Source organism: Neophocaena asiaeorientalis, unplaced genomic scaffold (assembly GCF_003031525.2).
Source record: "Neophocaena asiaeorientalis asiaeorientalis breed wild unplaced genomic scaffold, Neophocaena_asiaeorientalis_V1.1 scaffold191, whole genome shotgun sequence".
NCBI classification, from domain to species: domain Eukaryota; kingdom Metazoa; phylum Chordata; class Mammalia; order Artiodactyla; family Phocoenidae; genus Neophocaena; species Neophocaena asiaeorientalis.
The window spans coordinates 3,274,061-3,346,149 of record NW_020175105.1 but is presented as its reverse complement, the minus strand read 5'-3'; the positions used below and the strand labels follow the sequence as shown (position 1 = coordinate 3,346,149).

At 36.9% G+C, this 72,089-nt stretch overlaps 1 pseudogene; it reads right to left on the bottom strand.

The window, feature by feature from the left end:
- Positions 1 to 37,478: 37,478 nt before the first annotated feature.
- Positions 37,479 to 37,813, bottom strand: LOC112412711 (protein FAM136A pseudogene; annotated as a pseudogene).
- Positions 37,814 to 72,089: the final 34,276 nt, after the last annotated feature.

Here is a 72,089-nt window from a genome sequence, read left to right as displayed (position 1 = left end):
ACATCTTGTGTTTTACAACTACATTTGTTATTGCAAAAATATGCAACTCTCTAAAAAATGAGTGCTGCAAAACCCTTTCTTTAACAGTTCTTTCATGCTGTCCAGGAGGTTTTATCACAGAACTGATAATAAAAGCAAAGCTAGGCTCATTTCTAGTAACTTAATGAGTTTTCCCAGCTGTTATCATGAGCAAAATATCCTTAAATAGGAAGATAGAGTTACTTTGGAAACCTATGCTGATTTTATCTTCTGACTAGCTGTCTGTAGTTTGCACTAACACATTTTCTCAGATGCTGTCTTTATAGTGTGTAAATGATGACCATTGAAAAGGTATATTCACTCATAATGCTATTGGCTTTCCCATGTTTAAACAAGCCATCTTGCATCTAATATTGTGATGGTTTTTGCATAACTACCTACAGGTCATCTCACAAAGCTATACTTGCTATATCGTTACCAATTCATAAGGGTAATTTTTCAAATGCTTTTCTCGTTAATGCTCTTTCTCCTTCCCTTAAAAATGCCCAAACATAAAAAGGAACAATAAATACTCCAGGCTATAATAAGAACTTAATTTGCTCATTCTAAATGTAAATTTACATAGATTGCTGAGATAAAATTGGCATTTTAATTATAGATTGGAAAGATAAAAGACCATATTTCACTGAATATTTCCAAGTTATTGCATTTAAATGGCACTGCACATAGGGTAGCCCAATCAGTCATTCCTGGAGGCTTGATGATCTTGGATAAATGTGGAAATTTGCACTTCTAAATAATTAGTTTAAGTATCATTAAGCCTTTTAAAACCCATTTCTGCTTATTATAGTTTACATATTAAAATATATTTACTGAGGTTTTGGATTATTTCAAGTGTGAGAGAAAAAGTCCAGGCAATAGATTAAAAATATATTAAGCTACAAGCATCTCAGCTGATGCAAACTGCAAACTGCCTGCTTCTCTGATTGTGTGTCCTTTCCTTTGTCCCTGTGGACACTCTTCTATTGAACTAGAGCATAGAGCCTCCACTGCTTCTGGACGTATGGCCATGCTCCAGTTCAACATCTGAAACAAGAAAAAAAAAAAAAGTCTGTGAAGAAGTATTTCTATCAAAACGTCTTCAAGAATACTGAATATAGTTGAGGCTCTATTCCACTTGGTCAAGGTTTGTTTACATGTCAGAACTTATGTTCCTACGTGCTGTAGTGCAGAACCAGTGTTGTCCCTCTAAAGTCAATCACTTCTGGCTCACACTGACATCTGGGTAAATGTTTCCATTCCATGGCTTTAAACAGCCAGGAAAACATCTTTAAAAAGATGTAAAAGCTAACAAACTTGTATATTTTGACTGAAGATATCTGAGATAAATAAACATTATTTATAAGGTAGATGGGAATAAATTAATAAAACTTTGTTCAGGCTTCAATTAGTGAAAAGTACACTTGAGAGAAAAAGATGATAGTCATAAAATTATTTGTATATACTCATCATGAATGCCCTGATTATGAAATTTAAGGTCAATATCAGTAGTACTCAAAATGTACCCTCAGACACCTGAGGGTCCCAAGAACCTTCAGAGAGTTCACAGTATGGAAATTATTTTTATATCAATACTAGGGCTTTGTTTGGCATATTCACTTTTTCTCTGATGTTAACAAGGCAATGGTGGGTGATTAGTGCACCTTGGCACAAACCATGACAGCAGTAACAAACTCTACAAATTGTTAGTATTTATGTAACTGCTATCTGCTTGTGATTTTTTAAAAAGAAAAAAATAATGCTAGTTTCACAAAGTCAAATCACGTGAGACAAAAATGTATTTAAGCACAGCATATGTACATCATCTTTCTGTTTCTGTATCATATCAGAGCAGAGTATCTGATCCCTACATGAAGTAAAACAACAAGAAGAAAGAATAAATGGATTTCTTTTATTAGCACATTCCAAATCTGTGAAAATACAGCCTTTTCTGAAGGTTAAAGAAAGTTAACCTTCTAAATAATAAAATGAACTGAGCTTCTAAATAATAAAATGAATGGAATGAAGATAACCAGAAGAGTCTAATGACAAAAATATAAACTCCCATAGGAAGGAACTTTCAGAATAATGACAACTATGAAAAGCACTGATTCATGGTCATGATAAAATACAAGAAAGAAACAAATAAACTGAAAATGAGTTAAAAATGAAAATGAAAATAATCTTAAATGTCCATGGGGTGACCACAAAGGGATTAAGATAAATGATTATGGCATATCATTGTGAAAACTCAGAGCAGAAGGAACTCAGAAGTAGAAACTTTCAAAGAAAGAAGAAAAGAAACAAAAGCAAGCTGTATAACAAAAATCAAAATTTAAAATCAAAATACACATCCCCAGTGCAGCTCAGGAAGCTACTTCAGATAATTTGTCTTCAAATTCTTTAGGAAAATGATGTGCAAATTTGTTTTTTACACCTAACCAAACTATCACAAAGTGATCAGGGCAGACTTAAGATATTTTCATAAATGAAAGGTCTCAGAAATATTGTTTCTTTTTCAGGAAGCCAATGGAAGTGATTTTTCAACCAGAATGAAAAAAACATATGTGTGCAGGTCTGGAGAAAATTATATCATGATTGGGGCAGGTCAGAATGCACTGGGAGAAATTTTATCAAGTGGAGGAAAATTATAAATAGGTTGGTGTAGTCGAGTATATCTATAGAGGACATCATAGTTGGGGAATTGGGGGAGTGTTTGAGAACTAATTCATGATAAGTTCTTTAAAAAGATAAATGACCAGATTCTCAAAGATGATTACTAACACTAGGAAACGTAAAGTGTAAGAATGAAAACTTCATGTTCTAAAATATGCCTTTTCTGCTATTAGTATTTCATAGTCATGATGGTTTTGGATGAACATCAAATCTATCTCTCTCTCTCTCTCACTCCCTCCCCTCCTCCTTCCTGAGTTAGGGAAAAAGGGAAAATCATTATCTTTTTTTTCCATTGGAGTGGCCAATGAAAAAGTGACAAAAAGTAAAAAATAGTGATAGTTTTACCTCTTCCCTTCCAATTCGGATACATTTATTTCTTTTTCTTGTTTAATTGCTGTGGCTAGGACTTCCAGTACTATGTTGAAGTGGTAAGATTGGGCATCCTTGTCTTGTTCGTGGAGGTTTTCTTTCATCTTTTCACCAATGAGTATTATGTTGGCTGTGGGTTTGTTGTAATGGCTTTATGTTGAGATATGTTCCCTTTATACCCACTTTGGTAATATTTTATCATGAATGGATGTTGAATTTTATCAAATGCTTTTTCTTCATCTAAGAAATGATCATGTGGTTTTTGTCCTTCCTTTTTTTAATATGGTGTATTGCACTGATGGATTTGCAAATTTTGAAACATCCTTACAACATTGGAATGACTCCAACTTGATCATACTGTATGATCATTTTTATGTATTGTATTTGGCCTGCTAAAAATTTGTTGAGGATTTTTGCACCTATGTTCATCAAAGATATTGGCCTGTAATTTTCTTTTCTGGTTTTAGTATAAGAGAGATAGTGGCTCCATAGAATGCTTTTGGGAGTGTTCCCTCCTCTTCAATATTTTGGAAGAGTTTGAAAAGAATAGGTATAAATTCTTCTTTGTATGTTTGGTAGAATTCCCTAGTGAAGCCATTCAGTCCTGGACTTTTGACTAAAGGGTGCTTTTAAATTACAGATTCTATTTCAGTTCTAGTGATCTGTCTTAAAGTTATCTTTTTCTTCTTGACTCAATTTTGGCAGTGTATATGTTTCTAGAAACGTGTCCATTTCTTCTAGGTTGTCCAATATGTTGCCATGTAACTGTTCACAGTATTCTCTTATAATTGTTTTGTATTTATGCAGCATTGGTTGTTATTTCTCCTTTTCCATTTCTTGTTTTGTTTATTTGGGTCCTTTGTCTTTTCTATATGGTAAGCTTGGCTAGAGGTTTGTCGATTTTGTTTATTTTTTCAAAAAAACAGCCCTTGGTTTTATTGATCTTTTGTATATTTTTAATATCTAGTTTATTTCCTCTGTGATCCTTAGTATTTCCTTCCTTCTGCTGACTTTGTATTTTGTTTGTTCTTCTTTCTCTTATGCTTTTTTAGGTGGTAGGTTAGGTTGTTTATTTGATATTTTTCTTGTTTCTTGAATGAGGCCTTTATCACTATAAACATCCCTCTTATAACTGCTTTTGCTGCATCTCATAGACTTTGTAAGGTCATTTTTCATTGTCACTTGTCTCAAGGTATTTTTTAATTTACTTTTGGATTTCATCAATAACTTTTTTTTGGTAGCATGTTGTTTAGTCTCCATGTGATCATTTTTTCCCCATTTTTCTTTCCTCAGTTGATTTCTAGTTTCATACAATTGTGGTCAGGAAAGATGCTTTAAATAACATTTATCCTCTAAAATTTGTTGAGTCTTGTTTTATGATCTAGTATGTGGTCTATTATAGAGAATGTTCCATGTGGCCTTGAAAACAATGCATATTCTGGATTGCTTTTTTTTTTCTTGGATGTAGTCTCCTGTAGATATCATTTAAGTTCATCTGTTCTATTGCGTCATTAAGGATCTATGCTGCCTTATTGATTTTCTGTCAGAAGAGTTGTCCATTGATGTCAGTGAGGTGTTAAATTCTCATACTATTAGTCTATTTCAGTCAATTTCTCCCTTTATGTCACTATTTGCAGATGACTTGATACTCTATGTAGAGAACCCTAAAGGCTCCACACATACATTTAGAACTAATAAATGAATTCAGCAAGGTAACAGGTTACAAGATTAATATACAGAAACCTGTTGCATTTATTTACATTAGCAATAAAATGTCAGAAAGAGAAAATTTTAAAAAATTCCACTTAAAAGTACATCAAAAAAATAAGATTACTAGGAATATATTTAAGCAAGGAGATGAAAGACCTATATGTTATAAATTATAAAACATTGATGAAAGAAATTAAAAATGATTCAAATAAATATAAATATATACCATGCTTTTGGATTGGAAGAATCAATATTGTTAAAATGACCATAATGCTCAAAGCAATCTACAGAGTTCCTGTTATCCCTATGAAAATACCCATGACATTGTTCACAAAACAAGAACAAATAATACTAAAATTTATATGGACCCCCAAAAGACCCAGAATACCTGGTTGATTTTGAGGAAAAAGAACAAAGTTGGAGGCATAACCCTTCCAGATTTCAGATAATACTACAAAGCTACAGTAATCAAAGCAGCAAGGTATTTGTACAAAACAGACATATGGATCAATGGAACAGAATAGAGAGTCCAGAAATAAACCCCTACATCTATGGTCAATTAATCCATGACAAAGAGACAAGAATATAAAATGGAGAAAAGATAGTGTCTTCAGCAAGTGGTGTTGAAAAAGTTGGTCAGACACATGCATACCGATGAAGTTAAAACACACCCTCACACCTTACACAAAAATAAACTCAAAATGACTTAAATACTTAAATATAAGACATGACATCATAAAACTCCTAGAAGAGAACATAGGCAAAACATTCTCTGACATATATCATAGCAATACTTTCTTAGATCAGTCCCCCAAGACAAAGTAAATAAAAGTAAAAATAAACTAAACTTAAAAGATTTTGCTCAGCAAAGGAAACCATCAGCAAAATGAAAAGAACCTATGGAATGAGAGAAATATTTGCAAACAATACACTCTTTTAGCTTTTGCTTATCTGATATAATTTTTATCTCTCCTTCAAAGATGAACAATAACCTTGTCTGGTAGTGTATTCTTGGTTGTAGGCTTTGACCTTTCACCACTTTAAATATATTGTGCCCTACCTTCTGAGCCGTAGAATTTCAGCTGAAAAATAAGCTGATTTTCATATGGAAGTTCTCTTACATGTAAACTAGTTGCTTTTCTGTTGCTGCGTTTAAAATTCTTTCTAAATTTTGCCATTTTAATTATAATGTGTCTTGGTGGAGACCTCTTTGGGTTCATCTTTTTTGGGAGTTTCTATGCTTCCTGAACCTGGATGTCTGTTTTCTTCTTTAGGTTAGGAAACTTTTCAGCTAGTATGTCTTCAAATAAGTCCTCTGTCCCTTTTTCCATTTATTCTCCTTCTGAGATCCTTATAATGTGAATGTTAGTATGTGATGTTGTCCCAGAGGTCTCTTATACTATCCTCATTTACATTTTTTTTTCTTTTTTCTGTCAGCTTCATTGATTTCACTAGTCTTTCTTCCATTTGCTGAGCTGTTCAACTGTATCATCTACTCTACTGTTAATTCCTTCTAGGGTATATTCTACATCAGTTATCATATTCTTCAGCTCTTTGTTCTTTCTTTATATTTCTACCTCTTGGTACAAACTTGTCACTATGTTCTTCATTCTTCTGAGTTCATTGAGCATATTCTTGACTGTTTTGAACTCTTTATTGGGTATAGTGCTTATTTCCACTTAATTTACTTTTCTTTCTGAGATTTTTTTCTTGTGCCTTCATTTGAAACATGAAATGAATCTTCATTTTGTATTCTCATTCTGTATCCTCATTTTGCCAATTCTCTGTGTTTATTTCTATTTATTAGGGAGGTCGGTCATGTTTCCTGATTTTGCAGACATTGCCTTATGTAGGAGACATTCCTTGGGCTCCAGCATCACATTCCCATCTAGTCACCTAGAGCTAAATGCTCTAGGAGTGCCTTCCAATTTTTCCTGAGCTATCTGTTTTGCGGCTGGCTTCTCCTTCCAGGTAATATCTCAGAACCAGGGCTCTGGAGCTGAGAGGATGGACAATGGCAAGCTTCTCTCAGAGTGACACCCTGTACTAGGAGCTGAGCATTTGGTGGTGGGAGGTGCAAGCAGCCTGAGATTCCCTTGACTTGCCTCTCCTGGAATAGACCTGTTTCCTCATAATCCAGGGGAAAGGCTATCAGAGCATCAGTATTTTCGGAGCTATGCACCCAAGGTAAAGCCTACATCCCATGAGTGGGGGTGTGTGTGGAAGAAACTCGTATGTCTCAACTGCACTGCTCAGGCTGTAGCCTCAGTAACAGGCAGCTAGGACAGAATAAGAAGCCCTGAAGTCTTGCTCTTCCTGGGAAGACAGCCTTCCAAATGGAATGTGAAAGAGGGAGTCTCTGACCTTGGCTACAGCATTCTAGAGTGGAATGTCCAGTTCATGAGCTGGGAGGGCCTAGGGAGAGAGTGGTCTTTGTTCAAATTTCACAGATACTCACCTTTCTTGCCAAATTTTCATGAATAGATGTTTATTTACTGCTTGCTCTTAGGAAAATTTCAAGATGTTTTCAATGATTAGTGTATTTAAAAAAAATAGTTCTTACTATTTTCATTAGGGAGGGAATCAGCAGAGCTTCTCACACTATAATTCCAGAAGTCAATCTTATAACTTGCATAAGTTCATTTTACTAGTACATACCTGAAGATGAAGAGACTTAGACATCAAGGAGTTGCTGAAGAGTGGGAATTCAGGCATTCTCACTAGTGAATGGAGTGGACACTGAGAGAGACCAGGTCCATCTGCAGTCCCAGAGCTATACAACATGTGACCACAGCTGTTCCTGGCAGGGGCAGCTCTACTTTTCTTTTCCTCCCATTAACAAAATTAAATTGTTAGATTTTGCATTGAAATTCCTAAATAGACTGATATACCACATATTAAATGGAAAAGCATGTTCATTTAGAGGAAGAGATATGAATGAATGACATGCCAGACACAAGACATAAAGCTTCCAAATCTAAGTTTTATAGAGCTAGTTTGAAGTAGTTAATGATTTTTCTAACAAAATGCATTTTAGTCTATCATAAGCTACTTTGCCTCTCCATTTGTTAATTTTCACTTGCTAAATCCTCTCTGCTCTCCCACGTTAGCATTGTCTCATGATACCAAGTTGTATATATCATGAAGAAGAAAAAAAAGTGCTCTGATGATCCCTCAGTGGATTTTATTATGAGCTATGATTTCTTAATATATTCTTAACATATTATTTTCTGTAGAAGGACTTGTCAAGTTAAAAATAACTGAGCCTTACATTATGTTCTTATCATCTATTCACATAAACTCAGTGAATAGTTCTATCATTTTACTTTCAAAATAATGAAAAAAAAGAATCTGACACCAACAATGTGGAGAAAATATTGAGCTTCTAAATGATACTATTTATGTTCCGAAAAGTAGTCGTATATTTGAAATCTAATATTAAACTACTTGAGGAAAAATTTCAGGCAATGAGAAAATAAATATAAAGACTACATAAAAATAACTGGAGGTAAATATTTAATATTTTTGATTATCACTGCAAAAAAAAACCTCTATTTGATATATAAAACCTGAAAAAATAAATTATTAAACTTTTACATCTGGAACCAAATTATAACACTTTTAACTTATTATCAGATAATAATTGTATGCATTTATATGAATGCTTATTTGAGAAGTCTTAACCACTAAGGTGTAACAATTCAAATTATACATTCAACCATGAAAACGGATTCAAAATACCTAAAACCACCCTCAGAATGGGAGAAAAATATTTGAAAGTCACTTATCTGATGAGGGATTAATATGCAGAATATATTAAAAGCTCATAAAACTCAACAACAAAAAATCCAAAAATAGGCAAAAGACTTGAAAGAACATTTCTCCAAATAGTATATACAAATGGCCAGTAATCACATGCAAAGATTCTCAAACCATTAATCATTAGGGAAATGTAGATCAAAACTACAATGAAATAACACTTCACATCATTAATATAGGTATTATTTTTAAAAATATGTAAGGACTACAGGACAACAAAAAAGGAAGGAAGGAAGGAAGAAAAAAATAACAAATGTTTGCAAAGATGTGGAGAAGTTGGAACTCTGTGCATGGTGGATTGGATGTAAAATAGTGCAGCCACTATCGAAAACAATATGGTGGTTCCTCAAAGAAAAAAAAAAAAAACATAGAATTACCCTATGATTCAGAAATTCAACTTCTGGGTATATAACCAAAATAACTGAAATCAGGGTCTCAAAGAGATATTTGTACACCCATGTTTATAACAACATTGTTCACAACAGACAAAAAGTGGAAGCAACCCAAGTGACTATTAATAGATAAATAAAATGTGATATATAAATCCAATAGAATATTATTCAGCTTCTCAAAGGAAAAAAATTTAGACACATGCTACAACATGGTTGAACCTTGAAAACATTATGCCAAATGAAATAAGCCAATCAAAAAAGACATATACTTTGATTCCACTCGTATGAAATAGTTAAAGACAGGTTGATTGCAGGATCCTAGGGGAAGAGGCAATAGGGAGTTATTGATTAATGGGTATAGAGTTTCTCTTTTGAAATATGGAAAAAGTTCTGTAGATGGATGGTAGTGATGGTTGCAATTTAATGTACTTAACAATGTAATATACTTAATTCTACTGAACTGTACACTAAAATTTCGCTAAAATGGTATATCTTCATTACATATATTTTACCACAATTAATTTTTAAAACACTAAAGCAAAAAATAATCTGAAATAAAATACACAAATTCACAGTCATATTGGAGATTTTAGCACATATATTTTAATCAGTGCCAAAAGAAGCAGACAAAATATTACAATCTGAACAACATATTTAAAAATATTATGTCTGATTGAGAGAATATACATTGTAGCCAATAATGATAGAATATACATTATTCTGTAGTGCATACAAATATTTTACATATATTGTCATTGTCTCATCACACAAAAAAATTGAAATAATATACCACATTTTCACTAACACAGTTGTATTCAGATAAAAATCAATAACATAAATATAACTTAGAAAATCTTCAGTTGTTTTATTTATAAGTTAAGTAATACTTTTCAAAATAACCTATGGATCACAAAGGAAATCATAAAGGAAGTTAGAAAATATTTTAAATGAATCATAGTGAAACAATATCATATCAGTTCCATGGACCATAAGTTAAACATTTTCTTAGAATAAATTTTATTTGTTCAAAAATATATGTCCTAAGTATCTAATTAAAGAAATTAGAATAAGAACATAAAATTGACTCAAAGAATAAGTGATGAAGGAAACTATGGATAGACAAGTATAAATTTTTAATAAAACAAACATATAAAGTAACCAAAATTTATCCTTTGATAAGATTGTTGAAGTGACTATAGACCTCTAATAAAACTAATCACAAAGAAAGTACAAATTACCATAACTGGGGGCAAAATACAAATATCATTAAAGATCCTACAGACATTAAATGTATATTAAAAAATAGGAAGACATTATGGAAAATTCCATTATATTTGAAAATACATATAAATGTAAAAATTCCAATGAAACATGCAATTACTGAAACATCAAGAGAAATCATGACATCTGTGAAGAGTATTCTCAATTTTGGTAATTTCTGCTTTTACTTAGTAAAGAGGATTGGATCAACCTTGTGCCAAGATTAAAAATTAACAAATTAGACTCATGTGACACTTGTCATACCACACTGAATTCCAAAAAGTTCAAAATTCTGATTTCTGTCATATATAATTAACTTTCTGAAAAGAAAAAATAACCCAAACGAAAATATGAATAAAAAGTAAGAACAGGGACTTACCTGGGGGTTCAGTGGTTAAGAATCTGCACTGCTAACACAGTGGGCGTGGGTTCCATCCTGGTCGGGGAACTAGGATCAGGCACCGCCCTGCGGTGCAGCCAAAAGATTAAAAAAGAAAGAAAAAGAACATACATTCACAGAATAATAACTATGAGTGTCTCTTAAACATTACTCAGCTTTGTTTATTACAGTTGTAACAAACATTAAATGTTGCTGACATACACTTTTTTCACCTACAATATTAGCCAATGTTGTAAAGTCTGACAACACCCTTTGTTGGTTACTATATAAGCAGTCAGTTTTACATCTATCATTTGAGAGCGCAATCTGGAATACAACCTATGAAGAATAATTTGATAATAACACAATATAACTCATTTATAAAACTAATAATAATTTGCAAATTTTATATGAAAAATAAATATACCAATAGGCACAAGGAAAGAATATTAAGGCCTGCTTCTGGGGACCAAAATTCCAAATACACATATTCTTAAGACCCCATTAATTTTATCTCAAAGTATCCTACAAATAAAAATCAAGGTTGCATGTATAAAACTTATTTTTATTCCTTATTTATAATTGCCTACATCATTTACATTTATGGAAATGCCATAAATACTCATCAAATAGCCTGGTTAAATTATGGTACATCCAAATACAATATTATGTGGCATTGTAAAGAATAAAGAACTTTTTCAGGTAAAATGGTTTCAACAAAATTTATATAATGAATAAGCCTGGTATAGACAGTGTATAGGTGGGTTATAGATACATGTAAGTGTGAAAACTATGTGTCTGCACAAACACACAACAATCTGAGCACACTGATCCACTGGAAACTGGAAGTCATCTTCCAGTGTTATTCAGGATAAGCTAGTTTATTCTCTAATAACAAGAATCTGAATGACTGAATGACTCAGGGCAGTTTTTCTCCATCGAGACCAATTTAGTCTTGAGGCTTTTCTGTTTCATGAGCAGGCCTTCTCCATGATCATGTAAGCAAAAGAAAATCTGAAAAATTTGACAAGTTTTTCATTCTTCCATCTGGGATGTGATTCACACCAACAGCATTCACATTCCAATAGCCAGAAATGGGCTCACGTCCCCAGTTAAATGCCAAGAAGGGTGGATCACTTGACTTCTTGTACACCTAGGATGGAAAGAAGAAGCAGATCTTGGTGAGCATATTACTTCTTTTATTCATTTTTTAAAATTCATTTTTGTATTAGAGTATAATTGCTTTACAATGTTGTGTTAGTTTCTGCTGTACAATGAAGTGAATCAGCTATACATATACATATATCTCCTCCCTCTTGGGCCTCCCTCCCACCCACCCCCATCCCACCCATCTAGGTCATCACAGAGCACCTAGTTGAGCTCCCTGTGCTATACAGCAGGTTTGGGTTTTGACCTAGAGAATGTGTAACTCTCTCCAAATACAAGTAATTAAACATTTAATAAATATATAAGCAAAGTAATGATCAAATTATTTGATTGCACTCACATGCACTAGACACCCATCTATTGCCAGCACTGCTGATCATAATAGCGAATAGTAGGCCTGGACAAATAAATTATAAACAAAATTATTAAAAAAATTATATAGCTTGATATAGCAATTAATTAGAAAAATGTGATGACTTTATGGGACAGCCTCAAAGTATTTAAAGTTAAATGTAACACTAAATATATTTTTATCAACATTTTTCCCAGAAAACATGAAGATGGCCATATTTAAAAACATTAATTATATATTAATATTTGCATTAAAATAGTCCTTACATGCATTCTACTATGCAGGATACATAAGAAACTAGTAACTTCCAAAGAGGAAAATAAAGGCAAGGAACACGTAAGGAGAAGCTAACTCCACTTTCTCCTGTGCATAGTTTTGTAACTTTTGAAATTTCTATCCCAATCTTGCCTTAATTATTTTTAAAAAGGATCAATTAATTACTAATAAATGTAAAAATACCCCCACTCTTAGTTGAAAAAAAAGAAAACAAAATATTTTAGTAAATTATGAAGGTTAAAATGTATAACATTTTATAATTTTTGTTGCAAGAAATTATCTATGAGATAAAGCACATGCTGGGATGAAATATAAAATTATGCTCATTGTAATACTTTTGATAAAAGTAGGAAATAGAGACATATATCTTTCTTCTTCTGGTTACTTTGGAATCATTCCAACGGGGTGCTTTTCCAATTCTCAAACTTACGCACTTGTAAAGCGCCAGTAAGGACTGCTAACGCGGTTCAAATGAAGGAGACATTTTTAAGATACATTTTTCAAGTCATATAAAATGTGGTATATTATAATTCTCTACTGACTTTTCTTTCAAAAGCACTTATGATATTTTTAACTATTTTAAAGTATATAATTCAGTATAGAGCTTTAAAAATTTGTATGTTGTCATATTAAGGGATTTTTTTAATTAACAAAAGAAGGTGTATTTCATGGGTAAAAGCATTGTCATGACTATCTGGATTTGCAAATCCACATAGTTCTTTTTATCTACATGCTACTGGGGGAAGATGGGTGTTTTCTTTTTTCTCAGCCTGGAAGGATTTTCTAATTTATATCTTTGGGTTTTTGCTTTTGATCCAAATAGGCAGATTTCTTCTTTAACAGTGACTTTTGAACAAAATCTTACTGATGTGTAATATATCTAACAGACACAAATCTTACATGCACAGTGTGTTGTTCCAAGCTTCCACATCTCAGTTGATGACACATCAGCCAAACAAAAGAGAAATCTGGGGATCCACATGGAAACTATCCCCTGACTCTTTATATTCAAGCCTTTATGAAGTCTTGTTTTATTCGGTCTGCTAAATATTCTCCAATTTCCCCGCTTATTCTCACCTTCTTCACAACAATTCACTAGTTATCATGAATTATAAATATCACAAATTTTCCTCTAGATGTCTAATTCTTTTCGATTCATAATCTTATTCTCCACAATCTAGGTAGTTGGTATTTTTGATAAGGAATTGCCTTTCCCAGGGTTGTAAGGTAGATACCAACATCATCATCCTGGTCTACAGGGCCCTGCACTGTCTAAGGCCAACCTCTGTTTCTCCCTGTCTGATTCACCATGCACCATGTTTTGTCTCACACTCAGAACCGCAAACACACTGACTTCTTTGCTCCTAGAAAATTTCATGTTCAATTTTGTAATTGTTCACTCTCCCTGGAAGGATCTTTCCAGCCTTCCTTATGAACTGAAATATAATATTCATCAAAAACAAACAAAAAACACAGTTCAGCATATATGAATAAGGGTACAGAAAAGTGGGAGCCATCTGCCTGATAGAGCTTAAGAGAGCCCTGAAGTCTCCAGGCTAAATAAATGGGATCCATCCAGGTAGAAATATAACTGCTAAAGGTGAGTGGTCTCTCCAGTATAAAACCCTCTCCCCTGAGACATTTGGTGAAGTCACAGCCAAGCCAATAAATAAGCCATGCCCACACCCATAGGGATCTCTGTGAGCCTTCTAAATCTGGGGAAAGACCCAGCAGAAAAACAACCAAGAACTCCTAAAATTTAGATAAACACACACCAGGAACTGCAGGAACACATTTAACTGTGTAAAAGACAAAGAACTAATCAATAGATGAAGGATAATGAAGATCAGAAGATAATTCAAGGGGCAGAGGAGCACTTTATGGCTACTCCCTGTTGCTTACCTGAGGGACCCACAAATCACCTGGGGACTGTGCATGCATAATCCCAGGTGTGCCTGGAAAGGATAGGGTTTTTCAGCTAAGTGTGTGCTGAAAACACATATGTTTTCTTTAGAGTTTAGAAAAATTAAAGTTCAAACAAGTAGTCAAATTGTAGTGCATTAAATCTGGATCCCAGGCTTTTGGTTTCAGTTACTGAGAAAAATACACCTTGGCACTGTTGATTCTCCTAGCTCTCAATTTTCTTCTGTTGACAAAAGAGACTGCAGACTTCCCTGGCGGTCCAGTGGTGATGACTTCACCTTCCAGTGCAGGGTTCGATCACTAGTCAGGGAGATCCCACATGCCTCGTGGCCAAGAAAACCAAAACATTAAAAACAAAACAAAACAACTCAGAAGCAATACTGTAACAAATTCGATAAAAATAAAGACTACTGTTTTCTAGCCAAGCAGGGTCTAGAGGTCAGTGATGGGCTGGAGGGGCAATGTTCCTGCATTTCCCTACATCAACCTCAGCTGAAGGCCAAGACTTGGCTCCTGTAAAAACCAAAGCTTTATCTTAGATGCCTGGCTACATGCAGATGTAATCAATATGAGCCATGCCACACGTTTCTCTTACTGCTGTCAGATGGCTCAGCCTTCCTTAAAACTTGCCTCTGTTCTTATAAGACGCTGTCCAACTCTGCAACAAATAGCCAACTACTCCAGCAATCTGATATTTTTCCTATTACATTCCTAAAACTTCAGCCTTGGTAGACCCCTGTCACAAAAGGCAAGATTAAACAGCTAATTCTCTTCAGAGAATCCTCTTTGCCGTGTCCTACCACAGGGAAGTCAATCCCAAATGACTTTCTGTCATTTGCAAACCCAGTGGTAGTTCCAGTCTCTGCTTAGCTTGGAGTTTTTCAGTTGCAAGCCATGGAAGTCCATGACAGACTAGCTTATGCAAAATGAGAATTTTTGGTCTCAATAACGGAAAAGACCAGAGACTTTCTAGCTTCTTGTCTCAGCATCTCTGAATGCTCACAGAATGTCATCAGGGACCAAGGGGACTGTGAAAGCCAATGTCTTGAGACAGACACTGCTGTGTTGCCTGTACCTGCTGACTCATACTCTCTGTGTTGGGAACAATGGCCCTGGGCCGATTCAGGTAATGTGGTCCTTGTAGTTGATGAGGGCAGATGGGGAGATACCTTCTCTCTACAGTCTGTCATAATAGCCTCTCTAACATGACTGTGACAGACTTTGAGTCAGATGAGCAATGACACTTCTGTGGTGTTTTGGTGCTTCGTCCAGGATCATCCTTTGCACCCCAGCTCTCAACCCAGCTCTCTGGGATCACCTCTAGGAGAGAGAAGTATGTCCTAAAACTGAGGCAAGGGAGATGACATAACAGACTTCCTATACAGTGGTAAAGTGTTATTTTTTAGAGCTATAGGGATATATACTTTAGACCTAAAAAGATAATTTAAAAGTGTGGCCTCTGCAGAGTGTGAAAAATTTTGAAAGAAATAGAATAGGAGCTTTGCTTTTCATGACAGGTTCATCTGGTGATGTTTGATGGTGCACTTTATGCAGCGGCGACCTCAATGTACATTTTAAAATAAAAATAATAAAAAGAAGATGTGGTCGATGTAGGTCTTTGCAGAATCAAGCAGGTATTCACACTGCCAAGATCCAAGTAGGAGACGTGCTCTCATTTATTCCAATGCTAAATTTGCTGAATATTAGGGAAAGTTAAGACCTATAAAATATGAGGCAAATATAATTTGGGGCTTTGATTTTGGCTTTTAGTTTTACTAGGAGCAGTATATTAATAATATAATAATGCTCAATTTTAATCCCTGATCAGGAAAGCACAAAAATAGAAAATGACAAACCAATCCAATTAGGATTAGTTGTTAAAAAAAAATAAATTAAAATATTATAATTAAATTTGATGGTATATTAAAAAATAATCTACCAAGACTATATAGGATTTAGGCCAAGAATGCAAGGCTAACACTATATTTGGGAATCTATTTCTGTAGTCAACAAACTAACAGACATATTTCATTACCTCAGAAGTTATTCAACTCAATGAAATACACTCCCTGATTAAAAAAGTAATACACAACAATCTTTCAAGGGTGGAACACAAAGATAATTCCTTTTCATAACAAGGAATATGTATATCTCTAATCATTATTATTTTCTTTGGCAAAATTCTGGAGATAATACTTTTAAAATTTAGCACTAGTGGTTATTATTAACATCATTATTATTTTAAATGATTCTGAAATATATATAGACAATAAAATATGAATGAATATAAGATGTATAACTATTACAGAAAGAATGGGAAAATGATAGATTCAAAAATGTCATTGTTTCCCTGGAAAACCAAGAAAATGAACTAAGCATTTACTACAATTTAAATGAAAAAATGTGCTAAACATAAAAATTGTTTTAAATCAGGGCTAAATGTCTACAAGTGGTCATTTGTCAGACTTAATCCCCCAGTTTAGTATTTTATTATTATTGCTCTTGAGTTTCAATATTTTATTATAATAGTTCTAATCATTTTTGTTTTCAAGTCAGCATCAGAAAAATCCATGCAAATGATATAATCCTTTATGTTCTTAATGAAACTACTTGGGGTTACTTGTTAATAGCATTTTTTTTTAATCCTCAATAGCAGCTGCATTTGGTTGCATTTTCTAGGCTATTCTTTTAGAATAAGGAATGCAAATTCTTTGAGGATCTGTAGCTCAAAATCTTACATCATTTCTAAAAATTTTCTGAATACATCTAGAATCAAATACCCTTATTCCCTCATACTCCTTTTCTCCTTTTTCCAGGGTGTAAGATGCTGACATTTTGCCATTAAAATGTTTCATGACCACTCATGTCATAGTCTAACCTAAACATGTTCCAGAAATGTAGATGCTCTTCTCTGCTAGCCTGATAGAAGCACACAATTAACTAAAATTATGGCATGGCCTTGTAAATACCGCATCTAAAAATGATGAAATGAAACAAGGCAGCATTCCTCTCACATGACCCAGACCCTATATTTAGAATGTTTCAGTATAGAGTGTAGCTAGCGCTTAGTCTTTAAAGTGTTACATTTGAGTGGAACCACAGTAGATATTTTAAAACCCTGAGAGAAAAACCATAAGGAGCAACATTCTGGAAGCCTCAAGTGTGATAAAGAAAAACATGCATCAAAACAAACAGCCTTTATTCCTGTCCTGTCCCTAGGTTCACATTGTAAAGCAATTATACTCCAATAAAGATATTAAAAAAAAACAAACCTCAAAATGCAGAGGTTGTCTCAGTGCAAAGTTCTCTGCCACTCCTGCAGACACGCCCACTGGGCTCCAATGCAGCTATTCATATGTCAAGGGTCAACTCCAAATGTATGTTAAGGTTATATTTAGAGCTCAGTATTACATTGGGAGAAAAAAAGAAAGCTATTTCCAACAGGCTGTAGGAGAAATGTGTGCCCTAGTGAATGTCACTGATTTGAAGTTTATATGAAGTTATAGATAAACTAGCTTTACCCAGTTTTCCGAAGACAAAGAGAGTATCAAACCTGTTCACACAATGGTCCCTACAACATGCAATCTGTGCGCTGCCTGGAGCATCTCTGGCTACCTGATGACCAAGACCTTGGAAAAGACACTTGCAGAGAAAAAACAACAACAAAAAAAAAAACAAGCAACAAAAACAAACAAACAAACCCTGTGACTAATCAAAAGAATACATGTGTATCCAGTAAGTTTTCCTTACCACTAGCTAAGGACTGAATGGACATGGAGGGACATAAGACCCTCATGGGCCCAGGGCACACTGTCATTTGGGAACACAAGTCATGCAGGAGACAGTGCAGTGAACATGCAAGGTGAGTGATTGGGAAAGTGATTGAATCCAGACGTGGAGAAAGGAATCCAGAGTTGGGAGCAGTTAAGGATACTATATGGAAGAGGGCTACTGCCAAAGTATTTATATGGCAATGTGTTTGGGGGAATTAGTTTTCATACGTTGTGGGTTTTTTTGGAGGAAAATGATCATTTGTCTGTATAGGCATACATAAGGATATATAGTGATAAAATATTAATTTTAAGTAAAATATTATAATGGGTTTGTATATTTTAATTTTTTTTTAATTTTAGAATACTCTACCATTTACAGAAAATTTACAAAGATAGGACAAAGAGTTCCCATATACCCTACATCCAGTTTTCTCTATTAACATCTCACTTCAGTGAGCAGATTACATTATTATAAAAGTCTATATTCATTTCTTAGTCTTTTTTTTGTGCTCTGGAATCCCATGCAGGGACCACGTTACGTTTATCCATCATGTGTCATGTCTTCTTGTCTGTGGCAGTTTTGTAGACTTTCCTTGTTTTGCCGACCTGGACAGTTCGGAGGAGTGCTGGTCAGGGGTTTTGTAGGATTCCCCACTACTAGGAATTGTCTGATGTTTTTCTCATGATTAGACTGAGGTAATGGATTTGGGCAAAGAAGACCCCTGAGATAAAAATGCCATTTTATGACATCATATCAAGTTTATATACTATCAACTCGGTTTATGACTATTGCTTTTAACCTTGATCACCTGGCCAAGGTAGGTTTGTCAGGTTTCTCCACTGTAAATTACTCTTATTACTCCCTTTCCATTAGTCATTCTTTGGGAAGAAGTCACTATGCGTAGCCCACACTGAAGGAGTGGGGAGTTATGCTCCATCTGATTGAGGGTGATCTCTCTACACAAATCATTTAGAATTCTGAGCAGGAACTGTATCTATTCTTATCCATTATTTAGTGACACAATCATTTCTTAATATCAGTTTGTACTCCTGGAAGTTAATTTATGTATTGGGTTATGACTCAATGCTACATTATTTTTTTAGTTCAAATTATTTCAACTTTGGTCGTTACTGGGAACAAACTGAAGCTGACTCTTGTGTCCTTGTAACACACTCTCATCAATGTGGGGCTTTGCTTTCTGTTTTGAGCACATCTTCATTTTCTAGTCTACAGGATGCTCCAGTCTCATTTTGCATACTCTCTGCCTCAGCCTTAGAGTCAGCCACTTTTCCAAGAAGCTCTGGTTCCTTGTATTGGAAAATGGAATTAGAAACGATGGCTTAGGTGCTGGGTGTGATTGAGGCTTCCAAGGTGTCATTGTTTCTATCCCCTCCACCTTGAGGAAGCAAGGAAATATATGTGTGTATGTTAACCCAAGTGTATACACAAATCTATAAATATTGCTGTATGTAACCATCTGTATCTACATGAAGCTAAGCCTCAGTTGACACTGATGTCTTCAATTCTAATCCATTACCACATAGATTATTCTAGCCTCCTCCCCTTACTTCTCTGTAACTGTCCACTCTAACAGTGAGAATTCTGACCCCAGACATCCACCATCTATTTATCTGATCATTCAATTCCACTATGTAAAGTGGTTTCAGAATTGTTAACTCATACCTTTGTGGGAAACAACTTTATCCACTGGACTACAGTGCTTACACACAGTTCCTTTTGTCTTTAGTCTTACAGACACTACTCACTTCCAAAGTTACTTAGGTCCACATCTCCCTTCCCTCGCCCTTCAATGAGGTTTTGTCATACCTTTCTAATTCAGTTAAATTGTTTTGTCACATTCTGAATTCCATCCTGAGATTCCTCATCCTCCTAAATGCTTTTGAAAATAATGTGCACATATTAAGCTTTACTCTTTGTGCTATGAAGTTTGATGGCTTTTGACAAATGCACAGTGTCATGTATCCACCAATGAAGTATGATACAGAATACTTTCTTTACCAAAAAAAAAAAAAAAAATCCTGTGCACTTCACTATTCAACCACTTCCCTGCCCTGGATCCATAGCAACCACCGGTTTATTTGCTGTTACTATAATTTGCCTTTTCCAAAAGTGTTAAAAATGGAATCATACCATAATTAACTTTTTCAGGTTGATTTATTTCACTTAACAATGTGCTTTTGTAATTTGTCCATGCCTTTGTGTGGCTTGCTAGCTCACTCCTCTTTTATTGCTGAGTAACCTCTCACTATGTCAATGTATCACATTTTGTTTATCCATTCACCTGTAGGAAGATATCTTTGTTACTTCTAGCTTTTGGAGATTGTGAATTAAGCTATTATAAACACTCCTATTTTTTTTTTAAACACTCACATTTGGATTTTGGTGTGGGCATATATTTTTAAATTAATTGTGTAAATGTCTGGGGATGCAGTTACCAGATTGCAGGGTAAGGCTATATTTAGTTTTGTAAGCAAACACCAAACTGTTTTCCAAAGTGACCATACCACTGCATTCAAGCCAGCAATGAATTAGAATTCCTGTCACCCACATTGGTATTTCAGGGGTTGCCTCACCTATTTTAGTCATTTAAATAGATATGTAGTGATATTTCAGGGATTTCCTAATGAGAAATGATGTGAAGCATCTTTTCATATATACTACCTCTGCATCTTCTTTGTTGAGGTGCATATTCAGATCTTTTGCCCATGTTTCAGTCGGGTTGTTTGATTTCTTACTGTTGAGGTTTAAGGTATGGTTTGGACACATGACCTATACCAATATGTGGGTTTTTTTGTTTGTTTTTTGTATTTTTCTGTTTTTTTGGCTACACCGTGTGGCATGTGGTCTCTTAGTTCCCTGACCAGGAATCAAACCACCACCCCTTGCAGTGGAAGTGTGGAGTCTAAACCACTGGACCACCAGGGAAGTCCTTGTATTAAATAGTTTATTCCATATATTTATTCTTATAGCTCTTTGTATATGGAATCTACCACTTGTCCACCTGGGAAGGAAGCCCACTTCAAGGTCAGAGCATTTGTTAAATATCTTGGCGGAGGCAGCCAGTGAGAGGAAATCAGCAGGTGCTCGGTGTACTTTCTTTTTAAGCATTAGGCTTATTACACACATTTCTCCCCAGATTTCTTGTAGGAGGAGAGAGAGCAAAAATGTTGAATAAGACCCAAAGGAGCCAATCTTAACATCTAAATAAACACACAACACAGTGGGTGTATCCCCAACCCAAAAGCTGCAAGAGGAAGGACAGGGCTCAGGAAAACTTCACTGCATGACCTTTGAATGGAGCCAGCCAAGGGCTTAGGCTTCAAAGAGGCCATTGTCTGTGTGACAGTGTGGCAAGTTTCCCACCACTTCCAGTCTGCAGCCTGCACCACATGAGGTCTGGGCGGAAAGCCAGTGCACCTGCTTGTGAGAAGCTTTCTGACTCTAAGCGAGCCCCTATGTCCTCTGAATTATTTAAATACAACCTCTCTCTCTATCACTTAAGTTTTCTCATAACTTTTGAGGTTGGGCAGCTTCTGTCAGGATGAATAACTGTTAGTGGGATGTAGAAAAAGGCTTGCTTCCTGAAAGACAGAGTGTGTCTTTCCTGGATTTACTATTATGCTGAGTCATTTTCCCCTGCTCTGGGTAACCCAAATATCACCCTTGTCACTTAATATCTAGAAAAATCTCAGCTTGATCCACATTTTATGATTTGTTAAAGCTGAAGGACCTCCTCACTACCCAGGAGGCTCATCTCTTAGGTCTTGCTTCCTGAGCCAAGGTTCAGGTATGGAAACTAGACCCCTTTCCTTGATTTTATTAAATGGAAAAAGAAACAAGCAATACATAGCACCATAAACACCCATGCTAAGCATTTGAGAAAGTAACATTTTTGTTGAAAGTTTCAGAACTCGGTGTGAACTTACACAGCAGCAAGAGAATCATCGTAGATATCACACTCCCCTCCCTTCACAGCCCTTCCAACCACCGGAACACAGAGCTTTTCCTGGTGGTGCCAGCCCAGGTCCGACCCCACTGATCTCTTAGCGTGTTGCAGGCTTCCCTTGCCCATTTCTTTCATCTCTGATTTTTTTTTTTACTTCTCCTTCTTGTCCTCTCTAGTTGGTTCACCACCTCCACACCAATACTTCACCTTCTGTTATGCAAGAGAAATTATCTTACACCTTCAGGACCACACTGCCTTATCTAAATCCCTCGAAGCACTCAGCAGAACAAAAATACCATTTAGCCATCATGTCAGAAACATAAAGAACCAGCAGAAACCCTGAGGTCGCCTCAAACTGGCTATTTGAACAGGAGACTTCATCCTCGAGAGGCATTTATGACTTTAAATATGTTTTCCTCCACTACACCTGTGTTTGTTGTGGCAGCTTGAAATGAGTTGAGACACTGCTCCCTTCTCTTTGCATCTCTGTCCCCTGATAGAAGATTATGAAGGCAGTGATCATTAAGGAGCTTTGTGAAGCCTGGGTACGAAGGATGCTCTCAGTTCCCACACACAAGACACTGGGTCAGGCCCTGATGTCTTGCCATTAATTTTCCTGTGATTTTATGGTTGTTGGGAAACTCAAGCACTTACTTCCCAGGAAAATACATCCTTTACCTGTATTGAATCTCAAATTGTTTCAAAGGGTTGTCGTTCCATGAATAAAAGCTTATCTGCTTATAATTATCCAAAAATGCCTCAGAAATTTGGGTTACTGATGAAAACCTTCTGTGTTTTCCAAACATCTCTTAAGGTTTATATATATGTGGGTTATCTATCTATCTATCACTTATCGATCTATGGGTTTTACATGTATAAACATATATATATATACAAATATTATATATATATATATGTCCAAATATTTTATGCATACATATATGGGTAATTTTTATGGCAGTCCTGAAGAAAGGAATGTAATCCTGTGAGCTGAAACAGCTTTTTATTAAAAAAGGAGGAATAGGAAGTTTAAGCAACTATGTATAATAATAGAAGTTTGAGCAACTGTGTATTATAATAATGTAAATAGTAACTCTGTAAAATAATAGTCATATAAATGAGAAAGCCATCATACTCGTTCTAAGATATTAATTTATGGATGACTTTAAACAGTGTTATGAAATTTTAAAAAATATATTATATTTCTCAATTGAAATTACCATCTAATTTTCAGAATGAAATTTGTACATAAACTCTGTATAAATATGTCACATGAAAATTCAAAACAAAAAATGCTTTCTAACATCTGCTGTCACACTTGCTATGGAAATCATAATTCAGAGAAGCTGTTACCAGAGAATGTTCACAAATAGGTAAATAACATAAGCTTCCAGGATGACAAACTTGCCAGAGACTCCATTTAAGTATATGAATCCATTATTAACCTCCACTAGTGAAAAGCATCTGTGTCCAGCTTCTCAGAGACCATCTTCATTCTGTGCTATGCTTATCCTGCACAATCACTGAACCTCAGAGATTCCCTGGGAATAAACAGTCTATGAGTTCAATCTCACCTTTCTTTATTACTCTGCTCAGAGGTGGCAGCTATTGTAAATGTTTCCATACTTACTGTGCCATTAGATTTTAAATGTGGAAAAGCAAAAGTAAATCTAAACTATCTTTAAGAAGACATAATTAAAGTTTACAATCCTTTAAAATCTTAAGTTTGACAGAAGGGCCAGAGTTTGTAAATAGAAACATCAGGAACAACTCAGTACTAGTGAAATGCTGCATAGAAAAACTAGCACAATTACAGTGCAGCACAAGAGACATTCATGTGGGAAAAAAACAGAAATTGGTACAACAACCATTAAAACTTCCCTGAAGTAGAGAAGATAAAAGCACAAGGTCCCCAGTTAGCAAACTTTATAAGGACCCATCAGTTGAGCACCTCCAGTGACTATGAAGGTCATCACTGTAGGATGTGCAGCAACAGGAATGGGAAGGACCATTTCACAGTTTAGGCTCTGATGCTGGAGCCTGGATTCTGGCTGCACATCCTGACACTCACTAGCTTTCAACCTTGAGCAAGTTCTGTGACCCTGCTGAGCCACCTTACATCCTCACCTGTGTATGGGGTATAACAACCTTCTCACTTGAGTTTGGATGATGATTGAATAATATGCTGTATACAAAACAATTGGCACAATACCTGACCACTGGTAGTGCATGAGCGATAAAACACCATTATTATTTTATTGGAAATGTAATAATCTGTACTTGCAATTAATATAAAAATGCCCCAAGCAAGTAAGACACATAACTTAAAAAAAAAGAAAATCTAAAACAAATGGGACCTAGTCAAACTTAAAAGATTTTGCACAGCAAATGAAACCATCAACAAAATGAAAAGCCAACCTATGAAGTAGGAGAAAATATTTGCCAAAAATGGGACCAACAAGGGCTTAATATGCAAAATATGAAAAACAACTCATACAACTCAATAAAAAAAAAATCAAAAAATGGGCAGAAGACCTAAATAGATATTTCTTCAAAGAAGACATACAGATGGTCAACAGGCCTATGAAAAGATACTTAACATTGCTAATTATTAGAGAAACGCTAATCAAATCCACAATGAGATATCACCTCACACTGGTCAAAATGGCCAACATCAAAAAATCTATAAATGATAAATACTGGAGAGGGTGTGGAGAAAACTACACACCCTATATTGTTGGTAGGAGTGTAAATTGGAGCATCCACTATGGAGAACAGTATGGAGCTTCCTTTAAAAAACTAAAAATAGAGTTACCATATGATTCAGCAACCCCATTTCTGAGCATATATCCAGAAAAGAGAAATTTCTAATTTGAAAATATGCATGCCTCTCAATGCTCATAGCAGCACTATTTACAAGAGCCAAGACATGGAAGCAACCTAAATGCCCATCTACAGATGAATGGATGAAGAAGATGTGGTACATATATAAAATAGAATATTACTCAGCCACAAAAAGAATGAAATAATGACATTTGCACAAACACGGATGAACCTAGAGATTACCATACTAAGTGAAGTAAGTCAGATAAAAACAAGTATTATATGATATCATTTATATGTGAAATCTAAAAAAATAATACTAATGAATCTGTATACAAAACAGGCTCACAGACATAGAAAACAAACTTATAGTTACCAAAGGGGAAATGGGGGAGAGGGATAAATTAGGAGTATGGGATTAAGAGATACAAACTACTATAAATAAAATAGGTAAGCAGCAAGATTTATTCTAAAGCAGAGGGAACTATACTCATAGTAAATCAACTATACTTCAATAAAAAAAAAATTCTAGTCATAGAGGTCAGACAGAAGAAGCAAGAAGAACTACAATCCTGCAGCCTGTGGAACAAAAAACACATTCACAGAAAGATAGACAAGATGAGAAGCAGAGGGCTATGTACCAGATGAAGGAACAAGATAAAACCACAGAAAAACAACTAAATGAAGTTGAGATAGGAAACCTTCCAGAAAAAGAAAACTGATAGAGAAGATGATCCAGGACTTCGGAAAAAGAATGGAGGCAAAGATGGAGAAGATGCAAGAAATGTTTAACAAAGACCTAGAAAAATAAAAGAACAAACAAACAGAGATGAACAACACAATAATTGAAATGAAAACTACACTAGAAGGAATCAATAGCAGAACAACTGAGGCAGAAGAATGGTTAAGTGACCTGGAAGACAGAATGGTGGAATTCACTGCTGCAGAACAGAATAAAGAAAAAAAAAAAAAGAAAAGAAATGAAGACAGCCTAAGAGACCTCTGGGACAACATTAAATGCATCAACATTTGCATTATAGGGGTCCCAGAAGGAGAAGAGAGAGAAAAAGGACCCAAGAAAATATTTGAAGAGATTATAGTCAAAAAATTCCCTGACATGAGAAAGGAAATAGTCACCCAAGTCCAGGAAGTGCAGAGAGTCCCATACAGGATAAACCCAAGGAGAACACACCAAGACACATAGTAATAAAATTGGCAAAAATTAAGACAAAGAAAAATTATTGAAAGCAGCAAGGAAAAAGTGACAAATAACATACAAAGGAACTCCTACAAGGTTAAAAGCTGATTTCTCAGCAGAAACTCTACAGGCCAGAAGGGAGTGGCATGATATACTTAAAGTGATGAAAGGGAAGAACCTACAACCAAGATTACACTAACCAGCAAGGATCTCATTCAGATTTGTTGGAGAAATCAAAAGCTTTACAGACAAGCAAAAGCTAAGAGAATTCAGCACCACCAAACCAGCTCTACAACAAATGCTAAAGGAACTTCTCTAAGTCAGAAGCACAAGAGGAGAAAAGGACCTACAAAAAGAAACCCAAAACAATTAAGAAAACAGTAATAGGAACATATATATCGATAATTACCTGAAATGTGAATGGCTTAAATGCTCCAACCAAAAGACACAGGCTTGCTGAATGGATACAAAACAACACGCATATATATGCTGTCTTCAAGAAACCCACTTCAGACCTAGGGACACATTCAGACTGAAGGTGAGGGAATGGAAAATGATATTCTATGAAAATGGAAATCAAAAGAAACCTGGAGGAGCAATACTTACATAAAATAGACTTTAAAATAAAGAATGTTACAAGAAACAAGGTAGGACACTACATAATGATCAAGGGATCCATCCAAAAAGAAGATATAACAATTATAAATATATATGTACCCAACATAGCAACACCTCAATACATATGGCAACTGCTAACAGCTATAAAAGAGTAAATAGACAGTAACACAATAATAGTGGGGGACTTTAACACCTCAATTACACCAATGGACAGATTATCAAAACAGAAAATTAATAAGGAAACACAAGCTTTAAATGACACAATAGAATGGATATATTTAATTGATATTTATAGGACATTCCATCCAAAAACAGCAGGTTTCACTTTCTTCACAAGTGTGCACAGAACATTCTCCAGAATAGATCACATCTTGGGTCACAAATCAATGCTCAGTAAATTTAAGAAAATTGAAATCATATCAAGCATCTTTCTGACAACAATGCTATGAGATTAGATATCAATTAGAGGAAAAAAAAACATAAAAAACACAAACACATGGCGGCTAAACAATACATTACTAAATAACCAAGAGATCACTGAATAAATCAAAGAGAAAATCAAAAAATAACTACAGACAAATGATAATGAAAACACAATGATCCAAAACCTGTGAGATGCAGCAAAAGCAGTTCTAAGAGTGAAGTATATAGCTATACAAGATTACCTCAAGAAACAAGAAACATCTCAAATAAACAATCAAACATTACACCTAAAGGAACTAGAGAAAGAAGAACAAACAAAACCCAAAGTTAGCAGAAGGAAAGAAATCATAAAGATCAGAGCAGAAATAAATGAAATATAAACAAAGAAAACAATAGCAGAGATCAATAAAACTAAAAGCTGGTTCTTTAGGAAGATAAACAAAATTGATAAACTGTTAGCCAGACTCATCAAGGAAAAGAGGGAGAGGACTCAAATCAATAAAATTAGAGAAGTTACAACAGACACTGCAGAAATGCAAAGCATCCTAAGAGACTACTAAAAGCAAGTCTATGACAATAAAATGGACAACCTGGAAGAAATGGACAAATACTTAGAAAGGTATAACCTTCCAAGACTGAACCAGGAAGAAAAAGAAAATATGAACAGACCAATCACAAGTAATGAAATTGAAACTGTGATTGGAAATTTTCCAACAAACAAAAGTCCAGGACCAGATTGCTTCACAGGTGAATTCTATCAAACATCTAGAGAACAGTTAACACCCATCCTTCTCAAACTCTTCCAAAAAATTGCAGAGGGAGGAACACTCCTAAACTCATTCTATGAGGCCACAATCACCCTGATAACAAAAACAGACAAAGATATTACAAAGAAAGAAAATTACAGACCAATATCACTGATGAATATAGATGCAAAAGTCCTCAACAAGATACTAGGACACAGAATCCAACAACACATTAAAAGGATCATACACCATAATCAAGTGGGATTTATCTCAGGGATGCAAGGATTCTTCAATATATGCAAACCAATCAATGTGATATACCCTATTAACAAATTGAAGAATAAAAACCATATTATCATCTCAATAGATGCAGGAAAAGCTCTTGAAAAAATTCAACAACAGTTTATGATAAAAACTCCCCAGAAAGTGGGCACAGAGAGAACCTACCTCAACATAATAAAAGCCATATATGACAAACCCACAGCAAGCATCATTCTCAATGGTGAAAAACTGAAAGCATCTCCTCTAAGATCAGGAACAAGACAAGGATGTCCACTCTCACCACTATTATTCAATGTAGTTTTGGAAGTCCTAGCCATGGCAATCAGAGAAAAAAAAGAAATAAAAGGAATACAAGTTGGAAAAAAAGAAGTAAAACTGTCACTATTTACAGATAATATGGTACTGCACATAGAGAATCCTAAAGATGCCACCAGAAAACTACTAGAGCTAATCAATGAATCTGGTAAATTTGCAGGATACAAAATTAGTGCACAGATATCTCTTGCATTACTATACACTAGCAATGAAAGATCAGAAAGAGAAATTAAGGAAACACTCCCATTCACCCTTGCAAGAAAAAGAATAAAATACCTAAGAATAAACCTACCTGAGGAGGTAAAAGACCTGTACTCAGAAAACTATAAGACACTGATGAAAGAAATCAAAGATGACACAAACAAATGGAGAGATATACTATGTTCTTGGGTTGGAAGAATGAATATTGTGAAAATGACTGTTACCCAAAGCAATCTACAGATTCAATGGAATCTCTATCAAATTACCGATGGCATTTTTTACAGAACTAGAACGAAAAATCTTAAAATCTGTATGGAGACACAAAAGACCCCAAATAGCCAAAGTGGTCTTGAGGGAAAAAAATAGAGCTGGAGGAATTAGACTCCCTGACCTCAGACTATCCTACAAAGCTACAGTAATCAAGACAATATGTACTGACACAAAAACAGAAATATAGATCAATGGAACAGGGTAGAAAGCCCAGAGATAAACCCACACACCTATGGCCAATTAATCTATGACGAAGGAGGCAAGGATATACAATGGAGGAACGTCAGTCTCTTCAACGTAAGGTAGATAGCTAGTGGGAAGCAGCTGCATAGAACAGGGAGATCAGCTCGGTGCTTTGTGACCGCCTGGAGGGGTGGGATAGGGAGGGTGGGAGGGAGGGAGACACAAGAGGGAAGAGATATGGGAACATATGTATATGTATAACTGATTCACTTTGTTATAAAGCAGAAACTAACCCACCATTGTAAAGCAATTATACTCCAATAAATATGTAAAAAAAAAAAAGTGGTTCTGAGAAAACTGGACAGCTACATGTAAAAGAATGAAATTAGAACATTCCTTAACTCCATATACAAAAATAAACTCAAATGGATTAGAGACCTAACTGTAAGACTGGACACTATTAAACTCTTAGAGGAAATCATAGGAAGAACACTCTGACATAAATCACAGCAAGATCTTTTTTGATCCACCTCCTAAAGGAAATAAAAACAAAAATAAACAAATGGGACCTAATGAAACTTAAAAGCTTTTGTAAATAAAGGTAACTACAAACAAGATGAAAAGACAACCCTCAGAATGGGAAAAAATATTTGCAAATGAATCAACAAAGGATTAATTTCCAAAGTTTTATAAACAGCTCATGCAGCTCAATATTAAAAAAACAAACAACCCAATAAAAAAAAAATTAGCAGAAGACCTAAATAGATATTTCTCCTAAAAGGACATACAGATGGCAAAGAAGCAAATGAAAAGCTCCTCAACATCACTAATTATTAGAGAAATGCAAATCAAAACTACAGTGAGGTATCATCTCACACCAGTTAGAATGAGCATCATCAGAAAGTCTACAAACAATAAATGCTGGAGAGGGTGTGGAGAAAAGGGAACCCTCTTGCACTGTTGGTGGGAATGTAAATTGATACAGCCACTATCAAGAACAGTATGACGATTCCTTAAAAAACTAAAAATAGAATTACCATATGACACAGCAATCTCACTACTGGCCATATACCTAGAGAAAACTGTAATTCAAGAAGACACATGCACCCCAATATTCATTGCAGCACTATTTACAATAGCCAGGTCATGGAAGCAACCTAAATGCCCACTGACAGACAAATGGATAAAGAAGATGTGGTACATATATACAATGGAATATTATTCAACCATAAAAAGGAACGAAATTGAGTCATTTGTAGAGACGTGGATGCATCTAGAGACTGTCATACTGAGTGAAGTGTCAGAAAGAGAAAAACAAATATCACATATTAATGCATGTATGTGGAACCTAGAAAAAGGGTACAGATGAACCAGTTTGCAGGGCAGAAATTGAGACATTGATGTAGAGAACAAACGTATGGACGTCAAAGGAGGAAAGCAGTGGCGGATGGGGGTGGTGGTGTGATGAATTGGGAGATTGGGGTTGGCATGTGTACAGTGATGTGTATAAAATGGATGACATAAGAACCTGCTGTATAAAAAAATAAATAAAATTAAATTTAAGAAAAACAGCCTATGCAAGAGGGACACTTTGACCCTCCTTTCTATCTCCCCCCAAAAAACCCCAAAACAAACAAACAAAAAAATCTAGTCATTGGTTAATATTTTTTTTGTCACTAATCAAGGGCTCTTTTATTCATTCATAGGTGTTTACTGAGGGACTGAGGGTCCCCTCTGTGCCAGGACACACCAGTGACCAGAACTGAATTTACCTCCAAACAAGAAACCTTATGAGGTGGAACATAGAAAGGAATAGCAGACCTAGTATAAAAGTTCACCTAACTGAGCAGGCCTCAAAGAAAGCAGTTTCTTTTCACAACCTGTCTCATGACTAAACACCACTCACAGCATGAATAATAAGAGATTGCAGAAGGAACAGACACAATGTTGCAACAAGGCAGCATTTCAAGTATTCATATTTTTGAATGAAACCGTATAATTTATTTGTGTTTAACTTCATTTATATAGAAAATATATTTATTATATTTTGTATGTTATATATATGCATATATGATTCTCAGGCCAATTTTGGTTTAAGCCAAAATTCCCCCTCTAAAAGCCTTTGCTAATGACATACTCTCCCAACAAAAGAGTGGATCATACTGAAGGACTTTCCACTGATATGAAAATAGGTCTCTCAGGTTACATCCTAAGAAAGAAGATTCACTAGATTTCAAAAGTTATTCACACCTTTGTGTAAATTCAGTTGTATAAAGAGGGTACATTGCAGACTGTTTTTTAAAACACTTTATTGAGTTAGGCTGTACTTATCTAATATACACAGCTTAATGAGTTTTGAGATAAGTATTCACATGTAGAAATATCACCACATTCTATGTCATAAACATACTCAACACCTCCAAAAATTTCCTCCTTCCTTCCTTATATGTTATTATTTTTTATAATAAGAATATTTAACATAAAATCTACCCTTTCAGGAAAATTTTAAGTATACAATACGATATTGTTAACTACAATCTCCATGCTGCACAGTAGATCTCTAGGATTTATTAATCTTATATAATTGAAATTTTGCAAGATTTGGCTAATTAATCCCCATTCTCCCCTCCCAGCCCCCAGAAACCACCATTCTACTCTCTGCCTTTTTAGAGTTTGACTATTTTAGACTCCTCCTGTAAGTGGAATCATGTAGTACTTGTCCTTCTGTGTGGGACGTATTTCATTCAGCACAATGTCTTCCAAGTTTGTCCATGTTGCAACAAATGGAAGAATTTCCTTCTTTTTTAAGGTGGTATAATATTCTGCTGTATGTATATTCTACATTTACTTTGTCCATTCATCCATAGGTGGACACTTAGATTGTTTCCATATATTGGTTATTATGAATAATGCTGCAATGAATCTGATCTGCCTTCAAGCTCCTGATTTCAATTTCTTTGACTATATACCCAGAAGTAGGATGGCTGGATTATATGCTAAATCTATTTATAATATTTTTAGTAACTTGCATACTATTTACCATAGTAGATGTACCAGTTTACATTCCCAACTTTGCAGAGTTTTTCTGCAGAAGTGATTCCATGAGCTTGGAGCTTGTCAGCAGGTACTATATGTTGGGCAGGATATGTGACAGTTTTTAGCAGTGGTGTTAAGCCACAGGAGCCAACAGATAAAACATGATTCCATTTTTATATGTTTTAAGTAAAGCTTTATTTAAAATTCTAGTAAAAATGATGTCCAAAAAGAATATCTGCTTATTAACCAGTGTATATGTGGGACAATGTGCAGAAACAATTTTAAATTCAAGTGCCATAGATAAAGAGAAAGCTAAAATATGAATATTCTCATCCTTCTGATATGACATTTTATATCATGAAAATAAGTTCTTATCTTTAGCAACAATTGAAAAGTAGGAAGTGATCTAGTGGTGACTAATGATAATGTCTTTATTTTTTAAAGAGTAGAGTAAAATATGGATAGAAAACATAGGAAAAATAAACAAATGTTGTCATGCATTGAATTTCTTTCAAATATTCATTTCATGACAATCCACTGATACAGTCATAATATTTGAATATTTCCTATTTTAATTTTATGAATATTTAATGTTCAATTAATTAATGCTTTTGTTTATTTAAAGAAATGGAACCATGTTTTATATGCAGTTGATTTATTATACAGAAACAAAAGTTTTTTACTAGCTATATTTTTAAAAAGAAGTTACAGCTACCATTTTGGGTTCTCTCAATTAGATTACATCTCTTTCTCTTCGTTGGTTTTGAAAGATTATTTTTATTTAAAGTATAAAGATTTGATAAATCTTGCTTCTCTAATGAAATATTTAATGCAGGTATATTACTAATAGCTATTTAATTAACTGTACATGAGTCCTGAAATGATACATGCTGCAAAATTTGTAGAACCCAGGAAAAACTCAGACTATATTCAGTTATTTGAAAACATCAAAAATTCAGGACATCAGTAAAAGTGTTTACTTTATCATGACAAATAGGTATGTCACATCATATCATAACCTTAGAGGGTTGATGGCTACAAAGAAATATATCATTTATATCCCAATTCTATTAGACTTGACATTTGGGAAGTGACAAATATATCTTTCATGTGAAAACTATGATGGCAAAGATTTTCCATCATAAAAGAAGTGTGAAGTTGACATTGTTATTTCTTTTGAGAGGACCAAAATCATCTATTCACCTGGATCCAGCAAATGTTAAGATACAAACACAAAAGGCACAAAAGCCACTGACAAATTGTTGGGCTGTGATTTTCCACTTGATTACACAGAATGAAGTGGGGATGGGTGCCATTGTAGCTTAGGAAGCATAACTATAAGAGGAGTGCCAACTAATACACAGGCAAAACACTCACTTCTCAGGAATAACCTAGGAGAAAACCAAACTTTGGACCAGCTTTTAAGTGTCCACCAGAGCATCCAGGAGGCACATTCAGTCTGGACCTGGGCCACACCCTGGCTCTCTTCCCTCGCCTGATGTTGATTTCAGCTCATCTTATATATTTGGCTGCTGACTCTGTCATCTGCTATCCAAGTCCTGTATGTTACCAAGACTTTCAATCAGACCTTTTCTAAAGGACTTTCAATCAAATAGGTCACCAAGCTGAAACAACAAACAAAACGTACAGAAACTAGGACACAGGAGGCAAAGACAGAAAGAGTCACCCAGATGGATCAAATCATGACTTGGTGATTTTGACTCAGGAAATCTCTCAAGTTCCTGTAAAAAGGACCATGTATGCTATTTCCAATGGGCTTGATATACCACACTGGATCAAGGTTTTTAGTGAACTTTTATTTTTAAGAGTAGCATTTACTTTGTTTGATAACTCCAAATTTCATAAATGTACATTGTAGATAAATTGTATACAGTAAATGTATCAAATACTAAATAAAAGTTATCCAAAATCCTGCCACCATGAAAATGTCTTAATAATTTTGATCTATTTACATGCACACAGAATAAGGTTTGAATTCACTCTCAGAACATCAATGTGCAGAAATATAGAATATGATTTTGCAACTAAGTTCAACTATAAGAGGGAAGAACAAATCTGATTCCATATTGGATCTGTTTCTTTTACCTTAATGTTTGTATTCTATTGCTTTTGCTTCCAGTTAAGAATGTTGCCTATAGCCTGAAATACACAGGATAGCCCATTCTCAAGGCTCTGACTTTTAAGGGACAACACGTTTCCATTCACATAGAGCCAAAAAAGTTGTGGAACAGAGAATAAAGTTTACAGAAACATGGTGTCCTGACCTACCTGGACAGCTGCAAGAACAAAGGATTCCAACACCAAGAACTTTGTAATGATCAACCACACCCCTCCCTTACCTGGACTTTAAAAATGTTTTGCTGAAACCCTTTAGAGAGTTTGGGGTTTTGGGGGGGTATAAGCCACCCATTCTCCTTGCGTGACCCTGCAATAAATTCTCTGCTCCAAACTCCAACGTTTCTGTAGTGTTTGGCCTCACTGTGTGTCGGGCACATGAACTTACATTCAGTAGCACAACTTTCTCATGAGCTCCTATACCTTCTCGATAGAGTAAATTACTAATTTTCTTGAAGTTACTTTCATCATTTCCAAATTACATCTTAGTCTTGTCCTGGTAAAATCGGCCTCTTTTGAAGAATCAGTCAGTTTTTCAGGGTTCCTTTTCCTTCTTTCTTCTTTCGCTTGCCCCTGAGTCCTGGTATATCCCAGGGAGGCTCACATGAGATCTTGTCCTGAGAGAAGCAACAGGGTGGAAGGCTCACACTCCTGAATGCTGGAGCACAGGTGTGTTGTCTCACATGTTGTCACTCTTGCAGACAATGGTAGGAGCTACAAAATCAGAATTGGGGATGAGAAACAGCTCGGCAGACTGAAGGAAAAGAAGGGAGGATGAGTTAAGCCTGGCCACGCGTGACTCTGCTTCACCTGAGGAGCAGGTATGGATTTTGTCTCTGTTTCTTGGATAGAAAACACTGGCCCAGAGAGGTGTCACCAATGAGTGAACTACTTAAGCTCTCGAGGACACCAAAGGCCTCATAAATATCCAGTGTCCCATGGACATGGCTCCTCTTGGTTTTACTACCATTCCCCTGCTCCGTACTCTTATCTAAACCTGTCGGCGTGTCTCATGGATTGATGCTTACTGAGTATCTACATTTACTATCGAACGTATACACTTAACACGTTTTATACTTTTCACCTACACCATTGTTTGACTTGTCTTTGGTGGCACAGTTGAACTTTCACAACTTGTTCAGTGAACACACCTGATGTTTGGCTCCTTAGCTAAATGTGTCTCTAACACTAGCTCATAGATATTTTCCTGACACTTGTAATGTTTAAAATATGTTCCAATATTTTTAACCTGTTTCCAGAAAAGTACCAGCAGTCCTCTTCAGAGTTACAATTTATGGTAAATAAATATGAAGATTTTGACAGTTTCATTGACTCTTCTCCATAGACCACAGGAAAAAACAGTGCTCTTTCTACAGATGCTGAGACAACTGGTGAGCTCAGGGAAAAAAATCTGCCAAACTGAGAAGATTTGCAATTCAAATGCTTTTCTTATCGAAATGTGTAAATATTTCAGCCCAAATGCTTTTAGGATGTTTTCAATTTGTCTTTTTCAGAGATTCTATCTTCATAAACGTTATTACACAACAAAATTCATCAAATACCTTATCAATTTGTCTTGCTTTTGAAGGTTTCCTCAATTTTTGCAAAATCATAGATCCTTTTAACTTCATTCTAATTGGCTATAGAATGCAATTTGTTGAATTAAAGATTGACATTTCTTCAGAAGATTCTTCCTTATGGTTTAGACATTCCAAAGTAATTCTTGTATATCACCTGCTTTATTACTTTGTTTAGTTCCTCCCTGCATTTTTTTTTTTTTTGAAGCTAATTGTTGTCTTTCTCTTTGCAGAGTTTGTTTTCAATGTTCCCTTTTTTCTTTCTTTTTTTTTTTAAATTAAGTCATGTATTTTTAAAACCAAACCACTAGGAAAATATATCACAGTCTTGAAACAGCAAGCAGACAGGCTATATTATCATTTCAAGTAATAAGCTGGTAAAAACACAAGGTCCTTAATAAAACGATAAGGTGCCAGAACTGGGGCAAGAACAACGCGTGTCGCAAAAGTAGTATTTGGTAACGGAAGGATGTCCCATTTTTTGCTCTAAAGGAGTCACAGCTTGCCCCTGAGTTGCTTACTTTTTCTCCTTTGACCTTCGTGTTGCCAAGGGATTGTTTCAACAGAGCTCTGTTATCACAGGGGGCAAAGTAAGCGATACTGGGTTTAGGCTTTCATTCTATTTTGTTTTATGAAAACCAGATTTTTCCAAAGCCAGTACTTCATAACTGTCTTAATTAAGCAGCTAACAATTCCTCTTTCACTGTTCATTCTTGAATACTAGAATACAGCACAGTCAAAATCCCCTTTCCCTTCAACGGTGAGTGTCACTGCAAGATTGTCTTGTCACTCGGCTGACTCTGCTGCTGACAGCCTCAGGGCTCATCATGGCTGCCAGTCAGAGGGAAGGTTTGCTTCCCCTACCAGTGTGATAGTGCTTCTTTTATTTTTTCAGGGTCTCCAGGCTGAGAGATGTCATGTGTGAGAATTTTAAGAAATGTGCATCCACATCCTGACGGCCAGAAATGAATATCCGCAAGGACCCTTTCAAAGTTTTTATCGAAACTACCTCTCCCAACTCTACATCTTAAAGTAGCTTCATGCCCTTGTATATAAAAGAAAACCATGCAAAACAAATCCCCAGAAACCCCCTTTCCCCTTCTAAATTAATGACTTCATGGATTTTGTTTTATTTCCAGTTTGTGGGAAATGTTGTAGTGATCCTTCTGGTAAACAGGAGGTTGGCAACAAACAGAAACACCTCTCCTCACACTCCACCAGCTCATAATCAGGTCAGATGAACCTGCCAGCCTGTTGGTATCTGTGTACTAAGAGAATCTGGTACCTTGGAGGGCTCTGGTTTGGTACAAGGGAGACTCCCTGTTACCAGGATAAGCACTTGCCACGTGAAATTCAGGATCACAAAAACTCTCCTGTGCTATCTCTGACCCCAATTTTAGCACCAGGTTTTTTCACTTTCTAGGTTTCAAACACAAAGGAACCAGTGTCCAGAGGCAAGTGATATAGGCCTTAAACTTGCTGCCATCCTTAATTTCCTCATTCATAAACTTTCCTTAGAAAACCCAAATCCCCATTTCTCTTTTTAAATAGACTCCTGCCTTCAGCCCCGGTGGCCAATCGCAGACATCTATTTCCCAATGGATGAGAGCCACTCCTTCATCTTCTTGGTTATGGTTGGGATGAGGTTCATGTGGTCATCCACACATGTGGTCACGCAACTCTCCAGCTGCCGCTTCACCTGAAGTTCTTTACTCCCCGCATCAATTGAATCTTTGGCTTTGTCGTTGCAATGCATAGTGCACCGGGCCAGGCGGTCCTGGAACTTCTCCAACTCGCTGGTCACCAGGGCCTGGGCTTGAGCCAGAGGTGCATGGCAGCACTCAATGCACTGGTGCACTTGGTGCTGGATGCCTGGCTGTCCTCACAACAGCCGGCGCTGCACCGGAACATGAGGGCTTGCATACATGTGTATGAGTATGTATATAATATTTATAATAACCACATAAAATCTACAGTTTTATCTTTTATCAGTAGAATAGTGTAGCTGGTTTGAACATAGTATGAATTGTATTTTTATAACAACCAATTCAAGTGCATTTCTGCTCCAGAGGTTTCTTAATATAGTAAGAACACTGTTTTTTTTCCCATGATGCTGTGAATCACCAAAATCTGTATTTGGATTTGTTTGCCATAGAAAAAAAAATTTTTTTTTTAATATTGAACTTTTCATCTGATTTGACAATACCATTTGTGATACTATTTCACCTTTAAGAAAATAAACATCTGAAAGCTTTCTTTTGATTCCATAAATTGCCTGGAAAAAATCAAAAATGTAGTAGAATTTATTGATTCTTTATTTGAAACAACAGATAACACTGATATAAAAGTTATCATTTAAGTCTTTGCAATGTTTTTCTAATAACGGAAGCTACATGGTAACAGACTTCTTTTTCTTCTTCTTATATACACAAGAAAACTGAAAATGAAAATCAGCAAAATTAATCTGGAAGAAGATTGCACAAGTTAGGTCACAACTGGCCATTTACTACAGGGCTGGTGGGGATAGCTGTGCCAAGTTAGGTGTCAGGTCTGCCCTCTGCTGGAGCCTGAGTTCAGTTTGCTTTACCAGAAAGTCCCCTGCGTGCTCTTCTTAAGAGAGAAATGTTAGCTCCACTGGGTCCGGAAAGGGCCGGAGAAGGAAGAAGGGTCACCACTGCTCACTTTTTGGATTTCACATAGTGTCAAAAAGACCACTCTGCTGGTCACAGTGTTATCTCACACACCATCAACCAGACGGTAACATGATGAAATATGGAACAACAAAAGTAAACCATGATTTATGGTCACTCTAGTTTTAATGGACATGAGTGGACCTTGTATCTGGGTTCCCACGTGAAGCTGCCATCTTGGAGTGAGCCATGCCCTCGGTGAGGGTTGAAATGTAAATACAAATAATAATAGTAATAGTAATCCCACAAAAAGAGGCATGAGGGGAATGTGTCCATCTTGGAGTGGCTGTGTGTGTGTGTATGTGTGTGTGTGTTGTGTGTGTGTGTGTGTGTGTACACACAATCCATTCAAAGCCATACTGCAAGTCATCTCTCATGTGAGTTTGGAGCCTGAATCATGATTCTTGCATGGTCTTATACAAGCAAACAGACAACCCCCAAAACAAACAAAATAAGTCATTTAATGTACAATAGTGCAAATATGATTGACAGAAGAAATTCCTCAAACGTAAAAAGGATCCAGAATATGAATTCACATTTCAAATCAAAGAATTACAAAGAAGGTAGTAAAAGTCCACAAAATCAGGCTTTTTTAATGGCCACAGATTCTGGAATTATGAGGTACAGAATAGAAAATAGATAGTTAATATGTTTCTAGAAATAAAAGGGGAAATGAAAACCATTAGTAATGAGAGATGATAAAAATGTCTGGAAGAATTGAAAATCACCAGACAAAATGCATAGAAATGGAAAATGTGAAAATCAATAAGATATTCTAAATGAACTTGTTTAACAGCAGAATATGTACATTTAAAGAGAAAATCAATGGACCAGGAGGTAGATTTACCAAGATAAAGTATGCAGAGTATAACACAGAGAGACAAGGAGATGAATCAAAGAAGGTAGAATACAAAAACTTTAATATCTCACTTAGGAGATTTCCTGCAGAGGAGATTATAGGAGTTGAAGGGAATGGCAAAGAAATAATGACTGACATTGTTCTAGATGTAAATATGGAGAAATTCACTTTTCATGATACTGAACATACTATAAATTATATTTTTAAAAATTGGTATAGTTGTAGGGGTATACAAATAGACCATGAAGCAAAATACAAAACTCTGAAATAGATTCATGCTTGCTTGTATGAAAACTTGACATATGATTGAGAGGAGTTTTCAGATCTGTGGGGAATGGACAGACCACACCAGAATGATGTGACAATTATTATCCATCAGATTATGGAGAAATCACCCAGATCATGTGATAACAATGACTTAACTGTCTTGAAAAAAGAAGAATCTGGATCCATGGCTAACAAAATGCCTAAAAATATATTCTAATGAATAAAAGCAACAAAGATAATCATACTTATTATGAATTTAACTACTATTATGAGAAGACAGGGGAACATATAAAGCATCATATAAAATATACCAAGAGAGCTCACCTGAGGCGGGCAAGGTGCAAATGTCACCTAAAGTAAGATTTCAAGGTTGATGGACTTTAAGGGATCATGGAAGGTGAAGTGGTAGTGTTTCAGGAAGTGCAGAGCTCTAAGTGGGAAAAGCACAATATACACGGATCAGAACAGAGTTCCCCAATGGTTAACTTGCATTTCTTTGGTTTCTAATATTTTTCATAAGCTTATGAGTCATTTATATTTCTTTTTTGATACTAATATATCTCCTTGTAATCCTGCTCATTTTCTTATACTTAAATCATAAAACAAACATTTAATATAACTGTCAAATTTTAGAAAAAATGGGTTTTCTTGAGAGTTCAGGGTTCACCTCTAGAGATATCAGGACATTGGTGGCGTCACTCATATCTCCAAAAGGGGAGGATCTGTAAGAGAAGATGGGTTCCCGAAACTCAAACAAGTCACCGGGAGGGGTTGGTCACCAAATTAATAAAACAAATCAGCTTGAAATGCCAGGTATATATGGGAGGGTAAGAATGTTGTTCAGAGGTAGAACAAGGTAAAACATGGTAAATTTGTTCAAATGTTAGTTTTACCAATGTGTTAGCCATTATTGTCTCCCTATTATTCTGAAGTGCTTGTTTTGGTGACATAAGTGCATTATGTAAAAGAAGATTCAGTGTTGTATGATCAGAGTTGAATTTCACTATTAACTCTGCCCTTGTGTCCTCTGCAATCTCAGTGGCACACCTGTTCAGGGCATGACATTCAGGTGTCCTGTGTGTGCTCCAGGACAGACCCCATGGTAAGCAGTCGGAAAGCAATGCTTGTGCAGCCCCCAGCTGGAGTTTGACCTCTCCTGGTAAAGAGAAGATTCTCAATATATTTATGGTAAATGAATTAGTATTAGATGGATTTAAATCATAATACCAATAGATCATACATTTCTTAGGAAAGACTAAATTGAGTAAGAGATTATGTATGTTCATAAAATGATGTATGTGTGTGTGTGTGTGTGTGTGTGTGTGTGTAGAGAAAGAGAAACAGAGAGACAGTCATATTTAAAATAAATACATAAAACTCACATATGATCTTCCAGCCAACAAGAGCATGTAGAACAGAAAGGAAAGCTTTACTCCCAGATCTGATGTGGCATAAGTAAACCCAGGTATGCCAATATTTATGCACTAGCTCATTTATTTGTTAGATGTTGATGTAAGATTGTGAGGAATATACCTGGAATAGTTTTAAGTTCTTATTTATATTGACATGACACTAACATGGTGACTTATTCACAAGGTTATTATGGAAATTTAAAATGACAAATGCTCTGGTCTTTAATAAGCTCTTAATATATAGCAGCTGTGATTATCTCTTATTCCTTACTACATGTCACAAATATCTCTCAAATTTCCCCAGCCTCTGAGAAAATGTACCATTCCATGTAGGCTTGGGGATATGATCCCAAGCCTCACTTCCTGGCCATGTCCTCTGCCCAAGAATCTCCTTCAAGAAACTATAGACCCAATATTTGTTTCCTCTTTAAGTTCATATGTTGAATCCTAATGCCCGATGTGATGATATTTGGAGGTGGACATTTGGGGTGATTAGGTCATAAGAGTGAAGCCCCCAAGAATGGGATCAGTGCCCTTATAAGACACCCCAGAGAGTTCTCTCACCCGTTCAGCCATGTGAGGACACAGTGAACCAGTAAGTAGGTCCACCAAACCTTCTTGTGCCTTGATCTTGGACACCTCAGCATCGAGAACTGTTAAGAAATAAAATTCTGTGGTTTATAAACCACCCAGTGCATGGTATTTTGTTATAGCAGCCTGAAAGGACTAAGACACCATTCAAAATGTACAGAACAGATGATAAAAGTAGAATTTTACCATATTTTTCAAAATTTCTAATCTGTACTACTGCACATAAATATAAAAACAGTCCATGAAAACAACTAATAAATATCAATCTAAGAAAGAAACAGAAAAATTTATCTGAGCCAACGTGAGAATTCTATCCCAGGAGACAATCCTTCAGAAAGCTCTGAGGACTGTTCCACTCATTAGAGGTCAAAGCACAGTTATATACATTTTGGACAAAGGCTTATACATCAAATGATGTAATGACAGTTTATACAATCCAGATCTGCATGTGGAAAGTGAGTCCTGGGTCATCATGACCCCTGACAGGATTAAGGAGGAAGGCTATCTCCTAAGGGGTTGTGACCCTTGATGAGACTAAGAAAGAAGGTTATCTTCCAAGGAGGTCTGGTTAATGCAGATGCACACCCCACATTAAAAGGGAGAGAGGAGTTCCAATCAGTCAGAGAAAATTTTTATGTTTAAATTTTTCATGTTTTTCCATAAAATATGAATTTATTTCATCAAAACTAGTATGTTTACACTTTCTTAGATTTACAGTTTTATAGACTGATCTGAATCCTCGTTTGGTAGTCTATGTTGTCATCAGTAGGTACATTTTTGACTAATCTAATACTAAAGTTCTATCAGTTCCAAAAAAACCCTCAACCACGGCATTAAAGGAAATACAAGTATCTATCATGTGCTTTTCAAAAAAATCTTTTTATAACATGAAGTAGATTGGGGTAGTTGTTGTTATCATACACCCAGAACGACTGAAAAATCAGAGGCTCTAAAGAATATAAATCCATGCCTTCCATGAGATCACTCAACTAATATATTTTGTGATCCTACATCCCGTGCTAAATTTGCTTGTAAATAATTCAGCCTTTTAAAGAATGTTTGTACAAATGTAAAGTTGCAGAACCAAGTCTTAATCATGCATTCACTCTATCTGCCCTTGATTGGTGGGGTAAAAAGGGGGGAGAAAACACAAACATTTCAGAAATGGAACTTAGAGAATTAGTTTAGTACCATTATTTGAATAATTAGATACCCTGCCAGCACTGTGTTGATCGATAAGCAAATGTGGCCTAGACATCTCCTGTGTGAAACAATAGAAACTCTTTTTTTTAAGGAAGCAATACAAAGTCACTGCAGTCAGGCCAAGCAGAGGAATCAGTAGCATCATTCCAGGAAGGTTAGAGCTGCCGGCTCAGAAACCTTCACCAGCAGGAGCACCAAGGAGAACAAGGCTGCCCCTTCACGCAGCATGACTCTCCCCATTCAGGCCCAGCCCTTTCTGCACACAGCTGGAGTTGACCATGATGGTGCATTTTCCAGACATGTGCTGGAGGTCACCTCATCAACCCAGGAGGGCCTCATCCGTGGTGGGCGTAGCCAGGGCACAACCTCAACGTTGGAGTAAGGAGCACGGAACAGCCAAGTCTGCACCACCTGCTCCACAGCACTGCTGAACTCAGGTGAGAAGCAGAACAATGGCTGGAGGTTCAGACATCATGGACCCTTGGACCAGCTGCGGTTTCTTTGTTTTTGCTTCTCAGTGCAATTCTCTTCAAGCGAATGATACATTCTAATGTGCTCATTTTAAAAATTCCCTTTACTTGGTATTTATAGCTTCTAATACACTGCCTCTGTAAGTGACGGCACACAAACAAGTTTTACCTCATTTGCTTGTTAATTGACTAGAAGGGTCATCAGTTAAGACATAAGCCATTTCTTGTTCATAACTTCACATTGTACCTGGAAGCACTTGGAAATATCGAGGTCTGCCAGTCAAAACATTTTCAAATGGAAACTCATAAATCATGTATCTTGTCACATTCTGAAGACCTTATTTGCAGAATCAGCAGTACTTCCTGAAAAAGTATTACAAAGTCACAGTTTGCCACATTCATCCAAGTTAGTTTATCGAGCCTGTTATTGGCAGTAATGTGTTACTGATTACTAGCTATAGCAATTCTGATACCAACCCCAAACTTACTTTCCCTCCTGTCTCCCCTTTGTCTATATAAGTACCTCAACATCATAGAATTATGCTATTCTTTTAAAATATTTAATACCGTACCCAATCTTTACCATATAAAAGCACTTATTTTTGTAAAACAAGTGTTCTGAGACTAAGAACTCCTGACACACAAAATTTATAACTTCTTAAGAAGTTATAAAATTTATAACATCTTAAGATGTTATAACATCTTAAGAAATTTATAAATTTATTTATAACATCTTAAGAAAAATGTAGGTGACCTAGTTGCTTATTGAACATATTATCTCGCAAAATATTTTAAGATGCCTGTATGAATTATTTCAAACAACTCAATACATTTTCAAGGTAGCCAGAATCGACTGCCAATCTTTGATTTCATATTAAATGTAGAAAGCCCGAATAATGATTGTTTGTTTTAATATATTGTTCAAATGATTAAAAATTGGGAATAATGAGCCGCTTGTATAATCATGCCTTTTTCTAAATTGTAGGAGAATGTTTTCCTTTCATGCCCAATGCAAATTTATTGACATTTATAAATAAGAAATGAATTATTTAAATTATCTGAAAATTATAAGAATTTCAGACATCTCTTCTTAGTAGCATGTAAAATAGTCCTCATTGTATTTAGGTGTAAGTGTAATTATTTTCCCCGTTAGCAGATCAGAAAGCAATCCATACCTCAGTGGGATAAACACACACCATGAGTTAGCAGACTGTGGTTTATAGCAGTGATCAGTAGGACAGCAGGGCATTTAATACAATGCCTCAAAGCATCAGCCACAAAGCAGTTAGCAATGTCGCAGCTTGCACAGGGAGGAGATATACTCAGGTAGCTGATGAAATATACCTGGCCCAGAAAAATAACAAAAGAGTAACAAGCACATATGTCAAGGGACTGCTTCTGGCAACTATCCAAGGTCACTAGGTGAGCACTATCAGTAGTGTTGACACATGGACCCCATCCTTATCCCCAAGTACCAGAGAGTATTATGGCAGGAATATAATCCTGACCCCCTTACGAACACCTAGCAAAGAATAGTTCTTTAAGTTTAATAGAAAACATATAGTCATTAGGTGCCATGCATTCAAAGTTAAGCTTGTATAAGTCTTAGGAAAAACTTGGCTATTTGGGGGAGCATTTATTCTTTGCCTTAATTCACCAGGCCATGAAGATTAGAAATGGGGTGTCCCTGCTATCTTAGATTCCAGAGTTTCTGTAGTATCTACTGCCTGATATTTGTGGCTGCATTGAAATCAAAGTGAGTGCCTTAATGACCACACCACTAAAACTTTGGGGTTGTTCAGATTATGATACATCATCTAAAGGGGAGAACACTGCCCCTCCCATCCCTGGGGACAGCTATATACCTCTTTCTTTGACATAATTTCTTGATCATTTTCTGTTTTTAAGATTCTGGTAGGCTGTTGGCAGAGTCTTATTTGTTTTTTTCCCCAGCAAACAAACTCCTCACGTGGAAGAACACAATTCCTCCTAGCAGCTTTATTTTCTAACTTTTCTATAAAAATGTAGAGTATTCTCCTAATTTTCAAGGAAAATATTAATGGGGTAAATATATTGCTTCATATGAATTTGAATAATGTGTTATTCACCTGAAAATGTTACTATATCAAACTTTTACTGAATTCTTCTTTTATTCATACTTGGAAAATAACATAAAGGCAGACTTAATGAGTGTGGGGTTCTGAAAAGAGGATTATATTGATAATGACATTCAACTTCTTAAATTTGTGTAGGCAGAGTTCATGAACACTGCATATTCAAACACCAAAGTTGTTTAGAATAAAGTTTTGCACGTGTGAAAATGTCAGCCTCTGTCAACAATAAAACTAAGCAAGTGTTCTTTTCATTCATTCATTCATTCAGTGCTTACTGAACATCAAATATAAGACAGGTACTCTGATCTGGTGAAAAGCAGTGAATAGAATATAATAATTCCTTGCTTCCAGGGACTTTACAGTCACACGGGAAATAGGTTCTACAGTAGTTAATAGTTAGTGTGTGCATACTTTGTGCCAAACACAGTTTTTAACATTGTATAAGTTACTAACTCACTTAATTTTCACAACAGCAATATGAGATGAGGACCATTTTATCATTGATTCTCAGTGAAGAAAAACAAATATACAGAACAGATATGTAACCTGTCCAAACTAATGAGTGATGGAGCACAGCTTTCCATCCAGGCAGCCTGACTTTTGAGCCTGACTGCCAACCCACTGCTCTCTAGTGTCTGTTCTTTAAAAAAAACAAAACAAAAACCAAACAAAAAAAACTGCTCACCTACCTGTAGGGTTTCCCCTGGTGTTTGGTAATGGGAGCTTTATCTGCTGAAGTGTATGAATGGTGTTACATTCTGTCTGTTGCAGGTTTTAATGGCACATAAGGGGTTACAGATATGAACAGAGAGAAGAACTGGAAACTATTTATTTATTTATTTTTTTAGCCAACTGGGTATGTGTGTTTGATGTGTTGATTGCAATGCTAGGGCAAACTTCATGGCAGGAAGTTAGCAAGATCTATGATGCTGCTCATAAGAGTTGCAACCCTGTGAGTGCCAATCAAGCTTTGTGCTCAGAATGGCTAGAAGATATTGGCTAAAGAATATGGTCTTGACCTCTACCATCAAAGAGCAACTGATCTGAAAGACAGCAGAATATGAACATTTTCTTTGGATAAAGCATCACCTTCAGCCAGTGAGGGTCTCTGAGCAGAGATACTGTACAAACATTATTTTTTCCTAACTACCTTTTGATGGGAATGAATTACTACTGAATTATAACATTTTTAAAGCCTTGCTCTTAACTCAATTTTCTTTTATGCAGTACATTGCATTTTCATAATTCAGGGAGACATCTTGAGGATTGAAGAAACATAAGTTTCCCTTTCCCATCTTTATGCCCTGGAGAGATATATCTGCCTTCAGATTCCAGAGTAAATATCAGTCATCTGAAACCTTTTTGGGGACCACAAAGCTACTATTGCATCAATATACTCCTTTATGATACTTTAGGAACTACTGTAAGGCAAGGGTAATAAAAACTCCAGCAAGAAATTAGCATTGTGTAGGCATGTCTTTTAAAGCATAGTCTCTCACACTGAGGATACAGTCCCTGGTGGGTGACAAGGAGATCCCAGGGGGCTTGTGGCGCAGTGAGCAAAGTGCTCAGAATGTCAGTCTGGAACTTAATCCTCCGTGGACTCAATGTCCCACCTCCAAAGTCCTTGACAAATATAACTCCCAGACTAATTGTCAATGACGACTTTCCTCCATAAAATATACGTATCATTATCTGACTCCTGCATGCCTTCATGACTTATTGTCTCTGACATCCACTTAGCTGGACCACAAGCTCTGTGAGGGTATGGGTTTCATAAACATTCTTTTTTTTTAAAGGGGGAGGTTTAATAATTTTTCTGTGTTCATTTTTACATGGGGTGTTTTGCACAAGAAATCACAGATGCTTTCTGCTAGGCAGTGGCTAGATCTGCTTGGATGTTGGTCCCAGAGGCACCCTATCCATATTATCAGGATGCAGCCAAAGCAGTTATTTCACCCCTGACGACTTACAGCTGACAAGAGAACTAGGCGGTGAGAGCATCGTTTCTAAACAGTTTTACGTCGGTGAACTCTTGTCCCTAAAGAGATGATCACGGTCTGAAACTTCTAACTTTGCAACAGAATTGATTAACACTCCCTTTGGGTGCACCAAATTATAATCTTCTTTTTTTTTTATTGCATGATTCCATTTAAAAAAAAATTTTTTTGAATTTTAGAATTTTACTTTTTTATATACAGCAGGTTCTTTATTAGTTATCCATTTTATACATATTAGTATATACATGTCAATCCCAATCTCCCAATTCATCCTACCACCACCCCCCTCCCCCATCACTTCCCTCCTTGGTGTCCATACATTTGTTCTCTACATCTGTGTCTCTATTTCGATGGATCTAGAGACTGTCATACAGAGTGAAGTAAGTCAGAAAGAGAAAAACAAATACTGTATATTAACACATATATGTGGAACCTAGAAAAATAGTACAGATGAACTGGTTTGCAGGGAAGGAATAGAGACACCAAATTATAATCTTTACCGCAGGCTTCATCAGCATCTGACTTGCTGTTAGCAGGACTGTTATGGGACTTCCAAATTTCAGAGACGGATTGCACGGGAACAGAAACAGAAACGTAATTCTCAAACTTTGAAAATGTGAAAGTCCTCAAATGTTTACAAGTGAGAAAATAGGGGGCTTTGTATTCAAAATGGAAAGCTCTAATTTATGTTTAAAACAGCATCTGAGGGAGGGTGGGAGGGAGACGCAAGAAGGACGGGATATGTGGATGTATGTATAGCTGATTCACTTTGTTATACAGCAGAAACTAACACACCACTGTAAAGCAATTATACTCCAATAAAAATGTTAAAAAAATAAAAATAAAATAAAATGGCATCTGTTAAGAGTGCTGATAAAATAACTATAAAAACAGCAAAGGGAAAAATGTTTGAAGTTATAATATCATGGGAGAGTAGCATTAACTGTTGAGGGGGTGATGCAAAGATTTTTCTGTGGGTGATCAGCATTTTCCATATTTGCACCCATCCAACAGAAATAGACTGCCTCTCTTATTGACCAAAGCCTAACACTAAAAAAAAAAAAAATTATTAGTCATTAGCATGTTATTTTAATGAAATCTGTGCGGAAAAGAGTTAACATAACAGGTTTGAGACTACTATCCTTATATTACTGTATATAAAATAGATAACTAACAAGAACTTATGTATAGCACAGGGAAGTCTACTTAATACTCTAATAGTCTATATGGGAAAAGAATCTAAAAACGAGTGGATATATGTATAACTGATTCACTTTGGTGTACACCTGAAACTAACACAACATTGTAAATCAACTATACCCCAATAAATTTTTTTTTTTAAAGTCTTAATTGCCAGTAGGGTCCTGGGTTAAAATCCATGAATTTGAGTGGTTTGCATTTTCCTACACTGATGTAAAACTTTCCCTAAATGATAAGACAGCTCACTGTGCATACATTGTGTACGCAACACAGTTTATAGTGAAAACTGCCTTTCTTCTTCCGGAGTCTGGAATTATGCGACATGGTAGGCAGAGGGAGATTACATAAGCAGTCCCAAGGAAAAATCTTGGGAACTGAGCCTCTAATGAACTTCCCTGGTAGATGGCACTTCATACACATTGTCTGTTTCTGGAGGAGTTGCATGCATTCTGTGTGACTCCCTGGGAGAGGACTCTTGGAAACTGGCTTTTGGTTTCTTCTGGACTTTTACTCCATGAACCATTTCCCTTTGCTTATTTTCCCTTTTGCTGGAATAAATCTTAGTTGTAAATACAATTGAAAATAAAAGGCGTAGAAAACATCTTTTGAAAATTGCTTTTGATGCCACTGCTTTTTATGGTCTTCAATGTTTCATATGAAGAGTCGTACACATTTTCTTTGAATTTCATGTAGGAAAAAATGTTTCTTTCTCTAATGTGTTAGCATGTTTTTTCTTTATTGGACAATGACAGCTATTTACCCATTTGTATTTCTCACTTGCCTGTTTTTTTTTGTTTTTTTTAATCAAGATACAATGGTATTAAATATGTTCAAGGTGTACAACAGAATGATTTGATGTATTTATATGTTGTAAAATGATTAACAAAATAAGTTTAGTTAACATGTATCACCACACAAAGTTACAATTTTTTTCTTGTGATGAGAATTTTTAAGATCTACTTTCTTAGCCACTTAAATAGACAATACAGTATTGTTAGCTATAGTCACCGAGGTGTACATTACTACCCATCACTTTTTATCTCATAACTGGAAGTTTGTACCTTCAGACCACTTTCACTCATTTTGCCCAATCCCCAATCCCTGCCTCTGGCAGCCAAGAATCTGTTGTCTGTATCAACAAGCTCAAGCTCCTGAGGTTTTGTTTTGTGTTTTAGATTCCACATGCAAGTGAGATCATACAGTACTTGTTTTTCTCTGTCTGACTTATTTTACTTAGCATAATGCCCTCAAGGTCCATTCTTGCTGTCTGTATATGGCAGGACCTTCTTCTATGTCTTCATAGTATTCCATTAGTCCATGGAGAAAAAAAAAATCTAGACCAAATTAGCTCTTGAATTCATTTAGTCAGATATATATTAGATAGATGGATAAATAGATAGATAGATGATAGATCGGTAGATAGATATCACATTTTATTTATCATTTTATCCATTGATGAATACTTAGGTACTTAGGTTGTTTCCACATCTTGGCTACTGTAGGTAATGCTGCAATGAGCATGGGGGTGAGGATATCTTTCTGAGACAGTGAGTTAATTTCCTTTGGTTAAATACCCAGGAGTGGAATTGCTCAATCATATGGTAGTTCTATTTTTAATTTTTTGAGGAATGTCCATACTGTTTTTCACAGTGGTTGCACCAGTTTTACATTCCCACCAATGGTGCACAAGGGTTCACTTTTCATCAAGTCCTCACCAGTACTTATTATTTCTTGTCTTTTCTACAATAGCATTTTAACAGATGTGAGGTGATATCTCATTGTGGCTTTGATTTTAATTTCCCTGGTGATTAGTGATGCCTGGCACCTTCCCACATACCTGTTGGCCATCCATATGTCTTCTTCAGAAAAATTTCTGTTCAATTCCTCTGCCTATTTTTAAAATCAGATTGTCATTGCCATTGGTTTTTTCTATTAAGTTGTATGAGTATTTATATATTTTGCATATTAACCCCTTATCTGATATAAAATTTCCAAGTATTTTCTTCCATTCCATATATTGCTTTTTCATTCTGTTCATGATTTGATGATTTTCTTTACTGTAAAGAAGGTTTTTGGTTTGTTCATTTGTTTTAGTTCAATGTAATTCCACTCATTTGTAGCTTTTTCTTATGTTGTCAGATCTAAAAATTCATCACCAAGATCCATGTGAAGGTTCTAACTATCTATGTTTTCTTTTATGAAATGAGAATGTTTGGGATAGCCTATTTTCAACAATGAACAAGACACATAATCAAATGGAACATGGCTACCTACCATACAGACCATAACAGCTTGAGCAAACAAGCTCTTGAATTCATCTAGTTAGTTGGCATTGGTCTAGACATGCCTAGAAATCAAAACCCAACACTTGGCTGTTAGAAACCCAGAGAACCTGTGACCATGTCTGGCTTCTCACCAGGGTCTTATCTAAAACAGTCCAAGGAAAGCCAAAACAACCACTTGAGATGCATATATAACAATGGTGACAAATGTTTTTAAGTATTTACTCTGTGCCAGGGTTTATTTTAAGTACTTTATTGCTCTTCTGTTTCCATGCCAATAATAAGACATTTATTTCTTAGGCTACCTTCTTAGCATCTTGGTATAGGTGGATGTGCTCAAGATGGATTTCAACTTCTTTAGTAATAACTAGTACTATTCTGTTCATAGCACTTGCTAAACACCATTTGTATGTTTGAACAGTATGCCAGAAAAATTGGTAAACAAATAGAGACTTTTTTTTTTATGAAAGTGAACTCCATAAAGCAACATAATGACCTTTATTTTTCCTTACCCAGAATCTTATGTTTTACTTTTTCACATTTCCAGAATCCTTGAGTAATGAGTTACAGAAAATTTCTTTTTTTAATTAGAAGCATCATAAGCCATCCTGTGATAAGCATTATCACATACCATGAAACTCATTTCTAGAGCATCTTCCTGGGTAAAGCAGACTTTACAAATTGGAATATACTCTATGGCTTCGCTGATAAAAAATTTGTTCAGAGAAAAGAAAATGTTAGGAAATATACCTAAATATATAAAACATATCTCTGTCAATAAAAGAAAGGAATTTATATAAAATTTCCCATTATTTGAGGCAGTTTCTAAAATAGGTTCAAGAAAGCATAAACATCCATCTTGCAAAGGTCCAATGTCTTTGAGTCACTTCTGATGGGAGCGTCACCAACTTGAAATGGTTTAGATAAAGACTGTTGCTCCCTGGTGGAATTCTAGTCACCAAATCAGGATGAGGTGTCTTTAGGAGAGATGCCTTACCCTCTAATATGCTCCAAGTTACCCTACACTTTAACTGGTGTGCTTTGTTTCAGTTTGGTGCCAAGCCTCCATATTCCCTCAACGACCTTTGCCTACAGGGATCAGAAAGGCCTCACTACTTATTAATTCCAACTGCTGTAGTTCAACACATACACTAGAGGCTACTTCATTTAAAAGACTTGAGCTTATTAATTGTAGAATGTAGGTACTGAGTATTATGCCAAGTTTTTCTTGATTCTTGAACTTTGGACATTCAAGAATGGCAATTTAAAAATCAATATGGGTTTAGGGATATTAACCAAATTAACACACTCCTGTTCACACCCTGCCTTTAATGAGTCTTTTTTTATTTTCAACAAGACTGAGCATTATAATTATTTATGCCTCAATTAGTCAGATAAAGCCAATTGCTTTTGTTCTATTAGACTGTGTGTTCGATTCAAATTGCATGTCTAATATATCATGCACCTGGAGTTGAGTTACAGAATAAAAGGCAGCCACATTTCCTATTCTACAGTTTCCTGAAATCCTATTTACTTTTAAACTTTACTGTTTTTCTCAAGATATCCTCCTAACATCAATATTCTGTGGAAAGCCACAGATTTTATTTCAGAGTCTTTTGCTACTTCCTGAAGTGATTGTGATGAACAGTAAAGCATGTGAAATGTCTGCTAAGTGGTTAGTGTAAGCACACAACTGCTACCTCTCCACTGCAGTGGGACAACGGAAGGTTCAAGGAGATTTTGCCCCTGACTTTCAAATGTTTATAATATTTAAAGACCCTATTTTTTCAATAGAGGGTTAAAGGTGTAACTATTTAATTTCATCCACAATTTATAAAGAGCCAAGGATTTAATCAATTGAAATTGATTTGATCTCCAACACCATGCAGTAATAACTTCTATGAAATGTTAATTAAAAATAAGAAAATGTAACATTTATTATTTACAGTTCAAATATTCTTTAGACAACTGATTGGAAAATAGTCCTTATTTCTATATTTTTCATCTTGAAGTAAAACAAATGCAAAATTTTCAAGACATTGTCTTAATGTGCCGGTCATGTTACAGTTCTGACAAAGGCACAAGACAGACAACTTAGGGGAAATTGGACCCTATTTGATTTAAGTCATCACTTTACTAATTGAGTCAAGGGTCTAATATACAGGACAATACTGTACAGTTAATCTTCCCTCTTTACTCAATTATTAATCAGAAATAGATTTCCCTTTCCTGATATTAAACCTCTAAGAGCAAAAGTGTTGTTACTGGATAAAATTGAAACACTATTTTGACACATTTTAAATGTGGTAAAGCTCACATATATCTTCCCGGACCGGGGCATGAACCCGTGTCCCCTGCATCGGCAGGCGGACTCTCAACCACTGCGCCACCAGGGAAACCCCTAGTCTTATTCTTAGCTAATTTTTAAGTGGCTTTTATCGTAATCATATGAACACATGCAAGCACACACACATGAACACATATGTGCTCTTACACACACAGACACACACACATAAAAAGTCTGCAACCATAGATTTCAGCCCTTGCTATTTCTGGATGCAGTATTCCCTTTTGCAGGAACCTTCTTTATTTTTATTTAACCCATCTGGGTTTTTTCTGTTATTATCACTAGAGGAGTTTGACAACAGAGTTAAGCACCTGAGAACTTTTTTCTCTTCTTTTGGTTTGAAAATAGGTATTATCCTCTGAAGTTGTAACAAAATTGAATGAGAGGGCTAAAATTCAGAAGTTTTACAACTCATCCACATATTGGAATCATGCAGGGGAGATTTTAAACCATCCTAATTGGGAGGTACTTTGAGAGATGTTGATTGCATAGGTGTGGGGTGGTGTGTTGTCTGATATTTCCAGAGAAACACATAGAGAAAGAGACTTATTCTAAGAAAGTGGATTGCACAATAATGAAGGCTGGCAAGTTCAAAACCAGTGGTGTGGGCGGCAGGCTGGGGAGCCAGAAAAGACGAGGATGCGGCTGAAGTCTGAAGGCTGTCTTCTTCAGAATTCCCCCTTGCTTTGGTAGGCTGTTTTTTATTCTACTCAGACCTTCAGCTGATTGTATGAGGCACACACACATTATGGAATCTGTTTATTCAAAATTCACCAATTTAAATGTCAATCTCCTCCAAAAACACTCTCCAAACTGACACATAAAATGAGCAATCACAAGTCCACCCCTTTTCAACTTGTCATCTCTATGAATCTCCTTAAACAATATTTAATTTCCAAATGGAGATGATGAAAAGATCATGACACAACTATTCAGCATATAAGCAAAAACACAAAAACCTTTTCCCCAGGAAAGGATTCATTTAGTCTTCTTGACCTTCATAACCTAAATACTAAGATGTAAGTTAATAATACTTAAATACTATGACATTATGATACAGAGTCAATATGTCTTATGTTACAAAGAAGATAAGAGGGGGAAGGAAACAAAGACTATAAATATGTGTGTGTATATGTATATATAAAGGAGAGAATACTCATGACAATTAGAGTCCTTGTCTTTATAACTGGTCTTATGATTGTAGCTAGTATTCATAACTACCTTCTCAAATACCCCTTCTGAATTTCCTTTGCCTTTACCTCCACAAGCACCTCAGCCAGTTGTGTTTTTTTTGCCTGGTGAGTTACCCTAACTTAATTCCTGTAGAGTCTGGGCCATTAGTAGTCCTGCTTTGCTTGGTTTGTTATAGATTTCCATTGACTTTAATCACAGGGCATGGTGATACAGAAATACTCTTAAGAAATCTCCTGTATTCCAGACATACTGTTCTTGACCTCCACTGGGCTGGAGTAGCAGCCCAGTTTCCCCTTGGGAGTCAGGATCAGCCATTCCTGCCAGCACAGTAACTCCTCCTTTGCCTGTTGATGTCGAGACATGAAACATTCAAAATGACCAGATGGCTGTCTTAACTTTCAGCTCAATAGACTCATTGTGTCTCCTGGTGGAAACATTCCTCCCTTTGGAATTAAATCTAGGCCATCAGAGTGTAATATGACAGGTATAGAAAACAAAAATTTTGCTAGTAAGTCATTAGAGGTAATAATGAATGGTACCACTCCCTCTTACACCCCTTGATCTTGGACCAGTGAATTCTGGCTATGGAAGAAACAGCACCATACATATTGGACAATGGTTCAGAACATGCACAATCTCCTGGAGAACCTGCCTTAGCCCTGCAAGTTATTGTCATCTAGATAGCACTATAACTGAGTCTCCAAGAACTTATTCCACTATTCTATCAAGCCAGCTGCTTCAGGATGGCGGGGAATATGGTAAGACCAGTGAATTCCATGAGAATGAGTCCCTTGCTATGTCATGAGCTCCTTAATCAGAATAAATGCTGTATGGAATGTCATGATGGTGAATAAGGCATTCTGTGAGCGTCTGGATGTACTGCTTGGAGGGTAGTCTTGGAAGAAGCATTTTGTGCAGAAAAGGCAAATTTGTATCCAGAGTAAGTGTCTATTTGAGTAAAAACAAAATGTTGCTCTTCCATGGTGGGAGTAGTCCAGTGTAGTCAATCTGCCACCAAGTGGCTGGTGGATCACCCTGAGGAATGGTGTCTGTGTTAGGGGAAAAAAAAAAAAAAAAACTAATGTGTCCCTACTGTGTTTCTCTTTATTCTCTCACTATACCACACTCACAACAATTCTGAGACTTCTTGTCACCAAATGAGTGGGATTCTTTTCCCCCACACCAAGCCATTCTCTCTATGACACCATCTGGGTGTCTTAGAATTGGACTCAGTTCTGATACTATGTACCTGGAGAAAGCATCAGACCCCACAGGTTAAGGGCTCAAGTCCCACCAGCCCAACTTCAGATGCCAGTCACAAGTAGTAGGTCCCCAGGATCTACAACTCTGTCTGACTTGGCTACAAACTGGAGGTTCCCATGGCCTCCTTCTCCATGGATTCAATTATTTGCTAGAGTGGCTCACAGAACTCTGGTAAATACTTGCATTTACTAGTTTATGAAAGACTATGATAAAGGATACAGATGAACAGCCAGATGAAGAGATACATAGGGTGATATCTGAGAGGCTCTTTGATCACCAGGAGCTTCTGTCCCTGTGGAGTTGGCTTCTATCACCCTTCTGGAGTGAACATGGAAGGTCTCTGAACTCCACACTATCAGGGTTTTGATGGAGGCTCCCTCACGTGGGCATGATCAATTGTTAACTCCCTTTCCAGCCTCTCTCCCCTCTCTAGAGAAGTGTGTATGTGGTGCTTCTAATTATGGCTTAATCTTTCTGGTGACCAGCCCCCATCCATCTAAGCTTCTAATTATAGCTTAATCTTTCTGGTAACCAGCCCCGATCCAGAAGCCATCCAGTAACACACCCAGAGTCACCTCATTAGAGCACAAGATTCTCCCAGCACTCTTATCATTTAGGAATTTAAAAGGGGTTTAGGAGCTCTGTGCCAGGAACCAGGGGTAGAGACTAACATATATTAACATATTATCTATTATCTCATGGTGCTGTATCAGAGACTCAGTCTTGGTCTCAGCTGCCGGCTGATTGGCTGTTCACCAGTGGCCATAATGAGATCAGCCTGGGTGAGTAGAAGTCCATGTTGCTGAGCCCATCTAACTTCCATCCCTGCCACCATGGCAAGTTGGTTCATGTCCTTGGGTGATGGCAGGGGTGACCAGAGAAAGAGGCTTACTGGTAATAGGTTATCCTATCCACTCATTACTAAAATCCTCATTTGCTGAGGCCACCCTTTGGTGAGCATTGACATGGGACACAAATGTCTTCACATTTTCCCCATTCAGAGAGGTCTGTCCATATACCTCTTTCCCAAATTTTCATGTCACCAATCTTCCAATCACATTCCTTCTACATTTCTGACTCTTCAGCCAAACCATTGCCCACCACCCTTGAAACTGTATATAATCACAAATCCGGTAATTTGTCCTTCCAAGCAAAATAAATAACCAGGTGCAGTCCGTGATATTCTGCCCACTGAGAGGAATTCCCCTCACCACTGTCCTTCAGGGATGTCCCAGAAAGGGGCTGAGTGCTACAGTTGTCCATCTGTGAACTAGGTCCCAGTCTTCTGTTCCTCTGCCAGCTCATCATAAGGAACTCCCCTTGGAGCCAGAGATGCAGAATGGGAGAGAAGGCAGTGTAGCAGGGAGTGGTGACCATGTGCATTTGGGCCACTTCCGCATGTGCCTTACCTGTGCTTTCAGAGTCTGCTCGTGTCTGATCTCACTTACATACCACTTCCATTTGGTGATGGATGGCTGCTGTGGGCACCCAATATTATGGCTTGGTGGGTCAGATAACACCCAGTTTATGATCGGTAGCTCAGGTCACATGGTAATGCAGTGGCCCATGAGTGAGCATCAGTCTTTACTAAGGCCCAGTAGTAGGTCCAGATCTGTGTCTCAAAAGGTCAGTTATCTTTAGAGGAGGCAGCACTTTGCTTCAAAATTCTAAGGGCCTTCACTGTGATTTACCTGTACTGTAAGTCCCCTACATACAAACCTTCAAGTTGCGAACTTCCAGAGATGTGAACGTGTTTACATGTCCAATCACCTAAGTTAGTTCAAGTGTCTGGTGTACATTGTCACGTGTGTGCATCCTCTACGAGCGGCTGTGCGTTTGTGTACTTTACTGTACAGGACTGTGTAGAGTATAGTAGTATAGTATCTTTATTTCAAGCCCAGGACCTCTGGAAGCAAGCGTAAAAGAAGCAGTGGTAGCTGGTACTACTGTACTTTTCAAGGTACTGTACTATAAGATTAAAAATGTTTTATTTTTTGTGTTTGCTTGTATTAATGTATTATTTGTGTGAAAAGTATTATAAACCTATTAAATAATAGTACTATATAGCCAATTGTGTTAGTTGGGTACCTAGGCTAACTTTGTTGAACTTACGACCAAATTGGACTTATGAACGTGCTCTTGGAACGGAAATTGTTCATATGTAGAGGATTTTCTGTAGGGGCTGCCAAAGGATTCAAGCATGTCCCCCTCCCTAGGTGACACTTCAAGCACCATTGGATCTGCTGGGTCACATGGCACAAGTAGCAGAGCAACTTGCACAGTGATCAGGACCTGTTGCAGAGCCTGATGTTCTGTTGCTCTGAGTCCCACTCAGCTAGCAGCTTTCCAGGTCACTCAGTAAATGGAGTAACACACAAAAATGAGGAATCTGTTGTCTCCAAAATCCAAACTAGCATGCTATATTGATATCCACATATCACTGGACCCCTAGACATTTTACTGAGGTAAAAGCACCCTGAATTTTATTCAGATTTACTTTACATCCTCTGACATGCAAATATCTTTCCACTAAGTCTGGAGTAGTTGCTACTCCTTGCTCCCCACATCCAATCTGCATAACGACATCAGTGTAATGCACCAGTGTGATGTCTCATAAAAGGGAAATGTGATCAAGATCCCTGTGAACTGAATTATAACATAGGGCTAGAGCATTAATGTACCTCTGAGGTAGAACAGTGAGGATGTGTTGCTGGCCTTGCCACTGAAGGCAAATGGCTTCTGGTGGTCTTCATTAGCTCAAGCAAAAGAACCATACCTGGTATCAAGGAAGCAATTGTAGTTACCACTCAATTAAGCTTATGATAATCGATTGTCATTCTCCAAGATTGACTTGTCCTCTGCATAAACCAAAAAGATTTGAATGCAGGTGTGGTAGAAATCACCACCCATGCATTTTTCCAGTCCTTGAGGGTGGAACTAACCTCTGCAATCCCTCAAGTAATGCAGTATTGCTTTTCGTTTACCATTTTCCTAGGTAGAAACATTCCTAGTGGTTCCAACTAGACCTTTCCCACAGAAACAACCCTTGCTGTACATGTCAGGGAAGCAATGTGAGATTTCTGCCAGCTGCTGAGTATTTCTATTCCAATTATTCATCTGTAACTAGAGAAATATCCACAGAATGAGTATGGGGAGCCAGCGGGCCCACTGTAAGATAGCCCTACACCAAAACTACATTGATTACCTGACATCCATAAGTCCCATAGTGACATCTTGGGTTTTCTGAAATTAGTGTCAGTTCAGAGCTGGTGTCCAGTAGTTCTCCAAAGTTCTGATTACTTCCTTTTTCTCAATTCACAGTTACCCTGGTAAAAGGCCATATGTCCCTTTGGGGAAGGCTGGGAGAATGACCAACAGTATAAACTTTTGGCAGCATATGGGGGTCCTTCCTTGAGAAGACCCATTCTCTCAACATTAAAATGTTCTGGGTCTGTAAACTGGTTCAAGTTTGGGAAGTGACTGAGGGGCTGTAACTCTTTGGCAGGTTAGGCTTTTGCTCACTTGACCTAGAACTTTTCTGCTTACACCGATGAAGTAAGAATTTAGTAGGCTTCCCATATATTTCACTTCTAGGAACACTATGATCAATTAGCCAACTCCCTAGGTCTGTGGGAGTCAAACTATCCTGATTGCTGCTTGACTCCACTGTCCGTGGCAGTAACCATGTCCACCTTGTCTTTGGTGGTCAAGGGCCACCACCACCACTTGGACCCTGGGATCCAATCACTCCCACTGCATTTAGGGTTCCCAATTCAGTGTCCAAAGTTCCCACTGTGAGATCTGGACCACAGAGAACAGCAATCACAGAGTAGTAAATTAAGTCGTTCTTCCTCATGGATCATATTTTGTACCTCACTTTTAGAGTCCTGCTGAAAATTTAGTGAAAATATAAGTCTAGAAGCAAAGAGAAGTGGTGGGCATGGATTCTGAGTAGAAGCAACATTATCTTGCAAGACAATTGCCACACTGTAGCTTCCATTATCATTTCCTCTAGCAGTGGAGGGTGAATTTCCTCAGACAAGCGTGGAGACTCTGCTTCTATTGGCAAAGGAGACCCATCAGGCCTTAACACCCACTTGCTCAGGGTCTCCCCTGGAGCTCCCGTTCCAACTTCAGGATCACATTACTTCACAGTCAATGCTGTAACTTTACCAGTAGACACTCTGACATGGTAGGAATTCAATATGCCTTGTAAGTCCTCCACTCAGGATGAGATGCTGGATTTGGTTGTCAACAGTCTCAGCCCTAAGTCTACAGAAGACAAAGGTCTCTTTCAGGGCAGACATGGACAATTTTGGATCATCTGTGCAGTGCTTGAGATGGGAATTTGAACCACTGAGATCATCTTCTTCTTTCCCTCCTTTCTCCAATATCACGAGGTACAACCAGCCAATCTTTCTTTCTTTTTTTTTTTTTTAGGATGTAGAGCAAATTAACTCGCATTTAATGTTAGAGTAAATTGAATGTAAATTGGAACAAACTTTTTTTTAACAGCTTTGTTGGAGTATAATTGTTTTACAGTAGTGTGTCAGTTTCTGATTTATAACAAAGTGAATCAGCTATAGGTACACATATATCCCCATATCTCCTCTCTCTTGCATCTCCCTCCCACACTCCGTATCCCACCCATCTAAGTGGTCACAAACACCAAACTGATCTTGTGCTATGCGGCTGCTTCCCACTAGCTAGCTATTCTACATTTGGTAGTGATATATATGTCAATGTCGCTCTCTCACTTCGTCCCAGCTTCCCCTTCCCTTTCCCCTTCCCCATGTCCTCAAGTCCATTCTCTATAACTGTGTCCTTATTCCGGTCCTGCCCCTAGGTTCTTCAGAACCTTTGTTTTTTTTTTAGATTCCATATATATGTATTAGCATATGGTATATGTTTTTTCACTTTCTGACTTACTTCACTCTGTATGACAGACTCTAGGTCCATCCACCTCACTACAAATAACTCAATTTCATTACTTTTTACAGCTGAGTCATATTCCATTTTATATATGTGCCACATCATCTTTATCCATTCATCTGTCGATGGACACATAGGTTGCTTCCATGTCCTGGCTATTGCTGCAATGAACATTGTGGTACATAACTACTTTTGAATTATGGTTTTCTTAGGGTATATGTGCATTACTGGGATTGCTGGGTCATATGGAAATTCTATTTTCAGTTTCTTAAGGAACCTCCATACTGTTCTCCAAAGTGGCTGTATCAATTTACATTCCCACCAACAGTGTAAGAGGGTTCCCTTTTCTCCACACCTGCTCCAGCATTTATTGTTTGTAGATTTTTTGATGATGGTCATTCTGAATGGTTTGAGGTGATACCTCATTGTAGTTTTGATTTGGATTTCTCTAATGATTAGTGATGTTGAGCAGCTTTTCATGTGTTTGTTGGCAATCTGTACCTCTTCTTTGGAGAGATGTCTATTTAGAACTTCTGCCCATTTTTGGATTGGGTTGTTTTATTTTTTATACTGAGCTGCATATAAATTTTGGAGATTAATCCTTTGTCAGTTACTTCCTTTGCAAATATTTCTCCCATTCTGAGTGTTTTCTTTTCATCTTTTGATGGTTTCCTTTGCTCTGCAAAAGCTTTGAAGTTTCATTAGGTTCTATTTTTTTATTTTTGTTTTTATTTCCACTTCCCCAGGTAGTGGATCAAAAATGATCTTGCTGTAGTTTATGTCATGGAGTGTACTCCCTATGTTTTCTTTGAAGAGTTTTCTAGTATCTGGCCTTACATTTAGATCTTTAATCATTTTGAATTTATTTTTGTGTATTATGTTAAGCAGTGTTCTAATTTCATTGTTTTATATGTAGCTGTCCAGTTTTCCAAGCACCACTTATTGAAGAGGCTGTCTTTTCTCCATTGTATATTCTTGCCTCCTTTATCAAAGACGAGGTGACCATATGTCCGTGGGTTTATCTCTGGGATTTCTATCCTGTTCCATTGATCTAGATTTCTGTTTTTGTGCCAGTACCATACTGTTTTGATTACTTTAGCTTTGTAGTATAGTCTGAAGTCAGGGAGTCTGATTCCTCCAGCTCCATTTTTCTTTCTCAAGATTGCTTTAGCTATTCAGGGTCTTTTGTGTTTCCATACAAATTGTGAAATTTTTATTCTTGTTCTGTGAAAAATGCCATTGGTAGTTTGATAGGGATTGAATTGAATCTGTAGTTTGCTTTAGGCAGTATAGTCATTATTCTTCCAGTCCAAGAACATGGTATATCTCTCCATCTTTTTGTATCATCTTTAATTTCTTTCATCAGTGTCTTATAATTTTCTGCATACAGGTCTTTTGTCTCCTTATGTAGGTTTATTCCTAGATATTTTATTCTTTTTCTTGCAATGGTAAATGGGAGTGTTTTCTTAATTTCAGTTTCAGATTTTTCATCATTAGTGTATAGGAATGCAAGAGATTTCTGTGCATTAATTTTGTATCCTACTACTTTACCCAATTCATTGATTAGCTCTGGTAGCTTTCTGGTAGCATCTTTAGGATTCTCTACGTATAGTGTCATGTCATCTGCAAACAGTGCCTAGAGAAGTTCCTTTAGCATTTGTTGTAAAGCTGGTTTGGTAGTGCTTAATTCTCTTAGCTTTTGCTTGTCTGTAAAGGTTTTAATTTCTCCATCAAATCTGAATGAGATCCTTGCTGGATAGAGTAATCTTGGTTGTAAGTTTTTCCCTTTCATCACTTTAAATGTGTCCTGCCACTCCCTTCTGGCTTTCAGAGTTTCTGCTGAAAGATCAGCTGTTAACCTTATGGTGATTCCCTTGTGTGTTGTTTGTTGTTTTTCCCTTGCTGCTTTTCATATTTTTTCATTGTATTTAATTTTTGATAGTTTGATTAATATGTGTCTTGGCATGTTTCTCCTTGGATTTATCCTATACAGGACTCTCTGCACTTCTGGAACTTGATAGACTGTTTTCTTTCCCATATTAGGGAAGTTTTTAACTATAATCTCTTCAAACATTTTTCTCAGTCCCTTTCTTTTTCTCTTCTTCTTCTGGGACCCCTATCATTCGAATGTTCATGTGTTTAATGTTGTCCCAGAGGTCTCTCAGACTGTTCTCAATTCTTTTCATTCTTTTTCCTTTATTCTGCTCTGCAGTAATTATTTACACTGTTTTATCTTCGAGGTCATGTATCCATTCTTCTGCCTCAGTTTTTCTGCTATTGATTCCTTCTAGAGAATTTTTAATTTCATTTATTGTTGTTCATCATTGTTTGTTTGCTCTTTAGTTCTTCTAGGTCCTTGGTAAATGTTTCTTATATTTTCTCCATTCTATTTCCAAGATTTTGGAACATCTTTACTATCATTACTCTGAATTCTTTTTCAGGTAGACTGCCTATTTCTCCTTCATTTGTTTGATCTGGTTAGTTTTTACCTTTGTTCTTCATCTGCTGTGCGTTTCTCTGTCTTATTTTGCTTAACTTACTGTGTTTAGAGTCTCCTTCTTTCAACCTGCAGGTTCGTAGTTCCCGTTGTTTTTGGTTTCTGCTCCCAGTGGCTAAGGTTGGTTCAGTGAGTTGTGTAGGATTCCTGGTGGAGAGGACTGGTGCCTGTGGATGAGGCTGGATCTTGTCTTTCTGTTGGGCAGGACCACGTCCGGTGGCATGTTTTCTGTTGACTGGACCTTATTATGATTTTAACTGGTCTCTCTGCTAATGGGTGGAGTTTTGTTCCTGTCTTTCTAGTTGTTTGACATAATGTGTCCAGCACTGCAGCTGCTAGTTGTCGAGTGGAGCTGGGTCTTAACATTGAGATGGAGATCTCTGGGAGAGCTTTTGCCATTTGATATTACATGGACCTGGGAAGTCTCTGGTGGACCAACGTCCTGAACTCGGCTCTTCCACCTCAGATGAACAGACCTGACACCCAGCCAGAACACCTAGACCCTGTCAGCCACATGGCTCAGAAGAAAAGGGAGAAAAAAAAGAAATAAAGGAAGAAAGAAAGAAAAAATAAAATTATTATAACAAAAATTACAAATATTATTAAAATTGTAAAAAATTAAAATGTTTGTAAAAATAAATAAAGAAAGAAGAGATCAACCAAACAAATCCACCAATGATAACAAGCACTAAAAACTATACTAAAAAAATAAATAAATAATTAAAAACGGAAAGGCAGAACCCTGGGACAAATGGTAAAAGCAAAGCTATACACACAAAATCACACAAAGTCCACCACCTCAATTTTTGGATGATTTGTTGTCTGTTCAGGTATTCCAGAGATGCAGGGTACGTCAAGTTGATTGTGGAGATTTAATCTGCTACTCCTGAGGCTGCAGGGAGAGATTTCCCTTTCTCTTCTTTGTTCGCACAGCTCCCGGGGCTCAGCTTTGGATTTGGCCACGCCTCTGAGTGTATGTCGCCAGAGGGCATCTTTTCTTCACTCAGACAGAACGGGGTTAAAGCAGCAGCTGATTCAAGGGCTCTGGCTCACTCAGGCTGGGGTGAGGGAGGGGTAAGGATGTGGGGCAAGCCTGCGGTGGCTGTGGCCAACACAGGTGTTGCACCAGCCTGAGGTGTGACAGGTATTCTCCCAGGGAAGTTGTCCCTGGATTACAGGACCCTGGCAGTGGCAGGCCACACGGGCTCCTGGGAGGGGAGGTGTGGATAGTGACCTGTGCTCACACACAGGTTTCTTGGTGGCTGTAGAAGCAGCCTTAGCATTTCATGCCAGTCTCTGGTGTCTGTGCTGATAGCTGTGGCTTGCGCCCATCTCTGTAGCCCTTTTAGGCAGTGCTCTGAATCCCCTCTCCTTGTGCACCCCAGAATAATTGTCTCTTGACTCTTAGGCAGGTCCAGAATTTTCCCCGGACTCCCTCCCAGCTAGCTGTGGTGCACCAGCCCCCTTCAGGCTGTGTTCACACAACCAACCTCAGTCCTCTCCCTGGGATCTGAACTCTGAAGCCAGAGCATCAGCTTCCCACCCCCACCTGTCCCACTGGGTGAGCAGACAATCCTCTCGGGCTGGTGAGTGCTGGTCAGCACCCATCCTCTGTGTGGGAATCTCTCCACTTTGTCCTCTGCACTTCTGTTGCTGCGCTCTCCTCCATGGCTCCAATGCTTCCCCCGCCCACCAGCTGCCCTCTCCCCAGCCAATCTTATTGTACTCATTAATTTGACAAAATTGTTTGAAAACATCATATACATCATCACACAGATCCTTGCCTCCTATTAGTGTTTGATCAGGAGTATCCATTGGTGATAATTTGTGTATCTCTATTTTCAGATGATATCATGGACTATCAGCCTTCTCTTTACTGTTGGAAATAGAGTCATTAGGGTCTTTAAATCTAATCATTTTTTTAAAAATCTAATCAATTTTGAGAGCTAATTGCTGGAACTTCAAAACCTATTCAGAAAATTCACCCTTATGAATCTTTTGCTCCAGAACTACTCTTGGTACCAAAATCTGTATCACTCAGGGTTCTCCAGAGAGGCAAAGCAGTAGGATGTATATACACATATAGACAGAGTTTTATTATAAGGAATTTTCTTACATGGTTGTGGAAGATAGCAAGTCCATATCTGTAGTGTGGGCCCTGGCAGCTTGCAGAGCAAAGCAGAGCCAGTGGTGCAGCTAGAATCCCAGGAGAGCTTATCTTGTGGAACTGAAGTCTAAAGGCATTTGGGTGACCTATAAACAGTATAAATTTATTTCTAACTGTTTTGGAGGCTGGAAGTTCAAGATCAGGTTTTCAGCAAGATTGGGTGAAGGCCCTATTTCAAGTCACAGACTGCCTACATTTCACTGTCCTCAAATACAGAAGGGGCCAGCTCTCAGGGTTTCTTTTATAAGGGCACTAATCCCATTCATGAAAGCTCTTCCCTCAACACTTAATCACTTGCAGAGCCATCACCTCCCAATAATATCACCTGGGGGGGTTACGATTTCAACATATGAAATCACTGCTATCACTCACCTGGATTCCTGTGGGAGCCATCAGTGGCTCTGGCTACGAGGCTCCCTGAGGTCTGTCCTTCACTTCCAGGCAGCGGTGCCTCCTGCTAGGACTGGCCCTGAGCTCTCACTCCCCTCAGGATCAAGTCAAAAGCTCTCCTCCTGGTTTTAAGGAACTCCTTCCGCACCTCCCCTTTCTCTAACTTACTTTCCAAGCAGCCTGAACACCCCTCACCTGCATAGTAGCCACACATCTTGAAAGAAACACATTTACTCTCATTTCTGGGACTTCAGAACACAGCTCTCTCTGCCTGGAAACACCCATCTCTCCTTCTTCAGCCAGCCCACCCTCCAAGGTTCACACCCACTCGGTCCCACTCACTCACTACCATCCACTTCAAATGTCATTCTAGATGTATTTCCTTCGAAGTTTTAGAACAGTGCTACCTAACCATGCCAGGGTTTGATGTTCTTTAAGGAGTGTGTTGCCATCTCTTAATTGTCTATTCATTTGTCTATAGTTCTCACTGTCGTGATGCTCTGGGGGTGTGTGTTGTGTGTGTGCTGTCTCGCTGTGTCACCCCCAGCACAGTGTCTGGATGTGGTTGTGTTTAAGAAATAGTTATTGAATGGATGAAATTAACAATTGCTAATTGAGCTTTAGCTTTCAAAAAGTCATGTAAGTATGAACTGGAAAGGAAATGTAGTTAATAAAATAAAAATACAATGTATAGCATGTCAAGGTATAGTGCTCATGAAAAAGAAAGTTTGCGAATTGTAGTTCCCATGTAATTCAAAGTGTTTACCAAGAGTGTAGATGAATGCTTGAATTCCTTAGATAAAAATGCAAGTCGTTGTGCTGAAGTTTGAAGAATTTTAGAAGGTAACTCAAGTAAAAAATAGAGCTTATTATTTTTCTTCCCCCACTCTCTTGAACAGAATTGAAAATGGATGTGTCCCTCAGAGATAAAAAGAAAGGTTGCTATCAGGTTCAATGCCTCCCAGGGAACAGAGATACCTTTATTTCAGAAAAAGAAAATCTTAAAACTTGCCTTTTCTAGTCACTAGGCAGTGTACTAAAAATGTTTAGTTATCAGAATGTGAGAAAGCAGAATATATGTATATAGATTGGAAATTTCAAGTGACAGGAGAGCAGAGAGACATGCAACTGAGAAGGATCTATAGGTTTCCAAGGCACAATCAGTGAAAATAAATGGAAAACAGACCCAGCAGCCACAGCCCAAATCAAGTAGCAACCGTACATTTTACCTGCAGGGAAACTCTGGAGGGCAGGGTTAAGCTCAGGAAAGAGTGATGTGATACTTTTGCAGCAACAAATCTCACAGATAGCTCTATGATTTTCCTAATCCCAAATAACATAAACTTTCTACCAATAGTAAAGTTAAAATATTTTACAATTTAGTGCATTAACCAGATACATAGTTTCCTTTCACAGGGCTGCTTCACAAGCTGGTAAATAAATGTTTCCAGATCCAGGAATCTGTCATAGACTTGGAAAATTATTAGTGAGAAGAAATGCTGTAGCAGGGTGGCTTAATGGCTGTGGAGCCTTAGGTATGCAAAGTGTTCAAATCTTCCGGACCCCTCATTCCTCACAATTGAAATTTTGTTTTTTGGGAAAGAAAAGACTTCTAAAGTAGCTTCTGGGATTCTTAATGCCTAACGGCACTATCATTGAAATTATATTTAAAGGGGTTTGGAAATCACACTTTTTGAGACTTTTGTTTATATTTTCACAAGACATCAGAGTTGGAAGTGTCAGTGAAGGTCATCTGGTCCCTACGTTTGAATTCAACCAACATCGTCTCTGACAATGACCGGCAGGGCAGAGAATTTGTGCTTACCGTCACCCCCCTTGCAAAGAAGCTATGATTTCTCAGGGAGGCGGTTCTCAACCTCTTGTACCCATCAAAGTATCTGTGCAGCATAGTCAATGTACAGAGACCCTGATTCCACCCCAAACCTGATGAATACCCAGAGCATACCTGAGAAAGCAGCCCAGTCTATTTCTTCAGATTGCACATCAAAGGTTGTGAACCACTGTGCATCATAACAGGAATATTCCAGTAAACTAGCCAGTACACAAGTGTGGTTGTACTTTTGTCCGTTCTAAGGAGGCTAAAGCTACTTCCACAACATAAGGTCTTAGACACTTAGCTATCACTAATGGTCCTAGAAGGACCCAGATCTGCACTTCTGACACTTCTGGTCTTTCCAGTCCTGTTCTCACCCACAGGCAGGAATTAAAAGGGTTTCATTCACTATGAAAATTTGAAATGTTGAATTATTTTTCAATAAAGACTTCAGGAATAAGGCAGGTTTTGGACTTGAAATAAGCTTATTGGTTCACAGTCAATTCTTTTCTTTTCTTTTTTTTTAAAGAATAAAAATTGTTTTACTTAAATTTCAGGATGCACTGACATTAATCAATCAGATTACAATGAGTTGATTGTTTTTTCCGATGACCACAGGGAACCATACTGGCACTTCTTGGCTATAATCCAGAAGTCACCTTTACTCTCAGCTCTTTCAAATCTTTCAAAAGGTAAGAGCGTGATTCTTACCTGTTTTCCAGGACAACCAGTATATTCCACAATGTTTCCAGACAAGTGATCAGCTAAAGAGCAGAGTCAATTCTTAATGAAGGTCAAGAATGTGTCCAGCAATGTGTAAGTTACTGTGGACACAGAAGGAACAAGAATGAGAGCCTCCCTGCCTCCATGGGGGCTACATCCTGGTGAGGACAGGCAGCCAACGTGCAGTTAAACACATAAACAAGTACAGTACGTTTAGTAGTGACAACCGTTATAAGGAGATGAACTGGTGTGGTGTGTTAGAGAGTAAAAAGAGTAAGGTCATGGGACTTTATTAGCTGGAGTGCTCAGGAAGGTCTCTGAGTCATAGATAATAAGAAGGACTCAATGTTTTGCGGGAAGACTGTACAGAAGGAGCAGGAAACAGAAAGAATGGAGTAGTTGAGAAGAGCATGAAAGAGGGAGAGTGCAGGGGATGAGGTCAGGGTGGGGCACAGCCCAGGTCCAGTGCCTATAGGCCATTCTAAGGGTAAAGGGGATTCCCTGACAGCTCAGTGTATATAACTCAGTTCCTGGGTGGGGAGGGAATTGAAGTAGGGGAAACAGTAGAAGTAGAAAAACCACTTAAGTGGCTGTTCAGTAGTTCACGTGGGTAGTAAAGATGGTTTAGGTCGGTCTCTGTGGAAGTAGAAACAGAAATAACCACAGGTCTTATTGATGAAGACAGTGAAGCAGAAGTTGTTACACAAACTTCAAAGTTCAGTTACCTTGAGGTCACTAGTATTTGGTGCATGTTTCCTGTACTTACCCATTTGTCATTTCACTGCCCCATGTGTTTATAAACTATTAAAATTAAATTTCTGACATGTATGCTTTATCACGTTTGTTATACCCTATTCTTATTTACCTAACTCAACATGTATATTGAGCACTATTAGATTTAATAAATTATAATTCTATAAATAATAGCTAAATGTAATTAAATTTATGAAATTTACACAATCTTAAGAAAATTCCCTCATTTATGTCATTATTGAGTAAATGGAGTAATTTATTAATATCGTTTAGAGCTTAGGAATAGAAAACACTTACGTGTGCATCAAAGTGGTAACAGTAAACTGTTATTTAACATAAATTTGCTTTGAAATCCAAATTAGCTACTCAACTGAATTATAAATGTAAAATTAATTAGAGAAGTTTCAAAGTTGGACCAGGTGGTTCTAATGGGGCACTTCAATCATCCAGACTTAGATTATCAAAACACTTCACTGTGACATGAAGTGGAGACAACCTTTTTTGCCCTGTGCAAATAACTGTGTCTACGAAAATGAAATTTTGATCACTACGGGAAAAGCAAGGGGAGCGATTAGGAGAAGCAAATGTGTGGTCATCTACATGTAACAGTGACTTTACCAGAGTGCCAATATTATGTTTACCTCATTATGCTTTTCACTACACACTTAATTCAATCTTATTATAAAACATGTAAAAGCTCTAAAAATGAAAGAAAAATATATTATCCATATTCTTACAACTAAAAGAAAATATCTTTAAATATTTTGACATACCATCTTCCAAAATTTTATTTTGCCTGGATTATTTTTCTTTCTTCTTTTTCTTAGTAATGGTGGGGGGAGGTTACACCATTTTATCATATTATGTATGAAGTTATATCTGGTTTGTTTTTACTGTCCTTTGTTTTGCTTAGCTATGATAATATAAGAATTTTCATGGTATTAAATTTCTTTGAAAGTTTTATTTGTATATATTCTGAAATATTCCAGCTTACATAAGTATAATAAATTACTTAACAAGAGTATTTCTAATGTTGGAAGTCTGTGCTGTTTATACAAACACACACACACATACAGACACACACATACACATACATATTCATGCACTTATAAATGCATATGTATATGTGAGTATTTTTTTGTTGTTTTGGATTATTTAATTCATTAAAAAGAGAATAAACATTCATTCAATGTCATAAATAATTCTGATGACAATTTTTATATAGCATTCCAAAAGTAAGTTCAACACTAGAGAAAGAGAAAAACATTCAGGTAATTCTCACTTCTCAGAATGTAATATGACATAGATAAAATTTGATGTAATAAAGTCAATGGCCTTCAGGAGGCCTGTAGATCTTTTACAGTTCACACATATACTTCTCAGAAAATATAATATGATGATAGGAGAAATACCTAAGTTATGTTTTTTAAAAATCATAAATATACATCTCCTCTCTCCATCAAATGGAACTATTATCCAATCAAGGAAAATATGGGAGCATACAAAAAATAAAAGATCATATGTGAATTACATTTATCATTTGAATCAAAAAAATTAGTTGAGAAAATCCTTGTGAATTGTCAGGGCCCTCTCTGCACATGACTTAGCACTGTATAACTAAGTCACTTTTTCCTAATGTTCAATGTCATCTCAGGACATCTTTCCAGGATCAGCCTTCTAAAGTTCTTGGATTATTTAGTTCCCTGTATTAGGTCCTTTCCTTCTGGATTCTCCATGGTGTGCATTCTATCTTGCTTCAGTCTCACTCTCACTTGTTTGAAACTTTCCTCTATCCTGTAGCTCTCCTTTTGGATGAGGTCTCCACACTCTTACCCCAACCCAGATCAACATCTTATGCCTCACTAATCTTGAAGGGGAGTTTTGGGGAGGAGGACAGATATAATGTACTCATTAAATATAAAAATTTCTAAAGAGTTTCACTTCCAGCATGGCAACATGAGGAGTTTCAAAGACCTGGTCCCCAGAGAAACTGCTGAAAATTATAGGAAAAACATCTCTGGAAATGATTCTAATGGTATATAGCAAAAGAAGAAAAAATTTTTTTCAAGAAAATATACTAGATATCAGTAAAAGCACTCTGTGGTATTTGTTCTCTCTCTCCTCCCAGCTCAGTGTGATAAAACTCCACTCTGGATGGATACAACACAAAACAAGCCATGTTGGAAAGTTACAGTATCTTCCCAGCAGGGACAGCATGTCAGAATCCTCTTACGGCTCCCAGGTACCTGTTGCAGTATTTAAGTTCTGGGTGAGAAGCTGGGGCTGAGTGAGATGCAGCATCCTTCTTCTCCATAGCCCTGACTCATATGACCGGGATGCTATTAGAGTGCTCTGCCCTGAGGGTACTGGGGACATGATTATTCATATCCCAGCTCATAAAGTAGGGGTTGCATGTTGGGAGGCAAGCCAGAAAGACCTGAGACTACTGCCCTGCCTGCTTCTCTAATCACAGAGATTCCCAAGCAGGGGTGTCACATAGAAACATCCACTGTCCCCACCCCCAGCCTCAGCTGGGTTTATATTTTGTACAGGGGGAGAAACAAGCTATAAAGTAGAAAGATCCAAAGTTCTTGCCAAAGGAATTAACCTCATCTGCAGCAAAATGTGAGGAAATTCAAGCTTAAGGACACACTCAAGATCAATGGAGGCTAAGATGAGGAGAAATTAAGAGGAGACTGGTAGATTTGTTAGAGAGGTAAACTAAACCATAGGCCACAAGTTTACCAGAAAAGACCTCGGAAACAGACAACTAATAACCTTCTAGGACCTTAACAAATCTCAAACACTGATGTAAAAATTCATCCCTGTAAGGAAATCTATTTTAATAGGATCAGTCTGAGGAATAAGTTATGCCACAAGACATTGTTAAGAACAATAAAGCAATCAAAAATTAATTAATGAAGAGTGTTCAGGGAAAAAGACAGTTAGCGAGAGGCTGCCCAAACTGCATCCCAGGTTGACTGTGCCCATGGCCGAAGCTGTACCCATGA